Raw genomic sequence first — 71,846 nt, 5'->3', positions numbered from 1 at the left:
TCTCTTCCTTCCCAGCAATTTTTTCCATAACACCCAGGAATAGCCTATAGATCTTTTTTGTTTGTTTGTTTTTTGTTTTTCGTTTTCTTTTCAGGCCACACCCGTTTGATGCTCAGGGGTTACTCCTGGCTAAGCGCTCAGAAATTGCCCCTGGCTTGGGGGGACCATATGGGACACCGGGGGATCGAACCACGGTCGCGATCTTTCCTTGGCTAGCGCTTGCAGGGCAGACACCTTACCTCTAGTGCCACCTCGCCGGCCCCAGATCTTAAAGTAATGTAGGAGACAGGCTGAAGCTCAATTTTAGACAAAGATGATTGTCCTTACCCCAAAGCCTAAAATAAGGTCAGTCGACCCCAGTTTAGTCTTCCATAAAAAATCCTAACCCTAAAAACTGTTCTGGTTTGCAGACAAGTGTATCCCAGGGCCTAGCCCAACTGGCATTTATTGTGTGACTGGCAGCCCCTGATCTGCACCCCTTTCCCCTGTTATGTTTGAAGTAGGCAGATAAATCCTTGGTCATGAGCCCCTGGGAAATCATAAATCCAAGAGGAGTTAAGTAAGGTCCTAGCCCATGATGGTCATCAGGCTTTTGCTACTTAGGGGTTGGGACAGAGACCATATTTTGACTCATATCTTAGAACAAAGGGTTGTAACAGGACAAGAATTTGGACAGAAACCAAAAGTTCCAAGCTCTTCCCCTTGACAATACCACAGCAATAGACTCTCATCTCCAAAGAAAGACCCACATGGTGGCAATTGAGGGGAAAATGCATAAAATCAACTCTGCAAAAGTCAAGACGATGCCTCCTCATTCCGGGGGTCAACCATATCTCTACCTGACATATGCATTCTCGGCTCTCCTCACTGAGGAAGTCCGTGTTCTTTCTTGAACATTATTCTCCCTCTTTTCTCCCTTATAATTTCTTTTTTTTTTTTTTTTTTTTTTTGTTTTTGGGCCACACCCGTTTGACGCTCAGGGGTGACTCCTGGCTATGTGCTCAGAAATCGCCCCTGGCTTGGGGGGACCATATGGGACGCCGGGGGATCGAACCGCGGTCCTTCCTTGGCTAGCGCTTGCAAGGCAGACACCTTACCTCCAGCGCCACCTACCCGGCCCCTCTCCCTTATAATTTCTAAAAACTTTTTTCTTCATCATTCCTTTCTTCAAATTTTCCTTCCTTCCTCCTTTTCTTTCTTCATTCCTCTCTCCCTCCCTCCTTCCTTCCCTCCTTTCCTCCCTCCTTTCTTCCCTCCCTCCCTCTCTCCTTCCCTTCCCTCCCTCTTTTCTTCTCTTCCTCCCTTCCTTCCTCCCTCCCTCCCTCCCTCCCTTCCTTCCTTCCTTCCTTCCTTCCCTCCCTCCCTCTTTCCTTTCTTCCTTCCCTCCCTCCTTCCTTCCTTCCCTCCCTCCCTCTTTCCTTTCTTCCTTCCCTCCCTCCTTCCTTTCTTCCTTCCCTCCCTCCTTCCTTTCTTCCTTCCTTTCTTCCTTCCTTCCCTCCCTCCCTCCCTCCTTCCTTTCTTCCTTCCTTCCCTCCCTCCCTCCTTCCTTTCTTCCTTCCTTCCCTCCCTCCCTCCCTCCTTCCTTTCTTCCTTCCTTCCCTCCCTCCTTCCTTTCTTCCTTCCTTCCTTCCCTCCCTCCTTCCTTTCTTCCTTCCTTCCTTCCCTCCCTCCTTCCTTCCTTCCTTCCTTCCTTCCCTCCTTCTCTCTTTTTTTTTTTTTTTTTTTTTTTTTTTTTTTTTTTTTTTTGGTTTTTGGGCCACACCCGGTGACGCTCAGGGGTTACTCCTGGCTATGCGCTCAGAAGTCGCTCCTGGCTTGGGGGACCATATGGGGCGCCGGGGGATCGAACCGCGGTCCGTCTCCTAGGCTAGCGCAGGTAAGGCAGGCACCTTACCTCGAGCGCCACCGCCCGGCCCCCCCTCCTTCTCTCTTTCCTTCCTTCCCTCCCTCTCTCCTTCCCTCCCTCCCTCCCTCCTTCCTTCCCTCCCTCTCTCCTTCCTTCCCTCCCTTTCTCCTTCCTTCCTTCCTTCCTTCCTTCCTTCCTTCCTTCCTTCCTTCCTTCCTTCCTTCCTTCCTTCCTTCCTTCCTTCCTTCCTTCCTTCCTTCCTTCCTTCCTTTCTTCCTTTTGAATTGTTTCTGGCAGTGCTTAGGAGACCCTATGTGGTATCAGGGATTAGGGGCCAAACTAGGTCAGCCACTGTAAAGTGTCTTACCTGCTGTATTATTACTCTGGTGCCTGAAATTCTTTTTTGTGAGGAAAGGTGATGGATACTTAGACTGGATAGTTTGAGTAATGTTTAGGACTGATTTTTCTCTCCTGCAAGGAGCAATTCAGCTGAGTTCCATGACCTCCCAAGAAATTGGGTGAAGAGATTCTTTCCCATGCAGGGGTGAATAAATGGAACCAGGTGAGGGATGATGCCTACCTGTGGGGCTGGTGAGATGTGAGGTGTGTACTGAGCAGAGGCTCAGAGAAGACTCCTCAATCTTAGATTCTTCAGGTGTGTCCTGGGGACCTGAGATGGGTAGAGATGGGAGTGGTAGATGCCATTCTCGAGGCACTGCTCCTCTCCTTCCACTTCACATATGTCCCCATCTCCTACCAACATGCTCCCTTAATAGCCCTTCTTGTGCATTATACTAACTTGATGGTTATTTGAGGCCAAGTCCACCATCTCCAACCTGCCTGCTGGTTGTCCATGAAACTCTTTCTGGACCTGTTACTGTGTTTCTCATTGGACTGGCCTTTGAATGTATGGCCGCTGACCCTAAACTTCTTGGTTACAGGCAGATGCCATTGGCTCTTCCTGTGATTTCCAGGGTAATTGGACAGAGGCTGATGGTGGCCGCTCCTGGGCTTCTCTGATGGGCCTCACCTCTCGCTGAAGATCTCTCCAGGTCCTACCTCCATCAGGCCCTCTGAATCCGGGTAGTTGAAGCACAGATCACATTCCAGTCTGGTAGCTGGAGATGGCTCACAGGGCTGTGGAGCATGTGCTTTGTATGAAGAAGGCTGGACTTGATTTAGCACCACATGGTCCCCTGAGCACTGGTAGAAGCAGCCCCAAACACCAATTCAACAACAATATATCACCACCACAACCACCAGCATACAACATAGCCACCACCACCACCACCACCAGCACCCCAAGACCACCACAAACACCAACAAACAACACAGCCATCACCACAACATAACCAACACCACCTCCTTTATCACAGGCCAATAATAATAATAATAATAATAATAAAAAATCTCTACAATAACACAACACCCCAACATCCACCACCACCAACATACCCCTATGTCACACACCAGGAAATAGGTGGGAATGTCTCTGACTCAAGAGTTGGCTCTGTTCCCTGGGCGCTGGTCCAGGTGGACTCTATAGGGATCATCAGGCTTCCCCCCTACCTCTCCCTACACTAATGGGAATGCGCCTTGGGAGGAGGGTGAGCCATTGCAGCACTGGTTTATGTTGGGACAGTCACTGGAAATTTTTTCTCCATGGTCTTCATTTCAAAAACCACGCGGGGCTAGTGCCCCCACACATACAATATATATTGATAGTATTATATACCTATAGTTTATATATACATAATATTCATCTTGTATTGTGACCTTGATACTGCCCTACAAAGCTCATTTCTATTCTTGTACTGCCTCAGTCCCAACCATTATTTCCCCCCCATTTACCCATGTAGGTGCTGCTCATGACATGAAGCTCACCATATAGAGTGATGAGTGCAGTTAGAGAAATAACTACACTGAAAACTATCATAACAACGTGAATGAATGAGGGAAATAGAAAGTCTGTCTTGAATACAGGTGTGGCTGGGGTGGGGAGGAGGGAGATCTGGGAAATTGGTGGTGGGGATCTTGCACTGGTGAAAGGGGGTGTTCTTTACATGACTGTGATTATACAACTACAATCATATTTGTAATCACGGTGTTTAAATAAAGATAAAAAAAAAGAGTTGGCTCTGTGCACCCCACCTATCTCCAACTTCTCTCAGACACTGGGGTGCCAACATTCTGTGCCAGGGCCTGGACAGGATCAGATCCCCAGAATCTCTGCTCCCTGCCCCAGAAAGCTGCTCACTGAAGAGGGTAGAAGGATCCCAGGAGCAGTTAGTTGTAGGGGCATTGGAGTCTTGAAAAAGGGTGCTGGTGGACAGTGCTTCCAGAGGGCTGAATTTGGCAGAAGGCTGGGAAAAAGAAGGGGGCAGTAAACCTGGGTGGGACACCAAATGTAGCTGGAGGGAGTGGCTGTCTTGGGGCCATAGAGGTCTGAGGTTGTGCTCTGCATTGGTGCCACATCAGTGAGCCCTCCACAGGCCATAGCCTCAGCAGGTAATGCCCGAGGCAGAGGGCTGGAGGGTCAGGATGATCTCTTTCATGCTGAGGAGATTGATGGAGTACAGAGGCTGGCAGCTGGGGTGCTCTTGCTTGGCAGCACAGAGGAGGCATGCCCACCCTCAGGCCCTCTTCCAGTTGTGGCTTCCTTTGAGCTAACTGAATTAATTAACTCAATTTGATGAACTCAAATTAATCAACACCCTTGTCAGCAAATAATCAGGGAGTGTTTGCATCACAAGGATTTAGTTAATTCAACCAAGGGACACTTTGATCTTGCTGTGGGACGGGGCTTGGGCGGGAGGTGGGTGAACAGGCTGACATTCTCCAAGACCTGCACCCCAAGACATCCTGATTAAACCCACTGGGTGATCTTGACCCAGGTCCCTGTGTGTCTAAACAAGGAAGGATTTTCTAACAGGGAACTGAGGCTCAAGGTTGCCTGTGAAGATGAAGGATACAAGAGCTTTTGTTGTAGCTGGAAGGAGTCCAAGGCAGAGAAGCTCAGTGAAGAGGGAAGAGAGATCAAGTTGGGAGGAACTCCAGTGTTTTGAGAGAGAGAGAGAATTCATATTTAACTCCAAGAGTTAAATAAGTCATCCTTTCAAGTAGGAGACTGAAGAGAAAAGAGAGAAAAAAGGAATAGCGAAAAGGGTTCTTGCCCTGCTTTTTCTGCCTTAGTACTCCGTAGGGTCCTCCAACCCAGGCTGAATGTAATACCTGAGTGAAGCTACAAGAAATCCCTGAACATCGAAGGGTGTGACCCAGAAATAAAAGCAAGCAAACAAAGGATTAAATCAAACAAAGGACTGGCTTTTCATACAGGTGGCCTTGTGTTTTGCTGGGATGATCAGAGTTTTAACAAGTAAAGACTAGGAAACCCCTGGTCCAAAGTAAACCTGGAGGATTTGATCAGATCTGTGTTTTAAGATCACCATAGATGAAGAATGAATAATGGGATTAGAGAGGGCACAAAGGATTAGAGAGTGCACTTAGAAGGTGGGGAAGGGACATATTTAAAACAAAACATGTCATATTTTTGGAAAGTATACCAAGTGTCAGTAACTCTTCTAAGCATTTGACATTCATCATGTGCTTTAATCTTCAGAAACAATGCTGTGAGTTAGATGCGATTTTGCAGGTGGAGAGGAAAGGCTTAGAGAGGTGAGGTAATTTGTCCGAGGCCAAATATCTTGCAAATGGCGGAGCGGGAGTGGAACCCAAATCCCACTGAGCACACCTGGCTTTACAGTGAGTTGGCATGAGGCAAGGAGAATCGTGAGAAGCAGGTGACCCCCACATTTCCCACCTTTGCAGGCAGATGACTCATACCCCAACTCATGACCCAAGAGACTCAGTGAAGGTAAAGGAGTTGCTGGGAATCGAGATTAGTCTGAAGTCAGGAGACCAACCATCTCAGTCCCACCTTCTCTCTACTCACCTACACTGACCAATGCGGAGCACTTTCCTCTCAGGCTGGAGAATGGAGGATTTATTTCTGCTGAAACCAAGTGTACCAAGATGTCCCCCTGTTAAAAGAAGTAATGATGGACAAACCTGATCTTTTTTTTTTTTTTTTTTGGTTTTTGGGCCACACCCGTTTGACGCTCAGGGGTTACTCCTGGCTATGCGCTCAGAAATCGCCCCTGGCTTGGGGGGACCATATGGGACGCCGGGGGATCGAACCGCGGTCCGTCCTACGCTAGCGCTTGTAAGGTAGACACCTTACCTCTAGCGCCACCTTCCCGGCCCCTAGCGCCACCTTCCCGGCCCCATGATCTTTTCATTAATTAAGTAATTTAGGTTTCTAGGGCCTATCCAGACATTCTCAGGATTTACTCCTTGTTCTGAAACTCAGGAATGACTCCTGGTGCTCAGGGGGGAATGTTTGGAATGCTGGGAATTGAACCTGGAAAAGCAAATGCCTACCTGCTTTACTATAATTCTGGCTCTTCCTTATTTATTTGTTTATTTTATTTATTTGATTTTGGGCCATACTTGGTGATGCTCAAGGCTTTCTCCTGGCTCTGCACTCAGGAATGACTCCTGGTGGTGGGGACCATAGAGATTGTCAGTGATTGAAACCAGGTTAGCCAATTGTAAGGCAAGTGCCCTACCCATTGTACTATCACTCCAGCCCCATAATCTGTATTATCTTAATACTAATTCTCCCCGAACCCCACAATTCCCCAATGATTAATCCTGGAACACAACTGGGTGTGGCAAACAAACAAAACCAGAGAGATCATTCAGAGATGGGAAGGCATGAGAGAAGTCCAGGAACCAGAGGATGCCTTACAGGAGGAAGGCAAAAAAAATCTTGGTTGATCCAAGAAGACAGTTGAGTAAAAGAACTGACCTAGGGTGGAGCAGGAGATAGCAGGAATGTAGGAGGGAAGAGCTATACAATGATTTTGACTAAACTGAGAGCAGATATAGCAAACAAAAACTTGATGCAGCTACTAAAGAAATTATAGTAGGGGAATATCTATACATGTATATGGGCTTTGTAAGTACAAATGTTGTGCAAGAACCCAAATCCCTGGGGCTAGGGGGAGAACTAGTGTGCTAGAATGTATGCAGGAGGCCTGAACTCTATTCCTGGCACTTCCTGCTCCCCTAAGGACTGCCAGGTGTAACTAAAGAACAATGAGTGCTGATCCAGTAGTAGCTACTGAGAATCCAGCACTCCGACACCCCCACTGCCCCCCAAAAAGAATAAAGGGGCTGGAGCGGTGGTGCAGCAGTAGGGCATTTGCCTTGCACGCAACTGACCTAGGATGAACCTCGGCTCAATCCCCTGGTGTCCCATATGTTCCCCCGAGCCAGAAGCAATTTCTGAGTGCATAGCCAGGAGTAACTCCTGAGCGTCACTGGATGTGGCCCCCAAAACAAAAAAAGAAAACAAAATCAAAAAACAAAAAAGAATAAAGTGCCATAACGTCATTTTCTATTATAATGTCACTAGCTAGTATAAAAACCTGAAAAATTGCAACTTGAAGAAATAGCACAGCAGATAGAATGCTTGCCTTGCATGTAGCAATCTGGGTTTGAATCCCAACACTACATATGTATGTGCCTTTGGTGCTGCTTTGGTGGTCAGTGTTCTACTTTCTAGAGATGAGTTGATTCTGGGAGTTGGGTGAAAAGAAAATGTGTTGCCAATTCTGGGAAGGGAGTGGGGGTCTATATAAAATGTCCTCAGAGATTCGGGTGAAGTGGGGACTGAGGGAGGTGGCCTCGAGGAAACAGTGCTTTTCACTCGGCTTGGCTCGATGGCCACCTGGTGAAGAGCTGGTGTGGGTACGGACTAGTTAAATCTGTCTGGTGCCTACACAGCAACCCTAATAAAAAGAACTTTAAGCTTATATACTTTCTGAAAAGTGGGGCAGGAGAGAAATTTACATTTGAAATAAATGAAGAAGAAACAAAGGGGGTGCTCGTAGGGAGTTCGTAGGGAGTTTGCTTTGCACATAGCCCACATGGGTTTGAACCTCAAATTTTCATATTGCTTCCCAAGCCCATCAGGAGTAATTTCTGAACACCGCTGGGTGTGGGCCTTTCTCCTCATCACCCTAAAAGAAGATGAAACAGAGGGGCCTAAGAGATAACATGTGGGTCAGTCTAATCCCGGCACCCAATTGGTTCTCCCAATCTCATTAGGAATGATTCCTGGGCACAGAGCCAGGAGCAAGTTCTGAGCATGCCCGGATGTGCCCCCATCTCCATCCAAAGGAGAAATAGAAAGTTTTGGTTAACAAAGCATGTGACACCTACTGCAGCAGAATTCTTTGTTACAATGGAATACTTGAAAACAATGATTTACATCTATACTACAGCTTTAGAGGTGATCAATACCTATAACTGTGCTTGATACTTAACAACAGTTTTTGAATAGATAATATCAAGGGGGGAAACATGCTTGTTCATGAACTTCATTTTATGTTAAGTCACTTCTCAACTGAAAATATATAGAAAACAAAGCAAACATATCTGCAGATGATTAGGTTGTATTGAACCATCTTCTTTATTTTCTAAATTTTGGGGGCCACACTTGAGTAAACTCATGGCTTACACCTGGCTTTGTGCCCAGGGCTCACTCCTGGCAACGCTCAAAGGACCCTGTATGAGGTGTCAGAGATTGGACTGGTGTGGGATACAATGCAAGTCATGCACATCACAGGATATGCTATTTCTCCAGCTCTGCATACTAAAAATATTAGTATGTATAACTTAAAAACCCACCCTATAAATTCTATTTTCATTCTCAGAAGTATATGAAAGTATAGGACAAGAAATTATGGAGTCCCTAAAGAACAGTGGACCTGAGGACTCAAGATGACTATTGGAATAGTGCTGGCAGGATTCTGCTAAGGTTAAAAAGATTGAAGAAAAGGTCACACAGGGTACCAGAAGATTCCAGAGGGGCTTAGGGCCTCTTTGGATTGTGAGTAAATCCAAAATTCCATCTGGGAATGAAACAGACCAGAGAATAGAGTGGATGGTTTCCACCGCTGGCTCTCGAAGAGTGACTAGATAAGCTGGGGATGGGGTGGGGGGAAAAGGCACCTTAAAACATAGGACCAGAGTGATGGTACAGTGGATAGGACATTTTGCACATTGCTAACTTGGGTTTGATCCCAGCATCTCATGTCCCCAAACATTGCTAGAAGTAATTCCTGAGTGCAGAACCAGGAGTAACCTGGTTACTGAGCATTGCTGGTGTGGCCCCAAAACAACAACAAAAAATGGTTTGGTCTAGCTCGTGTGTGTGTGTGTGTGTGTGTGTGTGTGTGTGTGTGTGTGCGCGTGGCGCGCGCGCGTAGGGTTGCCAACACCTGGTGATGCTAGTGGTTAATACTGGCTCTGTACTCAGGAATCACTCCTGGTGGGCTTGGTAACACCATACAAGATATTGAGTGTTGAACCCAGGTCAGCCATTTGCAAGACAAAAACACTGTGCTATTGCTCTGGCCTGTTCTAGCTAATTTTTTTTCCTTTAGTATTAAGCCTGTTTATTCCTGTCAGCTTCAGTTCTGATTTTGAACTCTTCAAGGGTCCATAAGCAGTTGTGGGTGGTGAGATCTTCCCAGGGAAGTTGACCAGTTGACATTGTAGTGTAAGTTTTGAAGACCCCCAACTTCAGTGTCAGAAAGAAATGGTCATTGACTCATCAATATTTATATAAAGGAATCTCATGAGTCTGGGCCTGGAGATAGACGAGAGGGATGTGGATATTTTGGTGGGTCATAAATCAAGAATGTTATTAAGAGCTATGAGGCTACATGCCAGAACAAAAGAGCCAACTTTTTATGAGGACACACCTGATATGCAATAGTCTATATGTCAACAATTCTGTGAGACAAGGAAGAAGTACTTCATAAATACTGAAATATCCTTATTTATTGCTAGGCAAAATAAAAAAAGCTGCATATTAATCATGGGTAGGAAGGAATTAAACATTTACTTTTTTTCTTTGGTATTGGTATTTGGAATTGTACTTCAAGATAATTCAATAGTCCTGCTAGAGTTATATGCCAAAGACTCCAGGAATTAGAAATTATCATTGGAACAACCAGTGAAAAAATGGGCTCAGGCAATGATGATCAGCAGATGGTGGAAGCAATAGGTGCAGTGTTGATGGCGAATTTCTTAGGGGGACGTCTGCCTGAAATCAACTGAACCCAGTGGGAGTGGGTTGGCCATATGGACAGAATCTCTGGACTCAATGCTATGCAAAGGACAAAACTAAAATGGAATTTAGCTGCTATAGCTAATTTCTATTTGCAGAAAGTACACCTCTGTACATTCTTGAGAAACAAGATTGAGAAACAAGTTAAATAAAAAGCATTTTTTAAAACTGGAGTCTGGGCCTCCAATGGTCTGAGGGACAGTGAACTGACCCCCTTTTGAAAAAAGTTTGAGGATCCCTATATAGATTATAATAGTTTAAAGAGGGCTGGACAAATAGAACAGGGGCAATGGTCATTGCCTTGCATGTGGCAGATTCTGAGTTTGATTTTAGGAATTAACCTTACTCCCATGCCTGTTGTTGATCCAGTTCACCCCACTTCCTAAAAGAGGTTGAAGAAATACAACAATCAATTATGTTGAGCGACTCTTTTGGTATATATATTTTTTTCATTTTGTTTTGTTTTGCGGCCTCATTTGGCAATGCTGAAGGTATATTCTTGGCTGGGAACTCAGGGAATCATACCTGGTGTGTACTCAGGGTTACTCCTATCTTTGTGCTCAGGGAATCCTAAGTGATGCTGGGGACACACTCAGGCTGACCATATGCAAAGCAAGCACCTTACCTCTGTACTATCTCTCTAGCCCCTGTGAAAAAGCTTTTGCATGAGATGATCTTAAATTTACAAAGAACAATGTCTTTGTCATCCTCACAGGTCCCCAAGACACATAAATATGACAAGCAGCAGCTTGAGTGAAATGCAGCTCTGTGCAGATCTAATCTCATGTCCTATACAGTACTTCCTGGTAACACTTTGGCACATGTCAAAGGATTTTTTTATCACCCTCCACAGATAGAGACTAACAGCCACCCCTAGTTTCAATGCCAAGTGCTGGGATTTTCTGTAAGATTTCGAACAAAGATGACTGTCTTCCCATCCTTTGAACAGACATGTTGGATTTATACTACTAAAAATATAAACTATCTCCTAAAATTGTTGGGAGTGGTTCAGTAGCTACTAGTGTGGTGCTGGGGATGGGGACTAGGTCTGTCACATATCACATTCACTGAAAGTGTCTTCCTGTCTGTTTTTCTCACAGAATTTCCCTCAAAGATAAAAAGGCCCAGGGGAAAAAATATTAAAACCACAAAACACCTTCTCTCCTGTTGTAATTGTTGTCATTTCTGAAGGTTGCTGATGTATTAACAAGCGTGAATGGGGCTCTGAGGGGAGAGACTGTGTGTGTGTGTGTGTATGTGTGTGTGTGTGTGTGTGTGTGTGTGTGTGTGTGTGTGTGTGTGTGTGTGTGTGTTGGACAAGTAGGATGAACCTGAATATTGGTTTAGTTCTGGGCAATTCTCTGCCCACTATGGGGCTCCTGAGAGCAAGATGAAAGGCTTTGCTTTGGCACTACACAATTTTGGGGCCTAGGGAGGAGCCTCCTGCCACCTCAAGACTAGCTCTGCTATGGATCCCAACTATAATCCATCTCATGGAGCCCGGACGACAGCGCCACAGGAGAGGCAGCAGGGGTTGAGGGCTGAGGCAGGCAGAGGTGTGAGGGCCTGGGAGCATCTCATCTCAGGGGAGAACTCACAGGAATCAGAGCTGCTTAGGTGAGGGCCAGAGAGATGCCCCAGATTCTAAAGGGTAGAAACAAGAACCTTCTCTCAGGCAGTTTCTGGGGAATGTTTCCCATCCCACAGAGGGAGGGAGCCCAGGAAGCCAAGAGTGCTGGGTAGGGGGTGTGTCACAGCACTCCCTGGATGGGGGGGCAACAGGTGAGGGTGGGGTGGGGCTGTTCAGAAAGGATTTGGCTGATCTGAGACGGGGACTGGTGCAGGTGTGGTGTGGACGCTCCTTGCACTCTGCTTCAGCAACCAACTTCCCCGTGGCAGCTGCTTGGTTCCATCCTTTGTCCCACACAACAACCACTGCCACTCTGTCATGGGCTTGTGGAAATTCTCAGACTTCAAATAGAAACTCGATGTGACCAGGACTTCATCATTGCATGTTAAACTTTAGTTTCTGCTAAGGTGGGGGATGGAGTGTATCTCCCTAGTGATGCTTAGGGGTTCGGGGCCCTTCTCAGTGATTTCCAGACAACCAGGTGGAGGTCCAAGGTGATGAGTTGAACATACAGGGACTACCAGGGGCCACTGGGGTGGGATATGGGGACCTCCAGGCCATACCTGGTGCTTCTGAGGCCCATGTGGAGCTGCGTGTATCAAAGATGGCCCCCGGCCCTGGACCATCTCTTCAGCCCTCTCAAGTTTCATTGCCAAGGTGTTTCACGCAAGTGGCTCCTTGAATCAGAACAATGCAGATGGTTGTTCTGAAGACTACTTTTTGTTTTAATATCTTTATTTAAACACCTTGATTACAAACATGATAGTGGTTGGGTTTCAGTCATGTAAAGAACAAGCCCTTCACCAGTGCAACATTCCCATCCCCAATGTCCCAAATCTCCCTCCTTCCCATCCCACCCCTGCCTGTACTCAAGACAAGCTTTCTACTTCTCTCATTCATTCTCATTTGTTGTTGTCCTTTTTGCTGATGAGGCTACTGTGGCCCAGAGATTAGCCATGTGGCAGCCTGGGCTGGAGCCTACACTCTGGTTTGGTTTTGGGCCACACAGAATAGTGCTTAGACTTACTCCTGGCTCTGTGCTCAGGGATCACTTGCTGGGCTCTGGGTGACCATAATTGACCCAGGTAAACTGTGTGTAAGGCAAATGCTCTACCCCCTGAATTATCTCTCCAGAGCCTGCACTTTTTTTTTTGGGTGGGGGGGAGGTCAACACAGAGGCTCTGTGCTCAGAAATCGCCCCTAGAAGGCTTGAGAGACCATATGGGGTGCCGGGATTTGAACCACCGTCCATCCTGGGTCAGCTGCATGCAAGGCAAACACCGTACTGCTGTGCTATCTCTCTGGCCCCAGAGAGCATGCACTTTTTTTTTTTTGAGAGAGAGAAAGCCTGCACTTTTTTTTTTTTTAATTTTTATTTTTGGATCACACCTGGCAGCGCTCAGGGGTTACTCCTGGCTTTATGCTCAGAAATCGCTCCTGGCAGGCTCAGGGGACCATATGCAATGCCGGAATTTGAACCACCATCCTTCTGCATGCAAGGCAAACACACTACCTTCATGCTATCTCTCTGGCCCCGAGAGCCTGCATTTTTAACCAGGGGCTTTGGAGGTGCATTGTGGCCTGTCACAGATCATCCCTTTCCCAAAACCTCTCTGCTTTTCAGTTTGACATCTCTGCTTCCTGCATCCTAATTCTTTTGCAGAAAACACCTGGTAAACACGTGTTGGAGAACACCTGCTGATGGAGGGAGGCTGTTTGAGGGCTTGGAGCAGTGGTCCTTAAACTATGGCCCACGGGCCACATATTGTATTTGTATCTGTTTTGTTTCTTCATTGCAAAATAAGATATATGCAGTGTGCATAAGAATTCATTCATAAGTTTTGTTTTTACTATAGTCAGATCCTCCAATTGTCTGAGGGACAGTGAACTGGCCCCCTGTTTAAAAAGTTTGAGGACCCCTGGCTTGGAGAAACTACTGAGGAACAGAGGCAGATGTTTGTGTCTATGATTCTGTACATGAGTGGGCATGGGTGTGTGTGAGTTCGCATGTGGGTGTACTTGAGTGTATGTGTGTATATGTGCACTTTATGTGTGAATATGCATATGTATATACTCGTATGTCTGTTGGTCTCAGTTTGCACATGTACATATAAGCTTTTCTCTGTGTGTACATGCTTATGGATATGTGTCATTTTTTTTTTGGTGTGTCTGTGCACATGAGGCATGAGTTGGGGTCATCAGGAGAAAAGTAGAGCCAGAAAAATGGCTGGCATCAGGAAGACCCTAGCAGAGAAAGGAAAATGAGATTCCCATGAACACTGCTCATGGGAGGAATGAGAGGTTGTGTGCCCAGCAGGTGCTCCTAGATTCTAGCACCCCCTGGGTGCTGGCCCAGAGCAGGCAGTGAGCCCAGGGAGGGGTGTGACTTGGGAATTCTGTGAATGAGAAAGTATCCCTCACTGCTGTGGATCAGAGGATCCAGAGAGATTCAAACTTGCCAAACTCTTAACTCATAGCTGGCGAGTAGTGACCTGCCATGTTGGCAGAGCTCCTACCTATTGATTGACAGCTAGTGACAAACTCCTGACTCATCTGAGACACTGTGAGGCTCCAGTTACACCAGCAAATCCCCACACGCTCCATTTCTTGGGGCACAGTAGCCCCCCTTCTTTCTGTCCCCACCTGCCATTATCTGGTCACAACTCCCCAGGGGACTGGCTTGGGCAAGGTCTGTGGTATGAGTCCACCCTGAGCATCACCTCACAGGACAGAGGGTGGGAGCGGCCCAGCTCAGAGGCATAAAAAAGGCAGTCCTGGCAGGAACTCAGCTCTCCAGTTCCCTCCTGCTGCCTCCCATTCAGGATCTGGTGAGTCCTCACTACCTCTTCCATTGCAGTGGAGACAGAACCCAGCTCTGCTCACACCAGACTAGATCAAGGAGAATCACACCTGCCTCTGCAGAACTCAGCTCCACAAGCCTACGTGTTCTGCAGCTCCTCTGTCCCCACTCTAGGTCCTATGCTTTTGGTGGGTTTGGCCCCTGGTCAACGTGTCCCTGGAAGTCTAGGCTTGGATGTTCTTAGGATCTGCAGAGAATTATAGACAATTGCTGTGTACTTCAGTACTGGGTCCCCCTATCCAAATTCTAGCCTCACTCTGACTGGATTTGGGAACACAGCAGTCCAGTTTATAAGTTTCAGGATTAAATGTCCCTCTGTGGTCTATTCATAGCTCAAGACTTTGATGCCAGCCAGCTTAACTCCATCAGGGTTTCTCTGGAGACCTCATAGAACTTTCCAGAAGGGGTCTTTGAGCAAGGGGATGTTATAAACTTGCAGGAATTTCTGTGTTCTCCAGAGTATTCTGGAAGCATCTCAAACAGCCTTGAGATGGGTCTCTGCAGAAAGGGTTTCTGTTGGGTTCCTGTTGGTAACCTTTCGATGGGGGAGCCCCACCCCAGTTTTGTGCTGAAAGATCTAGAGGCTGACTCCTGTCTTTTCCACAACCTGAATTAAAGTCTTTATGCTGCTACTTGCACGGTGTTTCTTCCGTTTCTTACAGCTCATCACTGCTGCCCTCTGTCTCCATGTCTTGTCCTTGGGTCATAGTCCCCAGAACTCAGTCCACCCCTCCCTGCTAACTTGTTTTCCTGCCTCTGACTCCATTTGAATGAAATAATACCAACTCTTCTGTTACCTCTCAGCTGCTCACTCTCTTCCCCATATTTCCCATCTCCCCAGCTCTGTGTTTCCCAGCCCATGACAGTGTCTGTGCTCACATCTCTCCTGCAGCTTACCAAGAAGTAAAGATGAGTAACAGTGAGCCTGAGAAGATGCTTTTAAAGTTGCTTGAATTCTTCCACCAAAATGCCGGAGAAGCAGACACCTTGGACAGATCAAAGCTGGAGAAGATCATGAAGGAGCATTTCCCCACCTTTCTCTCTGCTTGTGTGAGTGGAAGCTTGGAAAAGCAGGGGTTCGGGGTGGGGGGAACCTGTTTCCTGGAGTTCAACTCAGTCAAACACTCACTCTTGATACAATGGGGGCAAGAGTCTTACTCTCCCCAGTCTCTGCAGAACCTAACTCTGGGCCCAGGGACTTCTGGGGGCTCATTTCTAGTTCTAGGAATAGGTTTTCATTAAGTTATTATAAGCACAGAAACTGTCACCTTCTCCTAAGCCTGAGATACCGCGGATGTAATATGGAGACAGTATAGATACGTGACCCAAGCAGGGCCCAGCCTGCAGGGATAGGCATGGGAGGTGCTTTGCAGGCTAGTGATAGATACAGATAGCAGAGGGAGTCCCTAAGATGATGGAAGGAGGGGAGGAAATCTTGAGTGAAACTATCTTTTTATTTGAAACCCAACATTTCCACTTTAGAATCAACTTCCTGTGGTTCCACTGCTGCTTCTGGTATCTTCTCTGTTTCCTGAACAGAAGTCACACAGCAAAAATTCCAAGGGAAAGGAAACTGCTTCAATTGAGTTTTTCAATCTCTCTCATTGTGTTGAGCTTAGGTCACAAATAGCTCCACAGATCTAGTACCCACGGTGCCTTCCAGAGAAGAGATGGTTCACAACGGATCACTTCTAATTAAAAAAAAAAAGTGTTTGGGTCATATCTGGGGGGTTCTGAAATCACTCCTGGTGGTGCTCAGGGACTGCAAGGTGCTGGGAATCATGCCCGAGTCTTTGACTCACCAAGCTCAGCCTCTTTTGTAGTGCTTTGACTTTTTTTTTCTTTTCTGTTTTTTTTTTTTTTTTTTGGTTTTGTTTTTGGGTCACAGCGGCAGTGCTCAGGGGTTACTCTTGGCTCTACTCTCAGAAATCGCTCCTGGCAGGCTCGGAGGACCATATGGATGCTAGGATTCGAACCACCATCCTTCTGCATGCAAGCCAAATGCCCTACCTCCATGCTATCTCTCCGGCCCCTGCTTTGACTTTTTAATGGGGACATTGAGAGTGAAATCAGTGCTGAGATGGGAGTATGAAGGATGCCAGGCTGGGAAATCAATGTTGGGCTTCTAAAGGGTGGCACGGGCCAAACTGGCTAGATCTTTGTGTCTCCTGTGTGTGTTCTCAGTCAGACCCAAGATCATAGGCTTCCTCAGTCCCCATTCTCTGTGCAGCTCTTGTTCTTTTATTTATTTTTTTTAACTTTTTAATTTTACCTACCCTTTACTTTTATTAAAATTTTTACTATGGTGTTTACTTTGGCAGTACATACACTAAAACTGAAAAGATACAGAGATTAGCATGGCCCTGTGCAAGGATGACATGCAAATTTGTGAAGTGTTCCATATTTTTTTTGTGAAATATGTTTGAAAAAAATTTTATTATAATACTTCATTTACCAAGTTATTCATAATACAGTTGTTTCAGGCATTAAATATTCAAATACCAACCCCATAACTATTGTGACCTTCCCTCACCAGTGTTCCCAATCTCCCACTACAGCCTGCTTCTTTGCAGGAACAAATTTGTTTTATATTGCTTGTTACAACCCAAAGGTAAATGTAATGATCAAAACTTAGATCAGGGGCCAGAGTTATAGCGCAGTGGTAGGGTGTTTGCCCTTGCACACAGCTGACACAGGATGGACCTGGTTTTGATCCCTGCTGTTCCATATGGTCCCCCAAGCCAGGAGCGATTTCTGAGTGCATAGCCAGAAGTAACCCCTGAGCATCACTGGGTGTGGCCCAAAAACCTAAAAAAAAAAAAACAAAAACCCAAAAAACTTAGATCAATAAGGTTTAGTTTGTAATAATTGTTCTAGCTCTCCATGGGGTTACTAAAGTCAGTGTCTAAGGTTTTACTGGGCTGTGGTTGTGCTTGTTGAGTTTTCTCACTGAGCTTGGTGGTCTTCTACGCAACTGTGCCATCAGATTGGCTGTGATCATAGTGGCAGTTTCCACTATGACTCCATTCCTGTTTGTTCTTCCCTGTGGCCCCTTTCAGCCTATCCATCAATGCAGGCGAGCCCCGTTTCTTCACTGTGCTTGGTGCTCTATGAGAGCAGATCCAAGCACAAGCTGGCCAGAGAATTAGTCAGAGACTCCTATGTCGTGTTTCACAAACTCCACATGCCCATTCCAATCAAAGGTAACCAGATTTCCTTTCGTTTGCTCCCTTCTCCTGGCAGGAGAAAAAGAACCCAGCATTCCTGGAAGAGTTCTTTAAGAATGAAGACAAGAACCAGGACAAGAAAATCAACTTCCCTGAGTTTATGTCCTGTGTGTCTCAAGTGGCCATATACTTACACGATCAGTCTCACAACCAGAGCTGAGAGGCTTATGGTCTCCCCAGACCTGGGCTCAGCTCTCCCAGTGGTCAATAAAGCATCACTCTCTTGCTCTGTTTATCTGTGTGCGTGTGTTTCTTCCTCACTGGGCATGCTCAGGTTTCATGGCTGGCAGAGACATTATTGATTTTCATGTTCTTTTTCTTTTTGGTTTTGAGTCACACCGGTGGCACTCAGGGGTTCTACTGACTCTGTGCTCAGAAATCGCTTCTGGAAGGCTCAGGGATATGGGATGCTGGAATTCAAACCACTGTCTGTCCTGGGTTGGCTTTGTGCAAGATAAATGCTCTACCACTGTGCTATCTCTCCAGTCCAGATTATTGATTTTCTTTATTAATGTTGTTTGTTTTATTCCTATTAGAAGTTTGGAAACACATAGACACACAGGGCTACCTGTGGGGGGGGGGTTTAATTTGCATGCTGTACAGGCAACTTACCTCTAAAACACCTTTAATTTCTTCCTAGAACAAAATACAACACTTGCCTTAAACCCAGACTCCCCTTTTTGCTCCATGCTCTCATTTGTCCAGCCTTTACATGCTATCTTGTTAGTTTGCTACACCCATTGCTTACTCCTGGCTCTGTGCTCAGGGATCACTCCCCACAGGGCTTGAGATGGGGGCCAGGGAGTGGATCTGGATCAGTTATGTGTAAGGCGACTCCCTTACCCATGCTATCTCTCTGGCCTATGCACTATCTCAGAATATATTTCTACCTTTGAAGTCATCTGCTACCATTGTAGGGCCCTGATCAGCCACAGAAATTAAGACCTGGGTTTGGGGTGGCTAAACAGAAGAGGTGTCTCAGGAGGACAGAAACACTCCATGAGATCATGCGCAGTCTTGGGACGGAACGAAGTTGGCAGGTGCCTGTACCTCCAGGCATCGAGGAGTCTAAATGTGGCTGTACTCCACCCTGAACCCCAAGGGGACTTACTGGACAAGGTGAAAGTTCATCCTTGCCATGACCCCCCCATGAGAGAGAAGATAGAAGCTGCATGTTTGGAAACATCTCCTAAAAGCATCTGTTTTGTTGTTGTTTTTTGTTTTGTTTTGTTTTTTGGGCCACACCTGGTGACACTCAGGGGTTACTCCTGGCTCTGCGTTCAGAAATTGCTCCTGGCTTGGGGGACCATATGGGACGCCGGGGGATGGAACCATGAATCCGTCCTAGGTTAGCGCATACAAGGGAAATGCCCTACTGCCTGTGCTATGGCTCCGGCCCCAAATCATCTGGTTTTAGGGGTGTTTTCCTAGTGTGAGCTGAGCTGGGAAAGATACATTCAAGCCAGGTACAGCTCCTGGTTCAAGTTCAAGAGAGATGCTGTCACCAAGTCTCTACTTATGCTTCTGTTGACAGCCCATTCCTTTGACGCCTAGGGAACCTGACACTGAGTTCCCAAGTGCTCCGCTCCCTACAGGGAGTGGGAAGTAGGGTGGAGTCTCTCCCCCAGCTCCAGCCAATTTCTGTGTCCTGTAGGAGTAGCTCAGTCAGGGGAAGGGAGAGGCGTTGCATCAAGCTTTGGTTACATTTATTTGCATTGTAGGGTGTTTAGCTTCCCAAGTTTGGCACTTTACAAGAAAGTCTAACTTTCTTGGTAGACTAGCAGGACCCTCCAGGCAGTGTGGCCTTGACTATTTTGGTGAGAAACTTGTCACAGACCTGAAACCCCGGGGCCAGCCTGCAATGCAAAGAGGGGAGGGGTCCAGCCCCCATTACCTGCTGATCAGGGCTGTAGTCAGGACATAGCGCCCACAGTGCCACACATTATCAGGAGCAACTGGCAAGCACACTGTCACAGGCTGCCAACATGGCACTAGGTGTGATGGGTAACCACTTGGGGTTGGTCTATGCACATTCATAGGGTCTCTGGGCAGCCACCTGATGTGCAGGTGCGGTGGCTTCTGGCCCAGACCTTCCCTCTGGGGTCACAGCATCACTAGGGTGAGGTCAGTGTTGATGCTTGTTTCAGTGTCACCTAGTCTGGGTATTCTGCTCCCTAGAGACTTAATTGCCACACAAGTTGGCCTGCCAGAGTGCCAGGAGTTCCAGATACCCAGCTGAGTCAGGATTATGTGCGTTCATAGACAGTCAAATTGTGCATGCTTTCCCCCATTGGCTGCTTTGGCTAATCCCAGAGACCAACCAAGTCACTTTCTATGGCCAGCTGGGTTCTGTGGCGAGCTAGGCTGGCTGTGGCAGAAGCCTGCTGAAATTAGGCTCTGCTTGAACCCAGGCTTTCCCCTTCACAGGTGGTACACCAGTAGTAAATATTCATCATTCCTTTTTTTTTTTTTTTTTTGGGTCACACCCGGCAGTGCTCAGGCGTCACTCCTGGCTCCATGCTCAGAAATCACCCCTGGCAGGCACGGGGGACTATATGGGATGCCGGGATTTGAACCACCATCCTTCTGCATGAAAGGCAAACGCCTTACCTCCATGCTATCTCTCTGGCACCCCTAATCATCCTTTTTATTTTTTAAAAGCTTTTATTTATTTTATTTTATTTTTTTTTGGTTTTTGAGTCACACCTAGCAGTGCTCAGGGGTTACTCCTGGCTCACACTCAGAAATTGTCCCTGGCAGGTTTGGGAGACCACACGGGATGTAGGGGATTCAAACCACTGTCCTTCTGCATGCAAGGCTAACACCCTATCTCCATGCTATCTCTCTGGCCCCTAAAAGCTTTTATTTTATTTTAATTTATTTTGGGGCAACACCTGGTGGCACTCAGAGGTTACTCCTGGCTCTGCACTCAGAACTCATTGCTGGCAGGCTTGGGGAACCTTATGGGATGCCAGGGATGGAAACTGGGTCGGCCACATACTAGGCAAATGTCCATCCTGTTGTCAGCCCTGTTTCCTTTTATTTTATTTTTAAGAAATAAATTCTCTAATTGAACCACTGTGAGATACAAAATTGTTCATGATTGAGTTTAAGTCATATCCTTCACCAGTACATATTTCCTGCCACCAATCCCTAGTTTCCCTTCCACTCTCCACCCCTGCCATCCCCATTGCTTGCCTCTGTGGCAGACACATCTCTTTTTTATTTATTTTTTCTTTAAGACACTGTAGTTTGCAAAATTGTTACTGAAGAGGGGTAATGCAGATCACCTTTCAGCACCCTGTTTTGTCCAGAGTGATCATTTCCAGACATCATTGTCAGAGCGGCCCTTTCTCTGCCCCAACTGCAACCCACCGCCCACAATTTATGGCATTCTTTTTTCATCCAGTCACTCTGGGACATTTCTAGACTTGCAGCACCAGGGCCTGGTTTTGTGTGTGTGTGTGTGTGTGTTTGGTCATATAATTATTATTTTAATATAATTTTTATTTTGATCATAATGGCTTACATATTGTTGACAATAATATTTTAGTTACATATTAACATAATATCAGGGGGATTCCCATCACCGAATTATCTTCCTTACACCTCCATTCCCATCCTACCTCCCATATCCTCCTCCCTCACCCCCGGGACTGCTAGAATATGTGGTCCCCTCTGAGCCTAGCTTACTACTTAGTGGTCCTACACCTGTTTTGGTCTTGGTACCTCCCTTGTTTCCTCCTCTAACTGGGAGGCGGTACTAGATAGTTACAGTTATGTGGTTTTGTTTGAAGAAGGGAAAAGTGATAAACTAGGGTAAAAATCAAAGACGTCGAAAATGGGCAGAGTCCTTCTAGAGGCTCTCATCATCGGTTTGAGAGACCAAGGGGAAAAAGAAGGTGAAACACCTCAACAGTACAAAAAGAAGTGTCAAATAAAATATCCAGTGAGCACTCCAACAATAAAGATAAGCACCACATAAAAGCCATGGTCTTGAGATAAAAAACATGGCATAGCACCTAAAGAAAAAGAAAAGAAGAAAATAAATAAATACATAAATAAATAAATAAATATAAATGGAGACAACAACTTGAGTAACCATACCAAAACGAAGAAATCGACAAAACCTAGATAGATATAAAAAATTGTTTTGTGATTTTTTTTTCTTTTTCCTCCTGCACAGGCACAGTAAATATTGGGGTCATTTGAAAAGGAATTCCCTTGGCCTAAGAGATACGGGGTTTCTCCACCCTTGGAGTATATTGTCATGGGATTAACTATAGACTCCGTTCAGGTTCATTTACTCTCCCCTTGGTGCTTTCGTGGTGTTTGGAAGACTTCTGCTTCGTCCTGGGTGATAAGATCAGATCTCTGTATCTAGATATCTTGGTATCTGCACAGGTCAAGGGGTGGGACTTATGATGAAGCTTTTCTTTGTGGTTCTAGAAGTTCTGTTCCCTCCTGGTGCCAGTCTTGAGGACCAATTGTTGAGAGCGACATCTTGTGGCAGACGGGCATCACTACAGCAAAGAGTCCAAGCTAACTGCACTACCTCAAGTGCAGTGAGAAATCACTCACAGGGACTTTGACCTGACAATCTAGGGATTTTAGATAATTTAAGAGAATGTAAAGGCCTCTGGTAATATTAAATTGCTGTATGGGGCCTGGGGGTGGGGTAAAAAACTTACATTTATTTTTTGGTATGGGGGCCATATCTGGAGGTGCTCAGAACTTACTCCTTTTTTTAATATATATTTTTTATTTTATCTTATGTTTCATTTATTTATGAGCTATACTAACAAGTATTATGAAGTTCAACTTGTTAAACATTCTTTTTTTTATTTAAACACCTTGATTACATACATGATTGTTTTTGGGTTTCAGTCATGTAAAGAACACCACCCATCACCAGTGCAACATTCCCATCACCAATGTCCCAAGTCTCCCTCCTCCCCACCCGACCCCCGCCTGTACTCTAAACAGGCTCTCCATTTCCCTCATACATTCTCATTATAAGGAAATGTAGTTATTTCTCTAACTAAACTCATCACTCTTTGTGGTGAGCTTCCTGTGGTGAGCTGGAACTTCCAGCTCTTTTCTCTTTTGTGTCTGAAAATTATTATTGCAAGAATGTCTTTCATTTTTCTTAAAACCCATAGATGAGTGAGACCATTCTGCGTTTTTCTCTCTCTCTCTCTGACTTATTTCACTCAGCATAATAGATTCCGTGTACATCCATGTATAGGAAAATTTCATGACTTCATCTCTCCTGACAGCTGCATAATATTCCATTGTGTATATGTACCACAGTTTCTTTAGCCATTCATCTGTTGAAGGGCATCTTGGTTGTTTCCAGAGTCTTGCTATGGTAAATAGTGCTGCAATGAATATAGGTGTAAGGAAGGGGTTTTTGTACTGTATTTTTGTGTTCCTAGGGTATATTCCTAGGAGTGGTATAGCTGGATCATATGGGAGCTCGATTTCAAGTTTTTGGAGGAATCTCCATATCACTTTCCCCAGATAGGAAAGGAAGAAGTCAAGCTCTCACTGTTTGCAGATGACATGATACTCAGAAAACCCTAAAGACTCTACCAAAAAGCTTCTAGAAACAATAGACTCATATAGCAAGGTGGCAGGCTACAAAATTAACACACAAAAATCAATGGCCTTTCTATACACCAATAGTAATAAGGAAAAAATGGACATTAAGAAAACAACCCCATTCACAATAGTGCCACACAAACTCAAATATCTCGGAATCAACTTGACTAAAAATGTGAAGGACCTATACAAAGAAAACTATAAAACTCTGCTCCAAGAAATAAGAGAGGACACGCAGAAATGGAAATGCATACCCTGCTCGTGGATTGGCAGGATTAACATAATCAAAATGGCAATACTCCCCAAGGCATTATACAGATTTAATGCCATCCCTCTAAAGATACCCATGACATTCTTCAAAGAAGTGGATCAGGCACTTTTGAAATTCATTTGGAACAATAAACACCCTCGAATAGCTAAAGCAATCATTGGGAAAAAGAATATGGGAGGAATTACTTTCCCCAACTTTAAACTGTACTACAAAGCAATAGTTATCAAAACAGCATGGTATTGGAATAAGGACAGGCCCTCAGATCAGTGGAATAGGCTTGAATACTCAGAAAATGTTCCCCAGACATACAATCAACTAATTTTTGATAAAGGAGCAGGAAACCCTAAATGGAGCAGGGAAAGCCTCTTCAACAAGTGGTGTTGGCACAATTGGATAGCCACTTGCAAAAAATTGAACTTAGACCCCCAGCTATCGTCATGTATGAAGGTAAAATTCAAATGGATTAAAGACCTCGATATCAGCCCCAAAACCATAAGATATATAGAACAGCACATAGGCAAGACACTCCAGGACATTACAGGCATCTTCAAGGAGGAAACTGCACTCTCCAAGCAAGTGAAAGCAGAGATTAACAGATGGGAATATATTAAGCTGAGAAGCTTCTGCACCTCAAAAGAAATAGTGCCCAGGATACAAGAGCCACCCACTGAGTGGGAGAAACTATTCACCCAATACCCATCAGATAAGGGGCTAATCTCCAAAATATACAAGGCACTGACAGAACTTTACAAGAAAAAAACATCTAATCCCATCAAAAAATGGGGAGAAGAAATGAACAGACACTTTGACAAAAAAGAAATACAAATGGCCAAAAGACACATGGAAAAGTGCTCCACATCACTAATCATCAGGGAGATGCAAATCAAAACAACGATGAGATACCACCTCATACCCCAGAGAATGGCACACATCACAAAGAATGAGAATAAACAGTGTTGGCGGGGATGTGGAGAGAAAGGAACTCTTATCCACTGCTGGTGGGAATGCCGTCTAGAACTTACTCCTGGCTGTGCTCAGGGATCACTCCTGGTGGGCGTCAGGGGACCCTATGCCATGCTGCAGATCAAAGCAAGTGCCTTTCCCTTAGAATGTACCTAAGAATTAGAGAAAAGAGAGTCTTTTCAAATGTACCTTAATTCAAAAAAAATTTTTTGCAGTTAATTAATTAATTAATTGGTTTTTGGGCTACACCCGGCTCAGGGATTACTCCTGGCTTTGTACTTAGAAATCGCTCTGATGGCTGGTCCGATGACAGTGGTTTATTAGAACTTATTAATGTTAGCATCACAAAAGTTGGTATATCTCCCTTCCTGGAGCAGGATTTTTAGCCGGCACGGATGGGCAGCTGGAAGGCCCCCCATGGGCCAGCGGCCTTTTGGTCTGGCCTAGGGTCAGGGGGGCCCGGACCTGGGTCACCCGACCCCCCTCTCCCCCATTCCTCCGGATCTCCAGGTGGGTTTCTGGGAGGAGCTGATGGGGCACCCTGGGTTTTCCCCACTCCCAGGCCGGGCCGGGACACTGGCCTAGGGTTGGGCTTAGGGGGTAGAGTTCGATCTGGTGGGTGGCAGATAGCTGCTCAGCTATACTCAGTCTGTCACTGGTAATTTCATATCAGTCTACATTTTGCAAACCGCGTGGGGGCGCTCCAACCATCAGTACCCCAGATTTACCCTTCTTAACTTCAGTAACACATAGTTCTAATCTCTGACCTAAGACATACAGTATATCTAACAAATCCCAGAACTATTTAGAAGGACACAAATTGAACACATATATCTTTTGAATATTTTATGGGTATTTTCTTTAACTGATGTAACTCTCTATATATTCTTCTACCATGATGTTTCTATTCACTTTTCATCTTGTCTATTCTTTGTAAGCTGTTCAGTAAGGATTGTTGGTGGAACTGTCCCTCAGTTTGATGCCTATGATTGAACTATGTCATGGAAATTGCAGGTCTTGTTCCTATTGCCTCCAGATGCACCAATAACGCCCCATGGCATTGATCCTTGTTTGCATAGACACATTAAAATGGGAAAACACCATACATACAGATAAGTTCTTATCTAATAAATCTCAGTACAATGTACCTTACACCCTGAACATTGATATAATGACCTGGCACAACCCTCAGAAGAATGGGCATCCTCCATTCACGCCGGAACCAGGCAAGCTATCTACGAAACATCCAAGGTCTTTTACAGCAACAGCTGGAAGCCGTCCTCTACCAGGAAAGACACTATCAAGGGTCTGACATCGACCCCCTAAAAAGAGACTTCCGTTTACACTGAGAAGACTTGACAACATCAATGACCTGCTCTATAGGACATGGTTCTCTCTAGTGCCCCTTAAGTGTGAGGTGAAACGAGAGGAAGCTATGCACCATCCTGACTGCAATATGGGATATGCAGACTCCAGGATCTTTAATACAGAAGCATGAGACCAACAACAGAGACTATGTGAGGAATGGAGGTGTATTGCCACTACAGACGATGACTTGAATTGGACAAACTAATTTGCCTGGAGCCTAGAGTCAGTCCTGTGCCAGGAAACTTCAGGGTTAGGGTCTCCTTGTATTTAGACCATAATTTGTCTTTCCATGTCCCTTATGTTTTGATGGGCCTATGCAAACAAATGCCACTTTAATACCATTTTTTTTTGGGCCACACCCGGTAACGCTCAGGGGTTACTCCTGGCTATGTGCTCAGAAGTTGCTCCTGGCTTGGGGGACCATATGGGACACCGGGGGATCGAACTGCGGTCCGTCCAAGGCTAGCACAGGCAAGGCAGGCACCTTACCTTTAGCGCCACCGCCCGGTCCCTTTAATACCATTTTTTACTATGTTCCCTTGACTCCAATTCTTAAGAAAAACAAGCCACTAAAACTTTTGAGGTTAACTTAAACTAGTTAGTATGTACATGGAACTAGAGAAATGTACTTTGCCCTCAATGTGTAAGGAGCTACATAAGTATAATGTCTTCAGATTATATTGTGTGCTGCTAAGAAATAGTATGTACTACAACTGGGGATTTGAGGGACAAGAAATTGTATTGTACATGGGTTCAGTTTTGTTTTTCTTAATGCTCTTTGGCTGAAAGTTCAAGGCTGGGATATCATCGATGGGACTACCGAGAATTCTGTTTATGGGTGATTGGGCTTCCACTGTAACTTTACCCTGTCCTCTTCTTTACATCTTTGTTGTCATAATTAAAATAAAAAAAGAAATAAAAAAAAAAGTTGGTATATAACCCCCCCCTCCCCACTGCTCAATTTGACTGGCTTAAAAAAAAAGGAAATCGCTCTAGTAGGCTCGGGGGACCATATGGGATGCTGGAAATCGAACCCGGTTCGTCCCAGGTAGGCCACATGCAAGGCAAATGCCCTACCATTGTGATATTTCTTTGGCCCCTCAAATTTTATTTTATTTTGTTTTGTTTTGTTTTTGGGGTCACACCCGGCAGCACTCAGGGGTTACTCCTGGCTCCATGCTCAGAAATCGCTTCTGGCAGGCTCGGGGGACCATATGGGATGCTGGGATTCGAACCAATGACCTTCTGCATGAAAGGCAAATACCTTACCTTCATGCTATCTATCCGGCCCCTCAAATTTTATTTTAAATGCCATGCAGTATCTTGCATATTCTGTCTGAAAAAGAATGAAAATACTAAGTTTAAAGCTAAAACCATAAAAGCAGAGCATGAACAAAGGAAGATATATAAGAAATAAAATTATATATAAATCATATCCTAAAGACAGGATAGTAAATTCAAGTGAATTTTGAAGTCAATGTCTTGCCTGTATGTCCACAGTGGAATTAATCCTAAGGACATATTTAAAACTTTTAAAAATATAGTGTAGGCAGCATGGTCACAATAGAGTTAAAGTTTATGGCATTGCTGGATAAAGGTAATGCACCTCACTAAAACCAAAGTGCCCATAACTCTCCACTACTGGCTTATGTTACTTCTGGTATCGTCTTGAACTTTACTTAATAGATTTATTGTTGATAGTGCTAATTTTGTAATATACTATTCTGAAACTGTTAAAACCAATAGTAAATGCATTGATATCAGAAACCAAGGTTATCAGCTTTGAAGGAGGATGCAAATATTAATGGAAAAAGTTGAAGAACCCTACAGAGCTAGATGGGAATGGAGATGTAGACAACAATCTATGGAACCTTCTGAGAAGTTTCGGAAGCAACCATGCCAGTATCTGTGAGTGCATTTAAAATGCCAGTGTTCTTTCAAATGTCTCAAATTCAAGGCTGTAATTTACAGAAGGTATCATGTAAGGGAAAAGCAAATAACATTATGTGTGATTGGTTCTGGATAGCAATATTTTTTTCTTTTGTCCTACATCAGTTGATGCTCAGGACTTACTCCTGTCTCTGTGCTTAGAGGTCAGGTCCTTATGGGCATATGGGGTGCTGGGAATTGAACCTATGTTGGCTGTGTTCAAGGCAAGCTCCCTACCCACTGGATTATATCTCTGGCTCCTGGAAAATGTTGACCTTATTAAGAATAAAATTATTGGCTAGAGAGATAATATTGTGGGTAAGGCACTTGCCTTGCACACAGCTGATCCTTAGTCCATTCCTGCCACCATGTATGCCTCTCATGCTCCCTCAGGAGTGACTCCTTAGCATAGAGCCTAACTACCACTGAGTGTGCCCCCACCTCTTGCAATTCCTTCTAGAAATAGACACAAAACAAATTAAAATGTTTCATCTGTAATTACCTTGACTTGCATCAATTAACACATTAATTTATGTCATCCTTACTGACATAGGGAGTTACTGACATAGTATTCATGTTTGGGACATATAAAAATGACATTAAATAATTTATTCTCTCTCTTGAAACACACACAACTGACTTATTAGCAGTGATTTAATGTAAGTAACATAATATGTTATTGGCCAATCAATTCAACCGAGCAGTTGTGAAATCGAACGTGCTTTTTGAACCTTGAGAGTAATCTGTCGTATCTCCAGCATGATTTTAACTAGATTGGGAGAACATCTTGTTTCCTTGCTATTACAATCTGATAAGCACTGTTTATTTGATTTATTACTCAGTGAACAGAGTTCCTGTTTGATTACATATTGTACTTGCTTTTGAATGAGAATCTATAAAAAAAAAGAAAGCAAAAGGTAAAAGCTGAGGAGCTAATGAATGAATATACTTCCAAGTCTGAAGATGAAATCTGTATTAAATGTGAATAGGTGATGTTTGTGGCTTTAGGCTATAGAATGTCTTGGCACTGGCTTTGTCTTTAGGAGTGAAAGTTTTCTAGAAGTCATAGAACTAAGCAAGATATGAAGCCATTAAAAAGCAGTAGTTCGGGGCTGGAGAGATAGCATGGAGGTAAGGTGTATGCCTTTCATGCAGAAAGAAGGTCAGTGGTTCGAATCCCAGCATCCCTTATGGTCCCCTGAGCCTGCCAGGAGTGATTTCTGAGTATAGAGCCATAAGTAACCCCTGAGCGCTGCCGGGTGTGACCCAAAAACCAAAACCAAACCAAAACCAAACCAAACAAAACAAAACAAAAAACCAACAAAACACCTCCCCCCCAAAACCCCCCCCAAAACAAAAAAAACCCCCCACCAAAACAAATAGTAGTTCTGCAACCCAAACTGACAAGAAAACTCAATTGATATTGTTGCAAGAAAATATAATTTTAAGAACGTCTGTTCTTTATTTCTTATTTTCTAATTTCTTTCCAGTTGCCAAAATAAAACTCTAAGATCTGTATCAACTTTTCCAGAATTCAGAGGCAGCCAGATGAGAACATGATGAGACCCATTTGACTGCCAATGGCAGTCACTAAAAATTTAATTATTTTGTTTTTGTTTTTGGGCCACAACTGGTGACGCTCAGGGGTTACTCCTGGCTCTGCACTCAGAAATCACCTCTGGCAGGCACAGGAGATCATATGGGATGCCTGGATTCGAACCATCATCTGTTCTGGATCAGCTGCCTGCAAGGCAAACTCCCTACCACTGTGCTATCTCTCTGGCCCCTGGAGGTGTCTAATCTAGTTCATGCCCCAGTTGTTGCACTGTCTTTACTGAATTACTTAAACTTCATGAAGCTACAAGATAATGCTGAGTTAACAGTGTCTAAAATTAGGAAAAAAGGAAAGTGTCTGCCATTGAACCAGGTTGGAGTGGGAATAGGGAAACTGGGGATATTGGAAGAGGGAAGTGGATACAGGTGAAAGGATGGGTTTTCAAATATTGCATGACTGAAACTCAACTATGAACATAAACATGGACCAGAACAATAGCACAGAGAGTAGAGATTTTGCCTTGCATACATCTAACCCAGGTTTCATCCCCATTCCCGGTATGGTTCCCCAAGCTCACCAGGAGTGATTCCTGAACTTGGAGCCAGGAGAAAGGCCTGAGCACTTCTGAGTGTTAATCTAACAACTGTTGTTCATAGAAGACATAGTGCTTTCTGGATTTTGTCTTTATATGCATAACACCAAAGTAAATGCAACTGTGTGTGCTTTCTGAAGAAGACAGGGCACCATTTTCAGATTAAAAACAATCAAACAAAAAAAAAGAACAACAGCGGTAGGGCGTTTGCCTTGCACATGGCTGATCCAGGACAGACAGACCTGGGTTCGATTCTCGGCATCCCATATGGTCCCCCAAAGCCAAGAACAATTCTGAGTGCACAGTCAGGATTAACACCTAGGTGTCACTGGGTGTGGCCCCAAAACAACAACAACAACAACAACAACACAAAAACCAATATAAAAAACAACATAAAACGCCTAAACCCAAGGCATAAAGGAACAAACTTCTGAGGGTAAAACTTGACATTACTGATTTCTGCCTCAGCAACTCAGGGTTCTGCCTCCCTAAAGAACATGGTGAACTAAACTCTTTTCTTCCTGCTCTTCTGTTTACTTCTCTGATCCCACTTAATGGAGCTATTCAGCTGTCTAGAGGTCTTTGGACTCCAACTTAGAACTTAATTCAGGCATTTACTGAGAACCTATCTGTAGACTGTTCTCATTCCTCTGGGAGACTGGGATGACCTTATGAGAAGGCCTGACTTAAAGGATCTTAGCTGTGTTTTTTTTTTTTTTTTTTTTTTTGGTTTTTGGGCCACACCCGGTAACGCTCAGGGGTTACTCCTGGCTATGTGCTCAGAAGTTGCTCCTGGCTTGGGGGACCATATGGGACACCGGGGGATCGAACCGCGGTCCATCCAAGGCCAGCGCAGGCAAGGCAGGCACCTTACCTTTAGCGCCACCGCCCGGCCCTTAGCTGTGTTTTCTACTGAGCCTATCTGTATATGAGCAAGATCACAGACAGGCTTATTGACCTGAGAGAAATGCATTATCTAAAGTGATCGTTTCCTCACATGATTCACATCCTATTCCACATGGATCAGAGTAAATGCTTCTGAAGTTGAGAGTGTTTGCAGAACAGTCACATTCTCTGTACCCTACCCCCACCACTCAGCTTTCCTCTTCCTGAACATACCTGTGAAAGCATATAGCCTTCAAATTAAATCTGAATCTTTGTTCTCAGTAACAGGTATTTTTTCCTACTTTCTCTGGCAGGCTTAATCTTTTACTTTAAGAGTTTAATTCATTGAAGATGAATGCAATTACTTTTTAAACATTTTATTTTATTGAAACAATTGTGATCTACAGAGTCCTTGTCCTTCATAGTTGAATTTCAGATATACAGTGAGTCAGGGCCATTCCCACCACCAGTATCAACCTCCCTCTACCAATAGCCCCAGAGTGCATCCTATACCATTACCCTTTGCCCCCTGGCCTGCCAGTATAACAGGCCCATTTAAGTTAGATTGTTAAAAGTTTAGGTCCCTTGATTCTATTATCATTGACTTTGGCTTGGATATTTAGTTCTGTCCTTGCTTTGTCCCTACCAGTGCGTCTGAGACCACTTTGCCCCTGGCCCCCAACCTTTCTTTATTCCTTTCTTCTTAGTTTTATAGAAAAATACAAAAATATGTGGTAAAACAAAGTAATTGTGTCCCAAGGTTCTATGAAAAAAGCAGGGGCCGGAGAGATAGCATGGAGGTAAGGCGTTTGCCTTTCATGCAGGAGGTCATCAGTTCGAATCCCGGCGTCCCATATGGTCCCCCGTGCCTGCCAGGAACAATTTCTGAGCCTGGAGCCAGGAATAATCCCTGAGCACTGCCGGGTGTGACCCAAAAAAACCACAAAAAAAAAAAAAAGAAAAAAGCAGGCCCCCCCTACTTAAAAAATAATAAATAAAAAAATAAAGGAAAATAAAAGAAGTGTGTGTTTGTGTGAGAGAGAGAAAGAGAGAGAGAGAGAGATTTCCCCCCATAGGCACAGTAAAAAATGGGGGAAATAAAAAGAAAAAACTTTGGCCTAAAAACAGGGAGATCCTACTCATGAAACATCCTGTCATAAGTCCAACTATAGGCTCCAGGCATACTAAGTTGTCTAACCCCAAAATCTTTCTTTGTGGTCTCATTAAAAATTCTTCTTAATCATGGTTGTAGCAGTCAGGTTTCTTTCTTTTTCTTTTTTTTTTTGGGGTGTGTGTCATACCTGGCAGCGCTCAGGGGTTACTCCTGGCTCTGTGCTCAGAAATCGCTCCTGGCAGGCTTGGCTCAGGGGACCATATGGAATGCTGAGATTTGAACCACCATCCGTCATGGACCAGCTGGTGCAAGGCAAACACCCTACCACTGTGCTATCTCTCTGGACCGCAGTCAGGTTTTTGTACAGATCCTATGTTGAAGTCAGAGTGACAATGAGCATCTTCTGGTTTCATCCCACCATTAGGTGGCAATGTAAGGAACCATGCCCTGAAAGCAAGTTTTTGCTGTTACCAAGTCATCAGATTGTCATATGCACCCACTCTGTAGCAAGTCAGTGCCAGGGCAGCATCAGGGCAGTTCGTGATAAAAGTCCAATTCTCAGTGCTGGTGCAGAAAACCATGCTGGTTCCATACTTAAGATTCAAGGTTCAGGGATAATGGCCAATGTCCGATCTTCTGAAGCCACGTCACTATGATAAATGTTCAGGGTTTAAGGCCTCACTGTGAATGAAATTACTTTTATAACTGAATATGTTAATTTTTTTTTGGTTTCTGGTCACATTTGGTAGCACTCAGGACTTAGTCCTGGCTCTATACATAGGCGTTCTTCTGGCAGTGCTTGGGGGACCATGTATAGTGATAAGAATTGAACTGGGAGTGGTTGCATGCAAAGCAAGCACCTTAACCACTGTCATCTCTTTCTGGCTCCTAGAAAATACATCTTGTTATATATTTTGAATTTTGGGTCATACTCAAACATGCTCAGAGCTTACTCTTGGCTGTGCTTAGGGAGACCATGTGATGCCGAGGAATCAAATCTGGGTCAGTAGTTTACGAGGCAAGTACCTTACCTATTAGATTATGTCTAGCACATCTCTTAACTTGTTAACTATTTTCATTTAGCTTTTTGAACATGTAAAATAACTGTTTCAAGCTCCTAGGTTTTTTTTTGGGGTGTGTGTGTTGGGCTACATCCAGCGGTGTCCAGGGGATACTCCTGGCTCTGCACTCAGAAATTGCTCCTGGCAGGCTCGGGGGATCATATGGGGTGCTGGGAATTGAACCTGGGTAAAACCCGTGTAAGGCAAACACCCTATTGTTGTGCTGTGCTACTCCGTTTCTATTTCTATCTTTTGTGTCACTTGAGTTCATTTCAATTGATCCTCCTATGGGGGTAATTCTGTGGGATTTCAGCTTGCAGTTTCGTACAAGAAATCAGTCATGGGAAAAGATTTATTTCGGAAACGGGCTGTAAAGCAGTTTCTTTGATCTTACTGAGTAAGCCAAGCTTCTTTTTCTGCTGCTTTTCCCTACTTTTATTAGCCAGAGTTTAAAAATAAATCATCCGGGGCCGGGTAGGTGGCGCTGGAGGTAAGGTGTCTGCCTTGCAAGCGCTAGCCAAGGAAGGACCGCGGTTCGATCCCCCGGCGTCCCAAATGGTCCCCCCAAGCCAGGGGCGATTTCTGAGCACATAGCCAGGAGTAACCCCTGAGCGTCAAACGGGTGTGGCCCAAAAACCAAAAAAAAAAAAAAAAAAATCATCCGAGGGTCAGGATTGAGAAACTAAGAGTACTTGTGTTAACTCCGAAAAGGAGAAAGGAAAAAGTGATTTTAAAGATGTATGACAATAACCCTCCCCTCTTATCGTTTGATCTTCCAGTTTCTTTGAAAGTTTCATGAAAAGCAAGCTGGGGGTTGGAGAAATAGTACAGTGGATAAAGGCAGTTGCTTCGATGAAGATGTGACCTGGATTCGATCCCTGGCACTGAACATGGTTCACGGAGTACTGCCAGAAATGATGTCCAAGTACAGAGCCAAAAGCAAGCCCCAAGCATCTGGCAGGTGTGGCACAAAAATAAGCACAAAAGTTGGATGTCATACCATGTAGATTTTGCTTGGTTATTTTTGTTTTCTAGGAAATATCATTAAGCTTTGTTCTGGGACAGTTAATTCCTGAAAAAAATTTAATCCTGTTACTCTTGCAATTAAAATGTTAAGACCATAATACTGTTGTATGTTTACTATTACTGCTGTGACAAATGTAGCTTAAAGCAATTTACATCTATAATTTATCATACTTTTATACTTTATAAATTATAAAAATATATCATCAGTCCTGTAATTATGGTGGGATTTTGTGTGTGTGTGTGTGTGTGTGTGTTACACTCAATAGTCTTCAGGGATTAGTCTGGGCTCTGCATTTAGGGATCACTCTTAAGTGGGTTTAGGGCATTAAATGTGGTGCTGGGGATTAAGCTGGGTACAGGGCAAGTATCCTACCTGCTCTACTATGGTTCCTGTTATACTTGAAGTTCTTAAATCCAAAATAGGTTTGAATCTCTGTAAAAACCACTTTTTCTTTCCTAGTGCCAGAGACAGCCCATATTTTTTGGCCTATGGTCCTCTCTGCTTCTATCCTCAAAGCCAGTAATGGCAAGTTGAGTTCTTCTCACATAGCTCTGACCTCCTTTTTCCATAAAGGATACACTTCAGGTTGAACTTAAACTCAAACCATTTCACTGACAAGTTGCTTTCTTTTGGCATGTAACTTAGTAATTCTAAGTTTTGAGAATTTGGATGCAGAAATCTATGATTTTTTTTTTAAATTTTAACCTCTTCAAGATTTTGGGTTTTGAGTTTCTTATTCTTCCCTACTAATAAAGATTCTTCTTCATAGTATTGAGTCAGTGTTTTTGTTTGTTTGTTTTTAAGTTTTTGTTTTTGGGCCCGGTGATGCTCAGGGCTTACTTCTTGGCTATGTGCTCAGAAATCGCTCCTGGCTTGGGGGACCATATGGGACGCTAGGGGATGGTCCGTCCTAGGTTAGTGCGTGCAAGACAAATGCCCTACCACTTGTGCCACTGCCCTGGCCTCGCATTACTCAGTATCTATGAAAGATGATTTACTAGTTGGCAGGAACAGACATCACTCTTGCTTTGTATGATATCTGGGTACTTAGTCCTAACTAACCCATTAGGGCTATAGTCCTGGTTGAGGATCAGTTGAACTCACATTCTGGTGCTGATTTTCAGTCTGCAGTAATGTTCTCGGCTCCTTCAGGACCTCAATGTTCTTATTTGAGTTCAACACAATCATCACCAAGAGAGGTTTGACAACTGATATTGATGTGAATTCAGGAGGAACTGAGAAGCTGAAATAGCCACTTTCCATTTGTAAGTTCCTACATGTGGACCTCAGTTGATGGCCCATGAGCTCAGATCATCTGACTTCTGACAAAAGGAAAATTTTCAAAAGATGAGTTTCCTCCAGAGCAACTAAACTCATGAAGAATCCTCAGCCCCCAAACCACAGATGTTCACTGACGTGGGATGGAGGTGGCAGACTTGACATTAGCGTGCACACAGAATTTGCATAAATGACAGAAACAGCAGCAGGGATGGAAGTTGTGAGTCTAGTACAAGGAGGAGAGTTAAATGTGCATTTCAATATCAGCATTAATAAAAAGCTACAGACTGAGCTTACCTGGAGTGAACAGAAGGGGTTGTTGGAACACTGTTGGAGGAAAGTGGGCAGTCTGGTGGAGGATGTGATGTTGGAAGCAAGAGGACAAGAAAATCCTATCAATTTTAAACAGTATTGTAAACCATGATACCTCAATAAAAATGGGGGGTGGGAGAAGCAAACCCTTTGCTTGTACAAAGGAAAAAAAATGATAAAAGTCACATCACTGAGTAAGCTAAATGTTAGCATAGCCTGGAACAAAAATGAAGTGGTAATTCTGATGATCACATTTGTGTCCCCTATGTACTATGACATCTCATTTTATCCAACACAGCAGTCTACCTTCTGAGGGAAGAAAGGAGAGGGAAAGGGAGGAAATCAAAGAACTCAAATACTATTGCTGGATAATAATTTTTATTCAATAGTTTTATAGACAAACACCCATATTTCTGTGTTACATCACACAATTTCAGACATGCCAGAGTTCAGTGACAAATCATGTGTAGAGAGAAGCATTAAAATCTTGTGGGTGCCACTCCTTTGTGAAATACTGAAAAGCAGCTCTGTATCTCAACACTACAAGTTACAAAGGACACCAATTAAAGGTCTCATACATTTAATCTCCTTCAAATTAGTCATATTCCCTCTTTATGTCGGAGCACACTCATCCTAAAGGAGTCAGTGACAACTTCCAATTCACCAACGTCCAAACATGTTTTGTAAACGAGATGTGGAGGTAAGGGCTACTCCGAACAAGTGCTGGCTACCCTAAAGCTGGTACTGGATGGAATACATATGGTAGTATTCCTTGACCATTTAACCCGACTACAAAATCCATAGTATTTCATACCCGTTTCACCAAAGATGCCCTGTGCTGCACAGTTAATTCAACTCCAACTAATGTTGGGACTAATAGAAATTTTATATATTTTTTTAATAAAATGTATGCACTTCAAAATTCAAGTGAAAAAAGCAAATCAGAATCCCCAATGAATCCCATGGCTAAGAACTGGGTTCCTGAGCTTTTTTTTTCTTCTTCCCTTTTCTTACATTCAAACAGATCTGGCCATTTCACTTTCAAAGTTTGGGTTTACTGTAGAAATCACAGACCTTCACCCTCCACTTGACTGATGCTTGACGAGATGGCAAAGGCCTAGACCTATACTGTTGTACGATGTGGCCCTGCTTCCCCTCCCAGGCCCTTGATCCTATGGGTGACTGTGGTCAGCAGCCCCTGGGAAAAGAGGCAAGCCGGCTTTAAGAATGAACCAGGATAGTGGAGGAACCAAACATAGTTCATGCTCCAGATCACTGGGACAGGAGATTCAGAACTCTCTGGAACTAAACTGTCTTTCAAACACACAGACTATTGCATATCCTTTATTACTGAGGAAAATATTTCAAAGCTCCATTTCCCCAACACAAAGCAGGGATTTCTATCCTTTGAGTGTCTCTTTAATTCCTACCTTCATTCCATAAACCCAGGATGGTAGTTGCCCTTCTTCCCACACCTGTTTCAGCAGCAGACCTGGAGGATGGAGACTTCAAAGGTTTTACCTCCTCAGCTCCTTCAGGTCTCCAAGAGATGGCTGAGAAGTGAGCAAGTGGATCTGGCTTTCCTGCTCAGAAATACCAAGAGATTTTTATTTCACAGGGTTGGCCTATCCTATCAGCCTTGTGTCAAGAAGCCAGCACTGACAAAGGTAGGAATGCCTTTGAGGGGTGGCCTTCAGGGGTCAAATTCTGGCCTAAGATCATAGTAAGCTCATACTCATGGGATATTCCCTACCAGTTGACTGCTGGCATTTGGTTTAGGTCATGTTTGACACCTTGGAGCCAGGATGGAAACTGGAAGAGGGCAAATAGAAACAAGACAATGGGAAGGTGGTTTATATACTTACTTCTATAGTCTACACAGTCAGTTCTGTGAGATTCAAGATATTGGTTATTTATTGGCTAAAAAAGCAGCCATTTTAAGTTTTTATGACATACCTTTATTCCCCTATTATCCCTCCTTGGCTTGAGCAGTTTTGTTTTGGGGCCACAGTTGACAATGCCAAGGAAGGTGGTTATTCCCAGCTCTGGGCTCATGGAGTGATGCCTGGCTATACCTGGGAGACCATGTGGTGACAGGGATGAAATTGCTGTTATGCTGAATCCATTGAGTGATCTCAGCAGCCAGGTCCAGTCACAACCGGATCTTAAAGCAAGATGCACTTCTTTGAGTCATTTTCGTACACTGCAAACTTGAAATCTAGGACACTCTCATGGCAACCATGGAAGATCACTAAAAAATAAATAAAAATAAAACCTGCCCAGCCTTTTCTGCAGAGAATAAATGCTCCCTTTCACAATAGGGAGAGCTGTACTTCGTGCTCCCTCAGAATCACTGCCTGGAGTTGGAGGAAGAGCCCGACAGGGTTGGGCTGAGGAAGCAGCTCAGAGAAGGGGCAGTGCTGAACAAGTCACCTCCCCAGTCCCACTTACCAGTCCCCTTCCACGTAGTGAAGAGAAGGTCACTCTCAGGTGCAGGGAATAACCACACGGTTAGGGAGGCCAACACTCTATGCATGTATCATGTCAGATCAGAAGGATCTGAAGGTCCAGCACCAAAACCTCCTGTCACTGAAGCCAGATCTGGTTCCAGAAGCCTCTGAACTGAAAGTGGCAAGGAGCTTTGACTGCCTCACTCCTGTACATGTGCACGGAGCTATGACACTGGCGTATAGTGGATAAGAAATGAGTGTGATGCATATCCTCAATGTGAGGACAGAGGTTCTGCATCTCCCTAAGAGACACCCTTAGTTAATCGGTGTGGGAAAATACAAGTCAAGACCAAGTGAAGATAGCATAGCTGCTGAGAGCTACTTAAAGAGGGGCTGGCCTGGAGCACACAAGACTGACAGGATCTCCCAGAGCCTATGACAGCAGCAGGTGGTCCTGAGTGGCCAAGGCAGAATACATGGTCGGTAAGGACCCACCCAAGCACACACTGATCTGTACTTCCAGCCAACCATTGTCAGCCCCTCTGCCTCATAGCCGGGTCTCAGAGGCCCACACGCCAGGGGCAGGAGTGGTGTCAAGCCTTGTGAGGCAAGGCTAGAGGTGCCACTGTGGGTGCTCTCAGAGCCGGGCACTCAAGGAGTCTCTCAAGAATCGAGTTTGGTCTCCTGCAGGGCTGAATGTCTGGCTTGTATGGATCTGTAATGGAAGAGCCAGAGATACTTCGGGGAGGGTGGGTTGGGATGGGATGGGATGTTTTTCTCTCTGAATTCCAAAATGGACTAAAGCCACTGAACCCTTTTCATTATCAAACATTTTAAAAATGAAGTCAGAAGCACACAATAAATCTGTCATGTGGTGCCCGGAAGCAATAACTGTCATGGCTGGGATACCAGAGGGCTATCTCGTTGCTTCTAGATTAGAGGGAACCCTCTAAATGTCTCAATGAAATGTACATTTGGAGCAGACTTGGCTTGGCCATGTTAAGGTAAGACTGTAGAGGGCTTAACCAGAGAAGAAAAGCGAAGAACATTTGGGGAGCAAGAGTTTGAACTTCTGCTACCCATAAAGATGAGTGAAAAAGCATCTTTACACATCTTTTCTGGATCAATAAAGTGAGGCATATCACATTTTCTCAAGGATGAGGGGTGAAGCTCCCCTTGCTTCCATGCCTGCCTCATTGCAACAGACTCTGTGACAGGAGAGCCGAGTGAGGAGGCACATCTGTGAGAAGGTGCCAGTCAAGCTGGTGCCGTAGCAGCCCATGAATAGAAAAGTGCATCTTCTGCCTCTCTGAAGGCTCAGCTGTTTTTCTCAGAAGGGTTACGGAAGTGGTGACCCAGTAAGTGGTCTGAGCATGTGCCAGGCGGAAGGGGCCCGGTCTGGTTCCACTCAGCACTGGGAAGGGAAGGAAGGGCTCACTCACTTCCCCCTAAGGTGGGCCAGAGTAAGCCAAGGAGGGATATGAAAGCTCTCAAAACAAGAACGGGAAAGGAAAAGGGTCCTTGTGAGCTATGACATTTGCTGAAAGAAACACAAACCATTCCACACTCTGGGAAAAAAGGGTCCGTGAACCCATGTGAGAACGGCTGCCTCCACATGGCAGCAGCTGTGAGCAGGGCAGCTGGCAAGAGTCCAAGAAGGCTGTGCTAGGCTCCACCTGCAAGGATCCTGGGATTTTTTTTTTTTTTTTTTTTGCACTTCATCTAAAATAGATGAAATAAAAAACTTATAGCAGCTCCCTCAAAATGATCCTGGGACTCCCCACAGGCAGAGAGAATACATCTAGCTAGGAGGCTTCCATTGACCTTCCTCTCATATGTAAAAATATTTTTTTTTCTTAAAATGAATTCCAGAAACTCAAAGCTCTCATCTGCAACCAAGTGCAAAAGCGGAGCACACTACTCAGAGGCTCTGAAACACGCCAGCCTCAAAGCGCATCAGCCTTCCAGTCTCAGCAGAGACCGGTATGGTTCAGAAAGGCCAGGAGGATGCTTGCCCGGAGTCCCGGGAGGCAGGCCAGGGCCCCTTCAGATGGGCTTGTACAGCAGAGTCGTGACATATTTCTTCTTGTAGCGATGAGTTGCGCTCAGCACCATCACGCTGTCCTATAGGGAGATACAACATCCCGTTAGTTCAGTCAGCTCCTTCCATGTACTGACTGGGACTCCACAGCCACTCATTTTTTGGGGAGGGGGGGCACACCCAGTAGTGCTCAGGAGTTACTCCTAGGTCTGTGCTCAGAAATTACTCTGGACAGGTTCATGGGATCATATGGGATGCCAGGGATCAAATCTGGGTTAGTCACATACAAGGCAAACATCCTACCCACTGTGCTATCGCTCCACAGTAACAAGAGCCCCACAGTAACTCATTCTTTATTTGTTTGTTTGTTTTTGGATTACACTCGGCTGCGCTCTGAGGTTACTCCTGGCCCTGCGCTTAGAAATCCTTATTGTAGGCTCGGAGGACCATATGGTATATCGAGAATTGAACCTGGGTCCATCCTGGTTCAGCTGCATGCAAGGCAAAGGCCCGACTGCTGTGCTATTTCTCCAGCCCTCACTCACTCTTGGCTGAGATGGTTTGATACAGAAAAAGGCAGCTGGTTTGAAAGTCAGATCAGCCCAACTTCCAACCTTGGCTCTATGACTCTCTGCAAGCCTGGGGAATCTACACAATGGCTTTGTCATTTCATTTCTCCCCTTGCTATTATGAATGAGATGAGCTACCTGAAAAGGCTCTAACAATGAAGGAGAATACCTGACACAGAACTACAACATGACACATGGAAGAGTTATTAGCCTCCTACTATCATACTCCTTTCCCTACTTCAAACTAACTACCTACCTACCTATTGTCCCTGACTTCTATTTCTAAAAGGAAATATTTTGTTTTGTTTTGGTAACCCTGGCAGTGCTCAGGGGTCTGGTCACTCCTGGAAGTGCTTGGAGGATTATATGGGATGTTGGGCATCAAGCGTGGATCAATTCAAGCGTTTTACCCACTGTACTATCTTACCAGCTCCTCTAAAAGTCTCTCTCGGGGGCTGGAGTGATAAGTACAGCAGCAGGGCATTTGCCTTGCACACGGCCAAGACAGGACAGACACTGGTTTAAATCCTGGCATCCCATATGGTCCCCCGAGCCTGCCAGGGGGTGATTTTTGAGTGAAGAGTCATGAGTAACCCTTGTGTGCCAGCGAGTATGTCCCAAAAAAAAACAAAAACAAACAAACAAACAAACAGAAAAAAAGTGTTTCTCTCTCTCCCTCTTGTTATTTTTTTTTTGGTGCCACACCTGGCAGTGCTCAGGAGTTGCTCTTGCCTCTGTGCTCAGAAATCATCCTGGCAGGTTTGGGGGACCATTCGGGATGGCAGAAATTGAACCAAGGTCCGTCCCAGGTTGGCTGTGTGCAAGGCAAATGCCCTACCACTGTGCTATCACTCCAGTCCCTATAAGGAAGTCTTAAAAAAGATATAGAAGTGGTCTCTTGGAAAACCACTTTGAAGTGTCAGACTAGACCCCGCTGCACCTCAATCTCAGAGAAGAGCCCACACAATGCTGCTAACCAACAAGTGACTTTGGAACAACCCTCTTCCCTTGAACCAAGTGGACCATAGCATTTTCCTGGGTAAGATCCTCAATCCAAGGGACTGATCGCAAACAGCCTGCACAATCTGAGAACACCAGAAATGGGTCAAGGCCAAGCTAAGTCATGAAGATCAGGACTCTGACCTGGGTCAGAGCCAGTTGGAAGAGGAAAGGGTAAAAGTTGTGTGTAGCCGAATAAGTGGTGGAGCAGCTGGGTTAGTTCCCTCCCCTCCATTTTGGGGAGCAATATGAGGGGAACGCCTGGCACTCACCTTAATGGACAATGCATAGAGATGGTTCAGCATAACATGATTGGGTTCAGGGAGTAGAGCTGGGTCACACTAAGAAAAAAAATCATTAAATAGGTCAAAATCATCAAATCAATATTAAAACCATTAAATCATAATTACATTCTCATTATAGAGAATTAGCATTTCTAACTCAAGGGCAGAGGCACCAAGCCTCACATCTATTAATCTTCCTAATAAGAGTTCAAACAAAAAACTTGCCCAGGGGCTGGAGAGATAACATGGAGGTAAGGCGTTTGCTTTCAAGCAGGATGGTCCCCCTTGCCTGCCAGGGGTGATTTCTGAGCATAGATCCAAGAGTAACCCCTGAGCGCTGCCGGGTGTGACCCCTCCCCACCAAAAAAACAAACTTGCCCACAACACACACAGAAAATATGAAGAGGCAACAATAACTTTTTTTTTTTTTTTTTTTTTTGGTATTTGGGCCACACCTGTTTGACGCTCAGGGGTTACTCCTGGCTATGTGCTCAGAAATCGCCCCTGGCTTGGGGGGACCATATGGGACGCCGGGGGATCGAACCGCGGTCCTTCCTTGGCTAGCGCTTGCAAGGCAGACACCTTACCTCCAGCGCCACCTACCCGACCCCAACAATAACTTTTTTTAAAATGTATTTTTTGGAAATTGTATGTAAAAATAAAAAACAAATGGTAACATTATTTTTTGTATAGCCTCAAATGACAAGTGATCTTTAATTAGTAGACGAATAAAAGTCCCATGAATTGGCTCTAACAATCCTAAACTCTAGGCCTTATATATTCAGACTAGGAGACAACTATGAATGCTAATATGCCATGTCTTTCTTTTCTTTTTGCAGTGCCTGGGACCAAATCCAGGGCCTCAGCAAGTCCTGTACTCTACTACTGAGCCACATTTGTTGCGAAGACTATGAATCTGACATTAGTATCTAAACTTAGTCCTAGGAAATCTATGCTAATATACATAAAAGACTTATATTCTCAACACACCTTTGTAATGATCCCAGCCTCAGCAATCACTAAAATGTTTGGCCCAGAGGTTTTAGCAATCCCCAAATGCCCCAGTAATAATTCTCAGAATACTCACAGAAATATTAGTGTCCTTGTTAAGAATAACTTGGAGCAGGTGAGGTGGAAGGATGGGTGGGGATTTGAATCTCTCCTCAGATCGAAACACATACATTTCTTGCCCATAAGGCCCTGGGGGTGAGCTGGAAAGGTCTGGAAGATATTTACACAAACAGAAGGGAATGTTGGAGAGCTAGCAGAAATGCATGAAAAAAAAACAAAACAAAACAACACACACACACACACAAAAAAAAAAAAAAACCCTGTCAACACACAGCAGCTAACAGTGAATTCTGTATTACCTGTTGGGCCTAAGTTAGAAGGTTGCCAAAGGTTACACGTGAGCCATACTGGACATGAAACATTAAGTTCTTTACCAAGGTTAGGGATCAAAGAATTATATCACTTATTATTGTGTAAATGCAATCCTGGCCCTCTGTTCCACAATGTTATTTTTTGTAGGCATCAAATAAAACAATGCATATGGTGATCCCTTATAAAATGTCAAAAATTATGAAAAACTAGTTTTTTAACCCAATCAGTAAGACAAGATTATCAAGCCTAAGATTACTGATACTATCACTTTATTTTCACCTCTGGCAATGGGCAAACAGACACCTCATTGGTGGTATTACTATGATAATCAGTCAGGAACAAAGTCTTGTTCTTCCTAGCTTGATGCCTGGATTGGTGGTCAGAGCTGTTTCATGCTTGGGACACATAAATTCCTGACACTGAATTTTCTTTTTCTGGGTCTTTGGGGAGAAAGGGTCAAACAAGTATCATAAGTAGATTATGCCATTCATGAGTCTTGGTTGATATAAATTTTGGTTATTTTGTGGTTATTTTATTATATGGACTCATCTATGCTAAATAATTTCTAGAGTGGGCACACAACCTAATAAAGGTTCTGTGGCAAGAATGTAACAGAATAAGCATGTCATCTACATAAAACTGGTTGCTATGACACCAAATAGGTCTTGGGTGACATGGGGAAATTTTGATGTATCCCAAAACATTTCAGGTGGCTTGTTAGTGTGGGGCTAGTGTGATAAACAGGCGTCAAACTGCATTCCAGTTTTTGTTTGTTGTTTTGGGTCATATCCAGTGGTGCCCAGGGTCTACTTCTGGCTTTGCAAACTCTCAGAAATCACTCCTGGCAGGCGCTTGGAGGACCACACGGGGTGCTGGGGATCAAACTGATCCATCTCATGCAAGGCAAACACCCTCCCCATTGTGCTATTCTTCTAGCCCCTGCATTCCAGTTTTTTTTTTGTTTTTGTTTTTGTTTTTGTTTTTTTGGGGGGGGGCCACACCCGTTTGACGCTCAGGGGTTACTCCTGGCTATGCGCTCAGAAGTCGCTCCTGGCTTGGGGGACCATATGAGACACCGGGGGATCGAACCGCGGTCCGTCCTAGGCTAGCGCTGGCAAGGCAGACACCTTACCTCTAGCGCCACCGCCCGCCTGCATTCCAGTTTTATGTTTACCACTTTGAATGAAATCTAAAATAGCTTGTTTGTTTGAACTGGTTTTCAGTTAAAAAGAAGTTTTGTTTGTGTTTGGGCCATACCCAGCCAGTGCGTGGGTTACTCCTGGTGTTGCTAGAGATGGGGCATGGCTTATGGGGTGACGCCTGCTCATCATCTACAGAGAACTTACTTGCCTTGCATGTGTGAGGTACACTGGGTTTGGTGCCTGTTATCACCAAAATAACAGTTTCTAATCAGAGTTGTAAAGAGTACATAGCATATAAAATGGGTTTGACGCTGTAACAGCTGAAACAAGAGCATTTTTTCCTCTGGGTTCAGAAAAAAAATTTTTTTCCCCTCCCAAATCCAAAGTGTTTAGGGCTTATTCCTGCTGTACTGAGGAAATCACTTCTAACAGGGCTTGAGAGAACATATGTGGTGCCAGGGATCAAACCCGGGTGGGCCATGTGCGAGGCAAATACCCTACCCATTTTACAATATCTCCAGTCCAATGCTATGGTTTTTGTAACCTGAGAACAAAATTAAATATGTAGCAGGGAAATGCATTTAACTATTACTCGTACTTCACATTCATTAAGATGGCTATTATAAAATGGAGAGCCTGTTTAGAGTACAGGCGGGGGTCGGGTGGGGAGGAGGGAAACTTGGGACATTGGTGATGGGAATGTTGCACTGGTGATGGGTGGTGTTCTTTACATGACTGAAACCCAAACACAATCATGTATGTAATCAAGGTGTTTAAAAAAAAAAGATGGCTATTATAAAAAAACAGACAATAACAAATGTCGGGGTGGATGTGGACAAATAGAAACCTTCCTATTATTCCCAATTCAAGTGATGAATATAAAACGATGCAGATGTTTTGGCGAATGGTTTGGCAGTTCCTAAAAAGCTAATGTAAGTAAAACCACACAACTATATTGGGTATATCCCCAAGAGAAATGAAAACAAAAATTCACATAAAAACTTGAACACAAATGTTCCTGACAATATTTATAATAGAGTAGACTCAACCTACATGTCTATTTGCTAATGAGCATAAAGAAAGTGGTGTAGTCATAGCTAAATTTATGCAGTCAAAAGTAGCATCCAATTGACATCTTTGCATTCGCTTTAAACCAGGCCTAGAGGAAGCCACTGCTTCTAGGACTGAGCCAAAAAGCTAACACTCCGAGAAGCCAGCATAAACAATAATTTCCCATTGCAAAGGTGGAGAGATAGAACTTTTACCTACTCAAATGCTGTGGCCCCATCCTTGATTCTTGCTTTACTTGTACTTGCCATTCTTGACTTAAACCTTAGCTTTCTTTTCTCTCTATAAGAAAGCCTGGGCCCATTCTTGGGGTACATCTTGGATTCTGAATCTAAACCCGTGTTCCCTAAATTTGAATTCCCAATAAATATGCATTGCCTTTATAACGGTCCTGAGTTTTTTGGATAACAAAAGGCCTAAAGTGCTGATATATTCTGTAGTCCTGAAAACATGCTACATCAGATTACCAAAGTGGGTAACAGCGCCCTCTTGGGGCACTGGATTAATCCCTTCAAGCGGTAATGACCTCAGGAGCTATAGCAGAAGGGGGAGTCACTTTCTGTTTATTTGGTTAAAGAAAGATTTACAGAGGGGTGCTAAGTAGTCCCCTCTCCCCACCCCCATGAAAGAGCGGTAGGCTAAATAAACTTTGGAACCTGTGTTAAGTGAAAGAAGCTAGATGCAAAACACCATCCAGTATATGACCCTATTTATAGAAAATGTCCAAAATAGGCAAATCCAAAGGGACATGAAGTTAGCTGTCATTGCCAGAGGAAGTGGAAATAGAAAGTAACTGCAAGGCAAGTGCCTTACCTGCTGTGCTATCTCTCCAGTCCTCCTTAACCTTTGGTTATTGATTAACCAAAAGGCTAATCAATAGTATCACCATTATTTAGGAAAATCATAAAAATACTGTTCCATTATAGCAACTCAGAAAGTCTAAAGCTGGTCTTTTCCTCTTCCGTTGTAGGGCTAGAATTAAAAAACACTTCAAAGTAGGGGCTGGAGTGATATCACAGCTGGTAGGGCTTGCACCGGCAGATATGGTTTCAATCCCTGGTATCCCATATGGTCCCCTGAGCCTGCAGGAATGATTCCTGATCACAGAGGCAGGAGAAATCTGTAAGTACTACCAGGTGTGGCCCCAAAACAAAACAAAAAATAAATTAAGCATTCTGACACCTATTAAAAAAAAAAGACTTCATACAAATAAGTTCTTATCTAATAGAGATGGGAACACATTATCTTGTGGTGCAATGGAACACTAATCTTGTGGTGCAATGGAACCTTACAAACCCTGAACACTGACATGATGACCTGACTCGGGCCTCAGAGGTTTGGGCATTTTCCAGTCACCCCTGAACCAAGGAAGCCATCTATGAAATATTCAACTTTGTTTATGACATCACCTGGAAGCAATCCTCTACCGGGGAAGGCCCTACTGCTGCTCTGACATCGATTTACTCAAAAGAGTCTTCTCTTAACACTGAGAAGATTTAAACAACAATGACTTGCGTACTGGACAGGTCTTTCTGCATTGCTCATTAATTGTGAGCTGAAATTAGATGCCGCTCCGCACCATCCTGACTTCAATGTGGGATGTACAGATTCCAGGACCTTTAATGCAGAGGCGTGAGATCAACAACAGAGACTGTGAAAGATATAATTGTATGGGCACTGCAGACAATGACCAGGATTGGACAAACTGGTTTGCCTGAAGCCTAGTAACGGTCTTCTGTCAGGAAACTTCAGGGGTAGGATCTCCTTGTACTTAGGCCAAAGTTTTTCCTTTCCATGACCCCCATACTTCGGTGGGCCCATGGAAACGATAATTGTCACACTAACATTGTTGTACAGTGCTCCTTTGACTCCAAACCTTAAAAAAAGTTGATGGTCACTATCACTAACAGGTATAAATAGCACAAACTTGAGAACAATAATCCATGTTAATTTATAAGCATTGTATCCTTGTGGGGTCTTATAAATAATGCACTGTATACAGTACTGAATAGTTGCATCATGCTGAATATATTTAATTTTGTGTGTATCCTATAATTATGTTATAATGTTTTCAGAGAACTTACTGCAAAGAACAAGATATACCTTTGATGTACTATACTAAGCATTGAATGTGTTTGAGTTTAGAATGGTAATACTTTCTTATTAAAAATAAAATAAAAAAAAGACTTCAAAGTAGTGGATTCAGGGCTACACAGATAGTTCAGCAGTCAAGGGTGCATTTCTTGATGCATAAGCTCCCATGTTTGAGCCCCAGCACTTCCAGGAGCTTTATTTAGGAACCATGATTTACAATATAAAAGTTTAAAGCCAAAAATGCTAGTTCTCTTTGGTTTTATATATTTCTTTCTCTGTGGTCTGATACACATCTTGATTTTTGATTTGGGTCAAAACAAGAAGGATGGTTAGGGATCACAATGGTAATGCTAAGGGGAATATGTAGTGCTAGGAAGGACCTAGTCATTCCAGCATGTACAGCCTGCACTTGTACAAAGCCCGTGCCCCAGCCTTTTGAACGTCTTCTAAGTCCTGCTTATATATTTTCATTTTTTAGCTAAAAGTTACCAACATAAAAGGCACCCTTTTCAAGTGAACAGTTTAGTAATTTTAAATATCTTAAAACTTGTGAGCCCTAACCATTAATAATTGCAGAGCTTTTTTGTCAGCCCCAAAGAAACCCATTAGCAGTTATTAATGCTTAACCCAGGCTCAATCCCTGGCACCCCATGTAATCCCCTGAGCGCCCCCCCCCCCCGGAGTAATTTCTGAGTGCAGAGCCAGGAGCTTTTTCTGAAACATACATACTTGGAAGGGCCCATGGAAGTGCTGAATTTGCCACTGAATCATCTACAGCAGAATTAGGCCAAGGGAGCTGAGCAAGGGCAAACAGGTGCCTCTCTTGACACTCACTGCATCACAGACAAGAGAACCTGAACTGTCATTAGAAGCAGGTGTTCAAATAAAAAACCACAGCCTAGTAGTGACTAAAAGGGACAGATGAAATAAAAACCAGAGAACATCATAGGCTATAAATGCAAACACTGTGCTGTTAGTGTGCATGTTGCTGGATGATTATACCCTAGACAGTGATTTTTATTGTTGCTTAGTTTTTGTCTCAGAGAAGAACATTTAACTGTTTACAACACAGGGCTAGAAGGCTGAAATCACCAGCAGGAGTGATTTCTGAGCACAGAGCCAGGAGTAACTAACCCGAATGGCCACTAGGTGTAGTTCAGAAACAAACAAACACAAAAATATTTACAGCAAAAATAATGAATATTGTGAGGAGAAAAAAAAAAAAGAACAAAATCCACCTTTGGAGAGGAACATAAATGGTCAGGAAAGCATACCAAAAAAGAAAAAATAAACTCCAGAATTACCTCGACAAGATGTCTCCGAGCTTTCCATGGAGTCTAGTTTTAAAGCATCAAACACCTCGAAATCAGATTTTTTGACATGGATCAGATTGTTAATGGTGCCAAGCTGACTGGTAACCACAGGCTGAAAGAGTGAATAGGAAATCATTTATGCTTTTCACTTCAAACCTACCTCTTTCATCCAATTATTCTCTTTCAAAACACGATCAGTTTGGCACCTCCATCTTTTATCAAGAGGCAAATCATCTAGTGCAGGAGAACCACTGCTATCAATCCTGATAGCATGGACTGTTGCTACCAGGAAGAACCCTTAGGAAGCAAGGTCTTACCTCAGAGGGGTCATGAACCCACTGTCCGTCCACAAAGAACTTGTACTGGTGCTCTCCTTCAGGGAGGTCCAAAATGGCCACAAAGTCATTATGGCTAGAGAAGAAAAAAATGTTAACAGGCCAATTTCCCATGAGAAGAGCAGACAGTGCCAAAGTAAAAACCATGAGATAGTCACAAGGTCCTAGCAGGGACCCTCCCAGTCCCTAAGCTGCTGCCCCTCTATGTATGAATTACTGAATTACAAACTGAATCTTTTTTTTTTTTCTATGACACTAGAACTGTATTTGCCTGCCTTTTCATATCATACTAGTTCTCAACATCAGGAAAAAAACAAGGAGGTAAAACTCCCCAAATAGTTTACCTTAGAACAACTTTTTGCTTTTTAAGTATAAATAAGACAGTAGATAGATTCATAAGATAGAAAGTCTCCAAGGCACCCTTTACAGATTTTGTTGAACATTTTCTGAAAAGTTACAGGTACATAAAAGGCCACACTGGGGGCTGGAGAGATAACATGTATCCCACATATGGTCTCCTGAGCCTGCCAGGAGCGATTTCTGAGCATAGAGCCAGGAGTAATCCCTGAGTGCTGCCGGGTGTGACTCAAAAACCAAAAACCAAAAAAAAAAAAAAAAAAAAAAAAGCCACAGTGATAACCGGTTAACTGTTCTATAACTCAAAAAGCATTACTGACAAGAATTTCATAGTACAATTAGCCTTACCACAAAGGCCAGAGCAACTGCACTGAGCATCTTGCAAATACTTACTACATCCAAAATCCTTTCATAAACATAACCCCTAAGGCTGCACCTGTCACACATCTGTCTGTGGCAGGGCATCAAGCATCTCTTGACTTACTATGGAGTGGGGAAAAAAAAAAGAAAAGAAAAAAGAAAAGAAATTCACACATAGGAACACTCCTGGTCCCAAAAATAGTCTCATAAATCTGGAACAAAGGGAATAATAGTCCAGCCAGGTTTCTATGCTCTGTTCCTGGACCCTGTAGATTCAGTGGAGACAGGCAACCTTACCTCTTGATCAGAGGGATCTTGGCGCTCCAGTTGTTGAAGGAGCCAGAGATAAAGACTTCTTTGCCACCTTCTGACCAGCGGATGACAGTGGGCTGGGCCTGCTGGTTGGGCTTCGCTGCATCCTCCAAATCCTGCTGCCAAGATACGTCCCCAGGAAGCTGCAAGAAGCATTAGGTCATTTCTCAACTGTGACCCAGGGGTTGCTCAAAGGTCCAGTTCCTCCCTAGAACACTGAGGAGTGCCTGACAATGGTGAGGGATCAGTAAGCTTGGTGCAGCAACTGAAGATGGATTTCAACTGGCTTAGCAGGACTCATCAAGATGTCCAGGGGCAAAGGGCTTATTATGTTTATGGGCTGCTGTCTGAATTGGAGCTCGATTTCTGAGTCTGCAGCACTGCACTCACCCTTTGCCAATGCCTCTGGAGCTCCCTTTAAGCAAAAGAGTGTATTCCAAGTTACCAGGTCAATGAACAGGCAGGCAGGTTTAATATTCTTCTAAGTGCCTCTTTAGTTTTGAAAAAATATAGGCCCTAAGCACTGCTGGGTGTGACCCCAATCCTTCCTTGACCCCATCCCCCAAATCAGATCTGGCTTCTTAAAATATGAGAAGCAGTTATGAAATATCATAACCAGTTTTATTTTAGGAATAGGGATGAAAATTCTGGAGCCTCAGGAATATTGGATTAAAACAACCTTTCTTTTTTTTTTTTTTTTTTGGTTTTTGGGCCACACCCGGTAACGCGCAGGGGTTACTCCTGGCTATGCGCTCAGAAGTCGCTCCTGGCTTGGGGGACCATATGGGACGCCGGGGGATCGAACCGCGGTCCGTCTCCTAGGCTAGCGCAGGTAAGGCAGGCACCTTACCTCCAGCCTTTCTTTAATAAAAGTAGTTCTGGTATATCAAATGAAGGCTGCAGGTTCTTGAGAAGACTGACTTCTTACTTTCCTCCTATCATTGCCTTTTAGAACAGGAGTTGGCATACTATCAGTCAATGAGCCAGATGCTTTTATTAATAAAGTTTTATTGGAAAAGACAGCAGCTATATATTAATAGCTAGATTTTCTTTTGTTTTGGTCACACCAGGCGGTGCTCAGGAGTTACTGAGCTATGCACTCAGAAATAGCTCCTGGCTGGGGGACCATATGGGATGCCAGGATTCGAACTACGGTCGGCTGCATGCAAGGCAAACACCCTACTGCTGTGCTATCTCTCCGGCCCCTAGATTTTCATCTATAGCAGTTGTCATGCTACAGAGTGAGAAATGAATAGTGTGACAGTTGTGACATGATTCAGGAAGTCTAAAATAGCTGTTAGCTGCCCCTTAATGCTCGCTGATTCCTTCTTTCTTGAGGGGGCACACTGGTGATGCTTTGGGGTTACACCTGGCTCTGCACTCAGGAAACACTCTTGGTGGTGCCTGGGGGACCATGTGGGGTGCCAGGTATCAAACTCAGGTCAGCCTTGTGCAAGGAAAGCCCCCTACCTGCTGTACTATTGCTCCAGCCCCCGAATTTCACTTTAGAGTAGTTTGAATTATTTTGGCAAATACTATCCAATATCAAGTCAAAATATTATCCCCAAAAATTCCCATCCTGCAGCTGCTGCCACGTAAAAGGCCCAGCTCTATAGTCTCATGAGTAGTCTCTGAAGAGATGCAAGACAAGGTGATAAAACTCAGGAGTATATAGGTCTTTGGGCTGAAAATTCTGGGGTAACCTTGGGAGGTGGCTGAGCTCTCCCACCTTGCCAAAGCCCGGCAGCCGCATCCACACTCCACAGCGACTGCCATATTATTAGCCTACATTTCCTGCTTCATGACTAATTTCTGCAGACTGGAAGCTGACAAACCTCCCAGGTACACTGGCTCAGCTAGGAACAAACAACTCTGTAAATCTTCAGTTGACCACAATGACTTGAATAACCCCATTGTGGCATATAATACTTTTCATAAACTTTCTTTTACTGAACTATTTTTTTTGATAGTTCTACTAACCATTTCATGGTAACAAGAAATATAAAATAAATTATTTTAGAGGGTAAGGTGTATGGGAAACTGAAAACAAAGGTGGAGGGAATGTTACACTGGTAGAGGGATTGGTGCTACAACAGTGAATGTCAGAAGTAACTGTATTAGAAAAAACTTTACAAATCGTGGTATTTAAATAAAGTAAAAAATATTACTCAAAATCCTATAATTGTGTTAATAAATAAAGGACTAGCTTATGAGTCTGATCTTTATTTTCAAAGTGGTTGAGGTCATCTACTTTACACTGCGTCTCTCACCACTGCTCGGAACTGCCCTAGGAGACACATAGCAACTCAGCTTAAATAAACAAGAGAAAATGAAGGGCCTCTCATGTTACTCTGAGGGTGAAGTGGATGAGGAAGGGGCCTTGGTGTCCATATTCTGAGAGCAATGAACTCTTGCTTGGTTGGCCTGTTGTTAGATCACAGAAACTTAAACATGTCTAAGAATAACCCTCAAATCTGATTCGGCTATAGGGTTGGGAGTCTATTTTTATGAGCTCCTCATAAACTGGCGACTGTTAACCAAAGGGAGGGGGGGCAAATGTCTCATTTTGGGGGAGACATTTTAAAAATTGGCAGGTTAATTGGATATAGCATCTAAAATTTGTTTTAAAATAATTGGTGGGTTGAGTGAACTGCGATAAAAATAAGAAATCTGCTCACAATGATACCAATATTTCAATCCAGCTGATAAACCCACACACACAGGGGTATGGTGTAGAGCTTATCAGAGTGTCCTTCCAACTTTGAAACATACACAACGCTTCTCAATTACCATGGAGTTTTAAACCACGGTGACTGACATGATTTTTTTAGGCTCAGACTCCGAAAGGTGCAAACTATTAATAAGTCTGGGTTTGGAAAGAAGTTCTTCGACGCATGACAAGGCATATTTCTGCGGGAGGCATGCAGCTGACTAGCAGGAAGACTGTTTACTCCACGTTAAAGCCATGGGGTGAGGAGGGAGGTGGGGTGGGACAAAACCAATTAGGCCTCCAGCAGACAACTGTTTCTGACAGATAGTGAGATTGTGAATAAGCCAGTAGGATAGAGGAGAACTCTTAAATATTTCCTTCGATCTGACAGAACCTTTGGGAAGGTCTGCACTTCCAGAACTTGTTCTCTGCATTCTGCAAAGACTATCAAAAGATTTCAGAGTCAACCCCTGGCTTCCCAGGGCGTGGGTGACCCCCAGGAACAAATGGCCACGACCATGTCCTGAGTCATGGGAGTTGAGAAGAGCAAGAAGACAACTACAGAGAACCCAGTTGGAGGAGGATGCTCAGGGGCTCCAAAGCAGGAGTGAGTGGGTGGGGGCGCGAGAGGGTCGTGTGTGTGTGTGTGTGTGTGTGTGTGTGTGTGTGTTGTGTGTGTATTGGGGAATAACTAAATTGTCTGCAGCTCAGCAAGGTGGGCAGAGGCAGGGATGTGCGTGTGTGTGTGTGTGTGTGTGTGTGTGTGTGTGTGTGTGTGTCTGAAATCCTGAACTGACCAGAAAAGGAAAAGAAGTGTGTGTGTGTGTGTGTGTCCTGTGTCCAAAAAAGGGAAAGGAGTGTGTGTGGCCAGAAAAGGGAAAGAACAGTGTGTGCGTGTTTTTTCCCACATGCATCTCCATGTACATAAGTGTGTCTTGCCACATCCACCTCCATGTACATGCACAGACTGTCACCGCAGAGAAAAGGGAATAAAACGTGTGTGTGTGTGTGTGTGTGTGTGTGTATGTGTGTGTGTGTGTGTCCCGCACATGCACCTGCATGTTCATGCACCTCCTGTCACCGCAGGGCTCTCCCGTCTTCCAGGAACCTGCAAGACCCACGCAGGCACCCGCCTGCAGGGCCAACGCCCGCAGCTGCAGCCAGCGCCGGTGCCTTTCCGCGGGGGTGGTGGCGCCTGGCAGCCCCGCGGCCTCACCTTGGAGTCCTGCGGCAGGCTGAAGACGCCGGGGTCGTCGGTGCTCCCCACCAGGATGCGGTGCTCCTTGGCCGGGCCCGGGGCGCCTGGGCCCTCTGCGCGCGCCGCCCGCCCGTGCCCACGCTCGCCCGCCCGTTCGCTCGCGGTGTTGCCCATGGCCGCGGCCGCCGCGCCCGGCTCGGGGAACACCCCGCAACTGCGTCAGGGACGCCCCAGGCTCCGCCTCCGACTGAGGCGACGGCGGTGTCGTCGTTGTCGTCGTCGTCCGGCAGGGAATCCCCGCCTCAGGGCGTCCGGCGTGCCCCCCGGAAGTTGCCAATAAAGTTCTTGAAATTGAAAACGGAACTTCCGGGAGCGCCCGCAATGGGCTCCTAAAATGGCTGCAAGATCCACCGCAGCCGCGCTGAGCTTCGCCCCGCCCACATCCACAAATCCCTCCTTCCCCCCCCCCCCCGCTCCGCCTCTCTAGCTGCTGCCCCGTCATCTCGATGGTTGGCCGCTGGCCGAACTTCCCGCGACTGCTTTCCCAGTAGGGGGCGCTCTAGGAACTGGCGGAGTCGCTGCAGTCTGTCCTCTGGCTCTGCTTTCGGAAACCAAGCCCGCCAATGGGAAAGGAAGGACCGGTTTCTCCTTTGACCCTCAGAGTGGCCTGTGCTTGCAAAGATGGTGGGGAGGAGGGAGATTTGGGACATTGGTGATGGGAATGTTGCACTGGTCAAGGGGGGGTGTTCTTTACATGACTGAAACCCAACTACAGTCATATTTGGAATCAAGGTGTTTAAATAAAGATATTAATAAAAAACCAAAAAACCCAAAAGTGACCAATTATATTGAATGTCAATTGTGTTGCTATTGTAATAACTATTATTTCTGTAGTCAACACTTTTGGTGGAATTTTTTTTTCATTTTTTTCCTTAGGACTTGTCAAGTTTTGATAATGGATTGAAAAGTAATTTTATCTTATGAAAATGTCTTTAAGATTGTTACATTTTTCTGAATATCTGTATTATTATTAAAAATGTATTAAACTTAAATAAAAGATGGGTTCAAAGAAGAGGCAATGATAAATAAAATAAAATGCGATCAAGATATGTAAATACAAATACATTTAACATCTATTTCATGTTGGGATCAGGAAGAGATTTTCTGGAAGATAGAAGATGATGGGAAAGGCTGGAGCAAATAGCACAGCAAGGGAGGGTGTTTGCCTGGCAAGAGGCCTACCCAGGTTTGATTCCTGACATCCCTTATGGTACCCCAGAGCCTGTCAGGGGTGATTTCTGAGCGCAGAGACAGGAATGATCCCTGAGCACCGCCAGGTGTGGCCCCCAAACAAAACAAAACAAGATGATGGGAATCCCCAGGGTGAATTAGGTGCAGAGTAACTGGGTAATTAATGAGTTTACTGAAAGAAGGAAGAGCATAGAGTGAGGCCATATACAAGTGCCTAGAAAAAAAAATGGCACTCTGGAACATTCCATTTGGCAGTTTTAGAGGATGCTTACATACTATCATATATTATGTTGACAACATATATTGACAAAAGTATATAATATATACTTGTATATTATATTGACAAAAATAATATTTAGTAAAATACTTAATAAAATTATAACACATTTATAAATGTACTTGAAACTAGTTTACCATACATTTTGTGAGTGGAAATCACTGCTTTACTTGGCTCAGCAAAGCTACATGAATACATTTATTTAAATGATACTAAGATGCCCTCTTTGACTGACTAGCATCTTTCTCTCCCCTCTAGAATTTAGTATATACTAATTCAGAAAGGAAACAAAATTGCCACAATAAATAATAATATGCTTTATTACAATAATTTAGTTTGAAGAGTTAAGACAGAACATAATTTCAACAAACAATTCGATATTACTCTTTCTCTGAGAAAATTCCTGTGACTTTGGGTCAAATTCTGAACCAAAATAACTGTTAAATTATTGATCAGTTGAGGCCGGAGAGATAGCATGGAGGTAGTGTGTTTGTCTTGCATGCAGAAGGATGGTGGGTCAAATCCCGGCATCCCATATGGTCCCCTGAGCCTGCCAGGAGCGATTTCTATATATTGACCAGTTTTCAATTAAAATTTTAAAATTGAATAATTAGGAAATACACAATTACAAAGTTGTTGATGGTTGAGTTTCAGTAAGTGTTCCAACATCCATCCCTTCACTAGTGAACACTTCCTTCCAGCAGTTCCCTCCTTGCCCTTGCCCTCGCCCTCTCCCTTCCCAGCCTGCCACTATGGCAGAAACCTCTCTCTCTCTCTCTCTCTCTTTCTGTCATTTTTTCTTTTTCCTTTTAGGCACTGTGGTTTTCAATACTGTTATTGAAGGTATCATATAAGTAATATCACATCACCTCTTTTCAGTATCCAGTTCTGGTCCAGAGTGATCATTTCCAATTATTATTGTCATACTGGTCCCTTGTCTGTCCTTCATCCCCTTTGAGATAAGATTCTTCATGGCCCTTGTTTCTATTACAGTATCTTTGGGTATTATTCTCATACTATGCTTAAAGGAAAAATGTAAAGAAAAAACTTTAGACCTAAAAACAGGGTGTTCTTACCTAACAACATGAGTCAAGGAACCAAATACAGGCTCTAGAAGAAATTATTTCACAATCCCCAAAGTACATTACACTCTGTTAAGTTCTCAAAAAAAAAAAAAGTCTTCCTTTGTAAACCAGAGGACAAAGCTGTAATTCAGAGATCAGGGATATGGTAGATTATGAAGATTTTATGAAGCAATCTGAGAGTCACAGGGTAAGCCACAGTTATAGACCTTAGGAAGTGATGAAGGAAGTCCACCTTGCAGATAAGATAAAGTTTATTTTCAGGTCATAACCAGGATGGCACAAAAGCCCATTTTAAGGCACAGTTCTGAGTTCATTTCTGGCTGAAGGTAGATGTATCTCAAATGTCACTGGGGATTAAACTGCAGTATCACACTGTTGGTTACCTGGCCTTTTTGGCATGGGAGAAGAAAAAGATTTTCTAAGCTCTTTTTTTCTTAGCAAGAATCCATGCAGAAATTCATGATAAATCCAAAAATAGGGTACAAGATACAGAGGAGTTGGGCCAATTTTTGAATGATGGGAACTTAGTAGGTCAATTTACCAAGACAAGATGTTTCAGGTGGAGAACCTCCCAGTTTCAAGAAAAAAATTGAGGTTCCATCCTTAATGAATAGAAACTCCTTTCAGTAGCTACAATTTTTCCCAATTAAACTCACCCATACAAAAATCTTGCCACAAAATACAAAGGAGACCAATTGGGATAATGATGACAAATCAACAAAACCATTAACTTAGTTTTAGCAAAAAAAACATGCTAGAAAAAGTTATCTAAAGTAGAGTCCTATAAATAAAATTAAAAACGGGGGAGAACTAAAATTACATAAGAAAAAGAAAGTAGAGGCATATACAAATCAGAGAAATACACCCATAATATCTATACAAGAGGTGAATATCTTCTTTGAGTCTAATTGAAAAGATCTGGAATAAAGAAGAATCTGGAAAGCTTTTTCAGCCATCCATGGAGTCTTGAGAAGCCTGAACAAATGATTCATAACTGTCACTGGTAAGCAGAACTCTGAAATCCACGGGCCTCTTCAAAAGGCCAAATCAGAAGCTTATAGCAGAGATGACTGGAGGTGAGGAGGGAGTTTCTGTATAAAGAAAGTTATGGGCTGAGGAAAGAGAGGATTAGCTCTGGCAGAAAGCATCAATCATTTAAAAGAGAAATGAGGGAAAAAGGATTGTATATTATATATACAATACATATGGACAAAAGACAATACAATGAACAGATATAAGGTGCCCACCACACACATACAGACTCACACACACAGTTAACCAAATTTTAAATTGAAAGGGATCCAAAGGTAACAAATGAAAAAGTCACCTGGAATGATTTAAAGCACTTCAAAATAGAATAGCCAGCAAGTCAGGTAGAAAAATTACTTCAAAATCACAAAAACTTCCAAGAATCGAGAAGAACATATTTGAATGGGAATTTATGAGCATAATGAGTATGGAAAATACTTTTAACAATAGTGAAAAGTAAATTTATACTACTTTGAGTAATGACAAAGAACACTGAGAAAGAGTCCAAATAAAAAATTATAGATTCAAAAAAATTATAGATTCACTAACACTGTGCATCTAGATTCCATCCTGAAAACAAACTGAGGGTAAAGAAATAAGATATATTAGTAGACTACAAAAAGCCCTGAAAAGTATAATATACTATTATATTATAAAATTGAACAATATTATTAAATGCAGAAGCCTTTTTTGGAAACCTCTGGAGAAAAACATAATTATGTTGTATTCATAATTAAATGCAATCATGAATAATATAAAAATGTTAGAAAATCACCACAAGGTTCATTGTATTGGGAATCCAGAGTTTTCAAACTCATTCTGCAGCTCTTTCTGTGGAAAAGGCCATCAAACATTAATAGAAACTGAAAAGGAAAGGGAATAGTTAGCTGGAAATAGTCGAATCAGACGTTGTAGGTCTCTGTGAAATATAAAAAAGAATATAAGCTGCTGAAGACTTCACTGCTGTACTGGAGACTTCTGTGACATTCTGGACTTCAAATTTAATCCAACGTTGTCTTGAAGCATTTTTACAATAGGATGTACAGTGTCCAGAATAAAGCTCACTATAATGATTCGAAACTGATGATAAATTGTACTTTTCAGAGTTATCTTTTTTATTATTTTTTAAATATCTTTATTTAAACACCATAATTATAAACATGTTTGTAGTTGGGTTTTAGCCATAAAAAAATAACACCCTTCTTCACTACTGCAACATTACCACCACCAATATCCCCAAGTCCTGGAGTCCTCCCCACCCCTTTCCTGTATTCGAGACAGGCATTCTATTTCCCTCACTCGCTACCACTGTGATGATAGTTGTTAGTGTAGTTATTTCTCTAACTGGGCTCAACACTCTTCGTGGTAAACCCCATTATTATTTTCTGTCCACTTATGTTGTAAATCACTGGGCTAAGGTTTCATACAAGTTGAGAGCACTGGTCTGTTCAGGAGGATATGGTTTCTCAATATCTGTGGCTGCAAAATTCTTCTTACCCTTTGCCCTAGAAATACCTGTTTCACCAGCATTGGGAGAGAAATAAATATACAGACATGACACAACTCACAATTTCCTATGTGCAAAATATATGTCTCTTAGATCTTCATTCTGCATGTGTGGTCTCATAAATTACCTGAAAGTAGAATTTAAAAATGATGAGCAGCACAGATTCTGAGTGTATAAAGAGTTTGCTTAATGTGGATACCCATATAGCACTTTCTCCAAACAACATAGAAAACAATGCAATCACCTCACAAAATTTTCTCCTGGTCCAGCCCCACAGGCTACAACTGTTATAATTTCTAATACTATTAATTAATTTGACCTATTGTTAGGCTCTGTTAAATGAAGCCATACAGTTTTTCTTTCTTTTTTTTTTTTTTTTTTTTTTTTGTAGTTTTTGGGTCACACCCAGCAGTGCTCAGGGGTTATTCCTGGCTCCAGGCTCAGAAATTGCTCCTGGCAGGCACGGGGGACCATATGGGGTGCCGGGATTTGAACCGATGACCTCCTGCATGAAAGGCAAACGCCTTACCTCCGGCCCATACAGTTTTTCTTAATTCAGCCTAATATTTTGGGGCTTTGTCTTTAAGATTCTTTCAAAGTACTGCATGCACAAGTATTCGTTCATTTTTTAAAATCAGTTTTGTTAAAATACGATTTACCTAAAATAAAATTAAATAATTTAAGTGTACAACAAACTTAAACAAAATTATTAATTTTAAGACAAAATTATTATTTTTGAAGTTAGAAAAATTAAAATTCAGGTGCTTAATCATAATAATATGTATATTTAGAACACCCCCCAAAAGTTTGAGTGGGCTCCCTCTCCCCAAGATGACTACTAATCTAGTTTCTGTCAGACTTATCTTTTAACTCAGTGCTGAACTGTGATAAATTGAAATCTTCTAAAGGGAAGATCAGATGTGTTTGTAGTTTTATTTTTTTCATTTGCTTGACATCAACAAAAAAGCATTTCAAATGTATTAACAGTACTGGTGTTCATTTCCATCTATCTATCTATCTATCTATCTATCTATCTATCTATCTATCTATCTATCTATCTATCTATCTATCTGTTTCTTTTTTCAAAAAATCCCTCTTAATGTTGTAAAAATGGTATAAACCTTATTATCATATCTCAGTTCTTCTTTAAAAATAAATTAAGACAGTCTTGTAATGTACATTTATCTGTAGATGTAACAGGTAAAGACAAATGAATAAACATCTCATAAACCTCAGATTCTTGGTGGCAGGTGAAGCATTGAAGTATGTATTTGAACTGGCCTTGGAAAAAGAGCATAGTTAACAGACTCATGAGACTGTGTTCCTGCCCGGATTGTTTTAAATTTTCACTATTCATAGGGTGATTAGCACTTCCATTTAAAGATCTTTCTTGTCTAGTAACTTTGATCAAATCCTGGTGTAGACCATCTATGAAAATCATCAGGAGTTTATGAGTATCTTGTTGATTGTGTCCAGCAAACTGGTCATTAAAGTGACCATTAGCTATTTTATTTATTTTATTTTATCTTATTTTATTTTTTGACCATTAGCTATTTTAAAGTCTTTGGGATTGATATATCTGAGATATCCACCCCACAAGGTTTTGATAATCTTGCCAAATTCTTCTGCTAATTTGCCTTTATGTCCCAAAGGATTTAACCTGTTAATGTTCTTCTTATAATACTCCTGATAAAAATACTGTGTCAAGTTTGGAATATTATATAAGCATTGCAGTATTGAGTTCATGTAACATGAGTTTCCCAAATTTTGAAGTCCAGTGAGAGCAGGTTCCACTCTCTCATGTTCTGCTCCGAGATTTGGGGGCTGGTCACTATTAACAATTTCAAACTGTAAGGCTTGAGTGCAATGTCTGCTACCTGTTGTGGAGGTTTCAGCAATTTTACTGTTGCTGTCAGTCTCTTGAGTGGTTTGTGTTCGATCTGATGGAGGGTTTGCAGTCACAGGTGTCTGAGTTTTCTCATTTGTGAGCACCCAGTTCTTGAAAAGGTGAAGTGGAATCCAGAATTTCTTGGTAGAGTTGTCATCTGTGGAAACATAAGCATATCCTCTCCCTCTAGTGAGGAGATAGACAGCAATCATTCTAATCATCATTCTTAATCCAGACAGGGTATGAATTGTTTCTTGTATCTGAGCGCCCTCTTTAAAATACCTGTCAGCAACTGTGTAAGATTCTTCCTTGGGTAAATTCAGGTAGTTTCAATGTAAAAACAGTCAATTATAAAGGTCAGTCGGTGGCAAACTTCTTTTTCTGTATTTTAGTAATTGAGATTTTTTTGAGGGGGCCACACCAGTGATGCTGAGAGTTATTCCTGGCTATGTGATCAGAAATTGCTCCTGGCTTGGGGGACCAAATGGAACGCTGGGGGATCAAACTGTGGTTTGTCCACCTTACCGCTCAGCACCACTGCTCTGACCCCAGTAATTGAGTTTTTAAAGTCCTGTATGCCCTTTCTACTATACCTTGTCTGCAACAATTACAAGGTATTCGTGTTATGTGCTTACTTTGCCACTCTGCAAAAGAAATAAAAATTTTTACTGGTGTAAGCAGGGTCATTGTCAGTCTTTTTTATTGAAATATTGGTTGGTTTCTGGGCCACATCTGGCAGCGCTCTGGGGCCATTCCTGGCTCTGCACTCAGAAATTGCCTCAGGCAGATTGGGATGCTGGGACTCAAACCAGGTCCCACCCAGGTCGGCTGCATGCAAGGCAAATGCCCTATAGCTATGCTATCTCTCAGGCCCCATTATTAATCTTAATATAATATGAAATTCCCATCATAGAAAAACATTGCAGTACAAAGGTACAAACTGCTTTAGCTCTCTGTGAAGACATACGCATTGCCCATAAAAATTGAACATATGTGTCAACAACCACATGGAGATAGGGTTCTTTGTGGAAAGTCTGTAGTATAAGTAATGTCCATTTGCCAAAGTTCATTAGTCTGTAACCCTTGAGGATTTGGTCCAGCTACATGAGGTGCACAAATGGTACATTCTTCTACAATTTGCTTGGCTTGTCTCTATGGAATATGATAATTCACATATAGGCGGTGAGCATTTGTATGAAGAACGGTATGTTCTTCAGAAGGTGTTTTAAATGAAGCCATTGCCAATTGATTTGAAATCTTATTCCCCTGAGCTATTGTCCCTGGAAGATCTGAATGGACTCTTATATAGGTGATGAATATGGGCTCAGAACATTTCCGGAGAACATGTTGCAATTGTTTGAGTAAATTCTGTATTATCTGGTTATTAGCATTGAGGGAGGCTGTAATTATACCAGGAAACAGACCAACCAAGTAAGCTGAGTCACTTACAATGTTACACGGTCTTGTTATGTGGGAGAGCAATGAAATCAGACTCACTAGTTCCACCTGTTGAACAGACGTGTAATTTGTAAAAACTATTGTTTTCAGTGAAGCTCCAGATACACTGCCCTTTCCCGATGATGATCCATTGAAATAAAACACCAGGGCATCAGGTATTGGTGATGACGGAATAATTAAAGAAATAACAAAAAAGATGCCACGGCAGCTCAAGTGGAGTCTGTGATATGGTGAAAGCCATGTTCTTAGACCTGAGGCAAAAGCTTCTTGAAGTTAGTCTCCTGGAGCAGTCACATGTTGTCCCAGAGTAAGAAACTATCCTCCACATCATGCACTGCTTCTGGGAATAATGATGACTGTTTTTCTTACTCCATGTTACAGTAACCTGGGCACACTGGGTTCTATAGAAAACCCACAACATAATTATTTGAGAACACGTTAATGATTTTACGAATCGCACAGAAAATTCCGAGAATAATTTTTTAGAAAAGAAGTCTTTAGCAGAAAATCAAGAGATTTTGCTTAAAAGCTATCACCAATATTTTGTGCTTAAAAGCTATCATTGATATTTTTAAGAATAATAATAGTAAGAATCAGTTAGCCATAACTTTGAATCAGTTATAAGTAGGAAAGTCTCTGCTAGAAGAATCAAGAGAAAAGCCCATAGCATAAAAACTGACAGCTGGAGACACTTGAAGGACTGTGAGATTCATATGAGTGTCCCTATAAAAAGGCAGAAATAAATCAGGTAAAAAAACAGGATATTTTATGTTCCTAAGAAAAAGCAAGACACATGGTGGTTATAGCTAATACAGGGCAAAAGATGGGAATCATCTATATATAGGACTAGACTATGGTCCACTTAGCATAGGATTAACTACACCTGATCCCTCACCTTATTTAGGAGTGTATGATGAGGCTGGTAACAGAGGAGTGCTGAATGAAGGAAAAAGTGTCTTGTTATAAATTTCTCTTTTTAGAAATATTATTAGGAGCACTGCCTCTTTTATTTCATCTTACACAGGAACAAAAGGATTTACTAAAAAGGCAAATAAAGAAGGCTGTGGAAGATTTGTACCAAAGCAGTACATGATTGGAGACCTAAACCTGGACCCCCAGACACAGATTTAAAATGGTGAATTTATAACATATTAAATATAATAAAAATCCTGCTCACAATTCAGGCTGGGCAGGTTTCTAAAATCAAGTAAAGATTAACCACATTAAACATTAGTCTTAGGTTTATAGTTAATATAGACAATTACCAGAGTGCCATTGTTTAAAAATAGTAAGATTTGATCTGACTCTTGATAAGGTCAGCATGCCTAAAAAATTGCTAATATGTGTTAAATATATGTTGGAACAAGGAACCTGTAAATTGATGTATTTTGATTTTTTTGCCAATATCCTGCTGTTAAATGTATAAATAACCTAGAGAAATAAATGCAGTTGCTCTGTAGCAGAGGCTCAGGCCAAAGCTCTTAGCCACTTTCCAGCACCCAAGACTTCGAGTCTTTTGTTATGCCGACCCCTTGCCCACCTCTCTTCTGAGGAGGACCCAAGTGCTGCCCTTAGACGGCTGAGGGGTCTGAGAGGAAGGATTGATTAAATTTCTTTTTTTAGGTATTGGCAGTACTTTTATGTCTGGGTCTTGCTTTAATGATAAGGGCAGAAATCAGTTCCAAATAGGGCACTATAGTACAAGCTTGTTTATTATGTAAATAAACCCATTCCAAAGGCCCCAAAGAGTTGAGTGAGAGCAGCTGTTGTCGAATCAGGTGTTGAAAATATCAAAAGATATACCTTCTCTCCAGGAATAAACATGAAAAGATAGGATTTTTGAGGCCTGTCTAAGAAATAAATCCAATTCTTTCTGAGCTGCTGAATTCAAGTATCTTGGGCTTTTCAAGGTGGGGTCTTCCTCCAGGGTTAGAAAAAGATTAGTCATCTCAGAATTTGAGATACCAAGGGATGGGCGGACCCAATTCAAGTCCCCCAGGAGTTTCTGAAAATCATTAAGAGTTCTGAGTTTTTCTGGTTTATAGAGATCTTTTGAGGGTGCACAGACATTCAATATAATATGAAACCCAAATATTGGAATGGTGGCATAGTCTGGATTTTTTCATCTTGAAGCCTATAAACAGTAACAAACGAATACAAATCTTGCAAGTCTTTCTGATTAGGCAGGGCTAACAGGCTGTCATCAATGTAATGAGCTATTAGCGCCTGAGGGAACTTTTCATAAGTAGGGCTCAAGATCTTATCCATGAAAAACTGACACATTGTTGGGGAGTTGCTAATCCCCTGAGGGATTACATCTGGATGTACAGGAATATGGTAAGAGCAGTCTTTAAAGTCTATTATTATCAAGAGCCAATCATTTGGGATGACTACAGGTGATGGTAGGCCAATTTCAGCATATTGTACTCAGCTTCTTTGGTTTTGCAGTGGAAAAGCAGTTTGGACTCTCCATGATTTTCAGACAGTTGTTAATATATGTTTAACTTCACCTCAGCATGTTCAATGAGAAATGTTTTAAATGAAAGGAGTTAAAGCCAAACTTTTTAGTCCAGATAATACTAAAAAGAAAGTATCTATTTATAATATTATAATAATGTAATTATATAATATTATAATAAGTATAATATTTATATTATGAAATGCTGTTGGGGGAAAATGAATTCTTTACTGTGCAAAACCAGACTGCATTACCCCCAGCTGTTTTGGATATTGTAAAGAACATTGCATTAGATTAAGGGATTGGGAACATATAGGCACATTGGACCATATTCTGAACGTGCCTTTTTAAGTTAGGTTACACAATCCTTATCAAGAAGTATATAGAGGGAGTCATTTTCCCTAAGGAAAAGAACTGAGTTCAGGTTAACAATTATTTCTGCAAGGGCTCTGTGGCAAGAAGGGTGGGAGTGATAAGTCATCCTCTGACTTATAGCAATTACTTACCATCACTAATAGAATTAGGATTAACCTGTGGATTTAGTAATGGTGGTTGTGGGCTAGTAATAGAAATCGGAGAAGAGCCAGATTGGTGGCGTAGCAGTAGGGCATTTGCCTTACACATAGCTGACCCAGGATGGACCGTGGTTCAATCCCCCAGCATCCCATATGGTCCCCCAAGCCAGGAGTGATTAAAAAAAAAAAGAAATTGGAGAATTTCTTTTTTCTTTTTTTTTATTTTTAATTATGAGAACAAAGATGCAAACAAAGAAAGAGGACAAGGTAAAGTTACAGTGGAAGGACAATCACCCATAACATAATTCTCAGAAGTCCCCTTAACTTTGAACTTTCAGCCAAAGAACATTAAGATAAATAAAACAGAATCCATGTACAATTACTTTGTCCCTCAAGTCCCCAGATTGTAACACATTATAATATTTCTTAACAGCACACAAGGCAATCTAAAGCCATAAAACTTACATAACTCCTTAAACATTACAGGCATAGTATTTTTTACATTTCCATGTACATGCATATTAGCTTAAGTTAACCTCAAATTTTTTTTTTTGTTTGTTTTTTTTTTTGTTTTTGGGCCACACCCGGCAGTGCTCAGGGGTTATTCCTGGCTGTCTGCTCAGAAATAGCTCCTGGCAGGCACAGGGGACCATATGGGACACCGGGATTCGAACCAACCACCTTTGGTCCTGGATCGGCTGCTTGCAAGGCAAACACTGCTGTGCTATCTCTCCGGGCCCTAACCTCAAATTTTAAGTGTTTTTTATTTAAGGATTAGAGTCAAAGGAGCACAGTAACAACGGTGTTAGAGTGGCAATTGTTGTTTGCATAGGCCCACCAAAATATGATGGGAATGGAAAGGAATAACCTTGGCCTAAATACAAAGAGACCTGACCCCTGACGTTTCTTGGCATAAGACCAACTCTAGGCTCCAGGCAAGCTAGATCGTCCAATCCAAGACATTGCCTGTAGTCCCAACACACTTTTATTTTTCACACAGTCTCTGTTGTTGGTATCATGTTTCTGTATTAAAGATCCTGGAATCTGTATATCCTACATTGAAGTCAGGATGTGGAGCATCCTCTTGTTTCACCTCACCATTAAAGGGCAACCTGTCCTGTAAGCAGGTCGTTGTTGTTGTTAAGTCTTCTCAGTGTTAAGGGAAGTCTCTTTTGAGCAGGTCGATGTCTGAGCAGTGTAGGCTCTTCCGTGGTAGAGGATTGCTTCCAGGTGATGTTATAGATAATCCTGGATGTTTGGTGGATGGCTTCCCTGGTTCAGGGGTGAATGGAAAATGCCCTTTCTTCTGAGGCCTGTGCCAGGTCGTTATGTCAATGTTCAGGGTGTAAGGTCCCTTTGCACTACAAGATTTGTGTGTTCCAATCTCTATTAGATAGGATCTTATTTGTATGTATAGCATTTTCCCATTTTAATGTGCCTATGCAAAAAAGGAGCAATGCCACCTGGTGTTATTGGCACATATGGGGGCCATAAGACCAAATCTAACAATCCCCATGACATGGTTCAATCATAAGCATTAAACTGGGGGGACTCTTTCACCAAAATTCCGTGTTGAACAGCTCATAAAGAGAAGATAAAAAGTGGTTAGAATCATCACTGTATAAGAGAATATTTAGTAAGAATTATACCTGTCAGAGAAAAAACACAAAATATTCGAAAGAAATACATGTCCATTTTATGTATCTTGAAACAGTTTGGGGTTGTTACACACAATGCACGGCTTTGGTCTGTGATTAGAATTGTACAGTGGGCCCGGAGAGATAGCACAGCGGCGTTTGCCTTGCAAGCAGCTGATCCAGGACCAAAGGTGGTTGGTTCGAATCCCGGTATCCCATATGGTCCCCTGTGCCTGCCAGGAGCTTTTTCTGAGCAGACAACTAGGAGTAACCCCTGAGAAATGGTGTGGCCCCCCCCAAAAAAAGAATTGTACAGTACTGAAGTTAAAAAGAGTAATGTAGGTTAGTGTCATTTGGGGGGGGGGTTAGAGAGTTAAGGAGTAAAAAAGAGCTTTGTAGGGCTGTGGGAAAGGGCAGAAAACAAAATTAACATTCTTGATATGCAAAACATAACATAAGGATAAGGAATACCCTTAATACGTAAAGTTCTGTAGTTTTTGGATGCATAGGGAGGAATTTCTCACCCCCCTCTCCCCAGGGCCCGATTAACCAGGCATGGCCCTGAAGACCCGCCTGGTGTGGGGGGATCTCGGTCCCCTGGACTAAGTGGTCAGCCCAGGGGGCCTATTAAGTCGAGTTTTTTTCCGGCACAAAATTAGTGCCAAAAAAACCCCAAACTCGGCTTATACTCGAGTCATAAAGGTTATTTGATTCAGTGTGTGCAGACTGAATCAAATGAATGTAGTGTCCAGTCATCTTCTGCCATCTGCTGGAGGGGCCGGTGCTTCAGCTCAGTCCACAAGTAGAAGCTGAGCTGAAGAGTAGGCAGCTGAACTGAACTTGATGCCTCTGAACTATTTTACCCACAATATCCTGCGCTTTGTATGAGACCGACAGCAGTGATGATGATATCCATGAAGTCAGTGATGATGACAATGTCTATGCTGATACCCTCACATCAGAGACAGTTGAAGCTGTTTGGTTATACAGATGAGGAGGAGGAATCCAGTTTTGAAGGTTTTTAACCTTTGTGATTTAGCTTGAGTACCTGTTAAGCTACAGTTTTCTGCACTTTATTTAAACTTTTAAAGTTATTGTTGCTAGTTTACAGTTTTTCTTTAGCAATAAATATTGAAAAAATACTTAACCTACTGGTTCCTCTGTTTTGGGTATATATTTTTATTTTTGAAGTTTACCAGTGACTGCTGCATTTTTCACCTTGGCTTATACTCAAGTTACTAAGTTTTCCCAGTTCTTAAGGTAAAATTAGGGTGGTTGGTTTATACTCGGGTCAACTTATACTCAAGCATATAGGTACAAAATACCTTTTTTTTTCTTTTTTTCCCTGCCCCCTACAAAATATCTTTTTAAAATATTTATTATATTATATTATAATAACATAATAATTTTATATTATAATCCTATATTAATTAGGTTCTTTTAATGCTCGCATTGCTCTAGCTTTGTGGCCTACTTTGATTGGCTCCTCTGTCTCTGGCTTATTTTCATGTGTTTTCTTTTTTTTGTTTTTGGGCCACACCCGGCGATGCTCAGGGGTTACTCTTGGCTGTCTGCTCAGAAATAGCTCCTGGCAGGCACAGGGGACCATATGGGACACTGGGATTCGAGCCAACCACCTTTGGTCCTGGATGGGCTGCTTGCAAGGCAAATGCCGCTGTGCTATATCTCCGGGCCCATTTTCATGTGTTTTCTTTTTGAATACCTGCTCTCTTACTTTTTGTTATTATATGATTGCATTTTGTGGCATAATGTAATTGGTAAACAGATATAGTCTTTTAATGTAACTACAAAAACAAGATAGTACAAATTGAGGCATTTGTAAACATTCATCAGTAACTAGGAGTTGGTATTTTGTATTGGCCTTTATTTGTTTGCTTTTGGGCCAGACTTGGCAGTTTTCGAGGCTTACTTCTATCTCTGCACTCAGAGATTACTCTAGATGGTGTTTAAGGGACCATATCAGGTGCTAGGTATTGAATGCAGGTTGACTGCATGCATGGCAAGCACCCCACTCTCCATACTGTTGCTCCAGCCTGTCTTGAATGGTTTTGAGTTCAATTTAATATTTTAATTGTGCTTTTTCCTACATTTAGAAACTAGCCAATAAAATTTTGGGGTTCTCAGGAGGCCTGGAAGCTCCACCGAGATACTTAGCTAACAGGGTAGGTGGTTTCATGTATGAGTTGAGGACATTGAGTTGTTCTGGTCTTGTAATACTGGAGATTGAACTAGAGTCAGGGTCATGTTAGGTATGTGTCCTAATCATTGCACCCTTTCCCCGTTTTGTGGTGCTTTGAACCAAAACAGGATTTCACATATGCAAAGCTACTACTCTACTATGAGTTAGATCCATGATTCCTGATTTGGGGAAAGAGGGAGACTATGAAGGGATCCGGGGACTCAGCTAAAAAGGCCTGAAAGTTCAATTCTCTGTTCATGCATGATGCACTGTTCAGACAGATGGTTCTGGGAGTTACCAGGGTAAATAAAATTCAGTAGTGCTCAGGAGCCACAAGCCCCAAGGTCAAACTTGGGGTCCTGAATATTCTTTGTATATATCCCTGAACCTTCAGCTATTTTATACATTATTTTTTATTTTTGGTTTTTAGCTTTTGGGCCACACCCAGTGATGCTCAGGGGTTATCCTGGCTATGCACTTAGAAATCGCTCCTGGCTTGGAGAACCATGTGAGATGCTGGGGGATCAAACCGCAGTCCATCCTAAGTCAGCTGTGTGCAAGGCAAATGCCCTACCACTGCGCCAACACTCCAGCCCCTTTTTATATTAAAAAACATTTTTTAAATTTTATTTATTTATTTTAATTTGGGGGGGCACACCCATGACACTCAGCGGTAACTCCTGGCTATGCACTCAGAAATCACTCCTGGCTCAGGGGACCATATGGGACGCTGAGGATCAAACCACGGTTCGTCCTAGGCTAGTGTGGACAAGGCATACACCTTTATCCCTTGCGCCACTGCTCCGGCCCCTTTAAATATTTTGTTTGTTTACATTATTTTTTAACTGAATCATCATGAGATATAGTTACAAAATTGTTCATGATTGAGTTTCAGTCATACAATGTGCAACCCCATCCCTTCACCAGTGCACATTTCCTGACCCCAATATCCCTAGTTTCCTTTTCACCCTCCCTCCACCTTCCCCCCAGCCTGCTTCTATGGAAGATCTTCATCTTTGTTCTTCCTTTTCTATTCCTCTTTCTTCTCTTCCTTTATCTCCTCCTCCTCCTTCCTTCTATTTCTTCTTCCTTTTCCTCCTTCCCTCTCTCTCTCTCTCACTCTCTCTCTCTCTCTCTCTTCTTATAAGGCACTGTGGTTTGCTACTAAAGGGGTATCATGCATATCACTTTACTTCCTTTTATCACCTAGTTCTTGTCTGGAGTGATCATTTCTAACTATCGTGGTCAGAGTAGTCCCTTTTCTGTTTTAACTGTACTTCCTCACTCTTTGTGGCAACCTCAGCCATGCTGGGGATCAAATATAGGACCCCAGAATGCAAACATGTGCTCTAGCCCTTTGAACTATTTCCTCAACTTGCCTCCCCCATTAATTTTTTTTTAGCCTTGCATATTATAAGTAGAATGAGAGTCAGTAAAGTTAAACTTATACACTTTTCCAATACAGATCCTTCAAGTAATTCTCAGGAGGGCTACAGGTAACTGCCAACAATACCATGCTAGACAATTCAGTGGTTGGGTTCTGCAGTGGGAGGTTGCTCAGGTAACCCAGGTAGGCCAGGAAGTGCCAAGCATCAAACTTGGGGTCTGTGGAAACAAGGATTGTGTTCAAGCCCTGTGAGCTATCTCCAGGCCCTATATGTGTTTTATAAAGAAGAACCTGGATATTTTGAGGGATAATTAGGATTACATTGTCAATGAACTCATAATATCAATGCACTCTTAACTTCATGCTAAAGGAGACACATTTGGTAAGCTAAAAGAAGGAAACGATAAAGAAGGAACTGAGTTTCAGCTGGAGTGACTTGTAGAAGGGAGGTATGAGGTCCTCTTTCCCAGATGCTATACCCCACTATCATAAGGATTAAGGAAAGCCTAAGAAGTAGAATCAGTGGCTTGAATGATTGTACAGTAGGTAGGGTGTTTGCCTTCCAAGTAGCTGACCTGGATTTAGTCCTGGCATCCCAGATAATCGTCTAGGGGAGAGAAGAGCATCATCAGGAGTGATTCCTGAGTGCAAAGACAGAATTAAGACCCAAGCACCAAGACCCACATGTTGCTGGGTGTGGCTCAGAAACAAACCAACAAAAAAGTAGTACCAATTCTTAATCCTTTATTTCATAAAAGGCCACACTGGTAAATTAGATGAAATAGCTAGCAATTATCCAGAGAGGTACAGTACA

The 71,846-nt window shown here is 43.0% G+C and overlaps 2 protein-coding genes and 2 pseudogenes across 2 annotated transcripts; 3 read left to right on the top strand and 1 right to left on the bottom strand.

Moving 5' to 3' along the window:
- The first annotated feature begins 15,448 nt into the window (after positions 1 to 15,448).
- On the top strand, positions 15,449 to 17,988 carry S100A7 (S100 calcium binding protein A7). Its single transcript, XM_049782372.1, has 2 exons — positions 15,449 to 15,589; positions 17,783 to 17,988. The coding sequence occupies exons 1-2, from the start codon at positions 15,449 to 15,451 to the stop codon at positions 17,924 to 17,926; spliced, it is 285 nt and encodes a 94-aa protein (XP_049638329.1). The 3' UTR covers positions 17,927 to 17,988.
- Positions 16,849 to 16,947, top strand: LOC126021712 (uncharacterized; annotated as a pseudogene).
- Positions 17,989 to 39,168: 21,180 nt separating the features above from the next.
- PRKAB2 (protein kinase AMP-activated non-catalytic subunit beta 2) lies at positions 39,169 to 54,605 on the bottom strand. Its single transcript, XM_049782332.1, has 7 exons — positions 54,359 to 54,605; positions 50,418 to 50,575; positions 49,386 to 49,479; positions 49,060 to 49,180; positions 43,156 to 43,289; positions 42,057 to 42,125; positions 39,169 to 40,299 (listed from the first exon to the last, which is right to left on the bottom strand). Exons 1-7 carry the CDS (start codon positions 54,512 to 54,514, stop codon positions 40,222 to 40,224), a joined length of 810 nt encoding a protein of 269 aa, XP_049638289.1. The 5' UTR covers positions 54,515 to 54,605; the 3' UTR covers positions 39,169 to 40,221.
- LOC126021263 (uncharacterized) lies at positions 43,733 to 43,860 on the top strand (annotated as a pseudogene).
- Positions 54,606 to 71,846: the final 17,241 nt, after the last annotated feature.

Source organism: Suncus etruscus, chromosome 10 (genome assembly GCF_024139225.1).
Source record: "Suncus etruscus isolate mSunEtr1 chromosome 10, mSunEtr1.pri.cur, whole genome shotgun sequence".
Classification (NCBI taxonomy): Eukaryota; Metazoa; Chordata; class Mammalia; order Eulipotyphla; family Soricidae; genus Suncus; species Suncus etruscus.
This window is presented reverse-complemented; position numbering and strand designations above follow the sequence as displayed.

What these genes read in the sequence shown, in the direction of transcription:
- PRKAB2 (XM_049782332.1), bottom strand. Translation starts at nt 54,514, where the DNA reads ATGGGCAACACCGCGAGCGAACGGGCGGGCGAGCGTGGGCACGGGCGG. An exon ending in GCCTGCCGCAGGACTCCAAG is followed by an intron (nt 50,576 to 54,358) that starts GTGAGGCCGCGG and finishes TGCTTCTTGCAG; the next exon opens with CTTCCTGGGGACGTATCTTG. An exon ending in CTCGGAGACATCTTGTCGAG is followed by an intron (nt 43,290 to 49,059) that starts GTAATTCTGGAG and finishes AATATCTTCCAG; the next exon opens with ACCTTTCCAGCTCACCCCCA.
- S100A7 (XM_049782372.1), top strand. Translation starts at nt 15,449, where the DNA reads ATGAGTAACAGTGAGCCTGAGAAGATGCTTTTAAAGTTGCTTGAATTC. An exon ending in CCACCTTTCTCTCTGCTTGT is followed by an intron (nt 15,590 to 17,782) that starts GTGAGTGGAAGC and finishes TTCTCCTGGCAG; the next exon opens with GAGAAAAAGAACCCAGCATT.